The sequence below is a fragment of the Nicotiana sylvestris genome, chromosome 1, assembly GCF_000393655.2.
Source record: "Nicotiana sylvestris chromosome 1, ASM39365v2, whole genome shotgun sequence".
NCBI classification, from domain to species: domain Eukaryota; kingdom Viridiplantae; phylum Streptophyta; class Magnoliopsida; order Solanales; family Solanaceae; genus Nicotiana; species Nicotiana sylvestris.
Window position 1 is genome coordinate 102,060,218 of NC_091057.1, and position 72,089 is coordinate 102,132,306.

The 72,089-nt window shown below is 38.1% G+C and overlaps 1 protein-coding gene across 3 annotated transcripts; it reads left to right on the forward strand.

The window, feature by feature from the left end:
- The first annotated feature begins 28,093 nt into the window (after window positions 1-28,093).
- On the forward strand, window positions 28,094-59,771 carry LOC104226062 (glycine--tRNA ligase, chloroplastic/mitochondrial 2). 3 transcript variants are annotated; one of them, XM_009777942.2, is made up of 36 exons: window positions 28,095-28,450; window positions 28,889-28,939; window positions 29,560-29,627; window positions 30,595-30,676; window positions 30,800-30,863; window positions 33,069-33,124; window positions 33,337-33,414; window positions 33,604-33,678; window positions 34,019-34,089; window positions 34,995-35,111; window positions 35,232-35,333; window positions 35,851-35,977; window positions 36,639-36,722; window positions 36,950-37,036; window positions 40,848-40,949; window positions 41,160-41,223; window positions 42,284-42,339; window positions 43,846-43,917; window positions 45,423-45,505; window positions 46,341-46,389; window positions 50,608-50,670; window positions 50,758-50,847; window positions 50,924-51,010; window positions 51,641-51,712; window positions 51,818-51,876; window positions 52,067-52,160; window positions 52,586-52,804; window positions 54,872-54,966; window positions 55,475-55,565; window positions 55,640-55,744; window positions 56,025-56,063; window positions 56,436-56,525; window positions 58,264-58,365; window positions 58,759-58,840; window positions 59,011-59,096; window positions 59,414-59,771. In XM_009777942.2, exons 1-36 carry the CDS (start codon window positions 28,208-28,210, stop codon window positions 59,510-59,512), a joined length of 3,204 nt encoding a protein of 1,067 aa, XP_009776244.1. In that variant the 5' UTR covers window positions 28,095-28,207; the 3' UTR covers window positions 59,513-59,771. The 3 variants fall into 3 exon arrangements, with proteins under 3 accessions (XP_009776243.1, XP_009776244.1, XP_009776247.1); XM_009777941.2 differs by having other exon boundaries at window positions 28,094-28,450; window positions 50,608-50,847; XM_009777945.2 differs by lacking the exons at window positions 28,095-28,450; window positions 28,889-28,939; window positions 29,560-29,627; window positions 30,595-30,676 and having other exon boundaries at window positions 30,807-30,863; window positions 33,334-33,414.
- Window positions 59,772-72,089: the final 12,318 nt, after the last annotated feature.

Here is a 72,089-nt window from a genome sequence, read left to right on the forward strand (position 1 = left end):
GAGTTTGCATAATGGGTTAGCAATTTTGGAAAAATCTTTTATGAAACGCCGGTAGAATCCAGCGTGTCCAAGAAAACTTCTCACTGCCTTGACTGAAGTGGGCGTTGGTAACTTCTCAATCACGTCAACCTTAGCATGGTTGACCTCAATTCCTTTACTGGACACTCAATGACCCAGGACCATACCTTCTTGTACCATAAAATGGCACTTCTCCCAGTTTAGCACTAAGTTTGTCTCCACACATCTTTTAAACACTCTTCTTAAGTTGTGAAGACAGTGTTCGAATGAATCTCCCACCACGGAGAAATCATCCATAAAGACCTCCATAATATCCTCCATCGTGTCTGTAAAGATGGCTAACATGTACCGTTAAAAAGTCGTAGGTGCATTGCAAAGCCCAAAAGGCATTCTCCGAAAGGCAAAGATGCCATACGGACAGGTGAAGGACGTTTTCTCTCTATCTTCGAGGGCTATTGATATCTGATTGTACCCCGAATATCCATCCAAGAAACAGAAGTGTGATCGCCCAACCAGCCTGTCCAACATTTGGTCAATGAAAGGTAGGGGGAAATGGTCCTTCCGGGTGGCTGTGTTCAATTTCCTATAATCCATACAGATACGCCACCCTGTGACTGTACAAGTTGAGATCAACTCATTGTTCTCATCTTTAACAACAGTTATTCCCCTTTTTTCGGCATATATTGGACAGCGCTGACCCAATTACTATCAGAGATGGGGAAGATGATTCCTGCATCTAACCATTTGATTACTTCTTTCTTTACAACTTCTTTCATGTTTGGGTTCAACGTTCATTGGTGTTCCCTGGAAGGTCTGTGCCCCTCTTCCAGGAGAATCTTATGCATACAGAAGGCTGGGCTGATACCCTTTGTGTCTACCGTGGTCCAACCAATGGCAGTCTTGTTTTTCTGTAGTACCTGTACGAGCCGTTCTACCTGCACATCTAACAAACCGGATGATATGATAACAAGCAAGGTCGAATTAGGGCCTAAGAATACATACCTGAGGTGATCTGGGAGTGGCTTCAGTTCCAACTTGGGTGGTTCCTCTATTAATGGCTTTGCTGGAGGAGTGGCCCTTTTTTCTAGCTCAAGGGACTCGAACTGAGGTTCCCTTGACCAAAATCCTCGGCCTTCCAGTGCCATGACCCATTTAGCTAACCCTTCACCATCCATTTCTTCTAAATTCATCAGACATGCCTCCAATGGATCTTTTACAGTTAGGGTCATATCATCTTCTTGCAGGATTACATCCACTGCTTCCACTAGAGAGCAATTAGCATATTCATTGGGTCTCTTCATAGATTGCTGAACATTGAATATGACTTCTTCATCGTTCAATCCCATTTTTAGTTCCCCAGTTTCACAGTCAATCAGTGCTCTCCCCGTGGCTAAAAATGGTCTCCCTAAAATAAGGGGTATCTCCTTATCCACCTGACAATCCAGGATAACAAAGTCTGCATGGAACACGAATTTCCCCACTTGTACCAACACATCATCAAGAATACCAGTGGGCCTCTTCATTGTGCGGTCAACCAGCTGTAGCAGCATCGAAGTTGGCCTAGCTCTACCAATGCCCAGTTTGGTGTACACAGCCAGTGGCATCAGATATATGCTGGCTCCCAAATCACACAACGCCTTTGCAAAGGCATAACTTCCAATTGTGCATGGAATAGTGAAGCTACCCGGGTTTGACATCTTTTGAGCCATCAGTTTTGTCACCACTGCGCAACAGGTTTGTGTCAAAGTTACAGTGGATAGATCCTGAAAATCAAACTTCTGTGACATTAGATCTTTCATCATCTTAGCATAACCGGGCATCTCCCTCAAGGCATCCATCAAAGGAATATTCAACTGAATTTGACACAGCATCTCCATGAACTTCTTATATTGGTATGCCTTCTTTTGTTTGACCAGTCTCTGAGGGAAGGGTGTAGGTATCACCCTTTGTGCATTGCTTGTTGGATTCTCTCTATTAGAATTTCAGGCACAAAAGGTGCCACCTGTTCTGCAACTTGCTCATTCATCTTTTCTTTGACTTTTTCCTCCTGACTCTGCTCAACCACCACTTCAGTAAGTTCTGTTGGTTCCTCTACCTCTAATTGAACTGGAGTGGCTGGTGTAGTGTCTTTGCTGGCTTGTGCAATTTCCTGCTCTCTGTCTAAATCTCTCCCATTCCAGAGACTTACTACCATCAGCTGATTCGGGTTTTGGTCCTTGGGGTTTATATTTGTGTTTGCAGGCAAAGTTCCCTGAGGACGGTTGTTCAAAGCCATGGACAGCTGACCCAGCTACGTTTCAATATTCTTTATGGCTGAATCATGCACTGCCAATTTTTTCTGCACTTTATTATTTGTCCCAATGAGTTGCTGAAGCATACCCCTAATTTCCACCATGTTGTTATCTTGCTGCTGAGGGGGTGGTTGGTATGTCAATTGTTGCTGATTTTGCTGTGGATAGCCCTGTGGTTTCTGATATGGTACTGGCACCAATTGGTTTTGAGGGTGCATACCCCCAGGCTGCTACATATTAGGCTTGTACTGCTGATTTTGCTGCGGTCTCCACTGCTATGCTCCTTGCCTCTGACCCCCATAGTTATTGACATAATTCATATCTTCCCTTGCCCATTGATTTTCACCTTCTCTGCTTCATGAACACACATAAGACTGATTATACGAGGTGTACACAGTCCCTCATTTGTTGTATCAACAATGTGCACCTGTTTTGTACCCATATCATCAATCTTCTTTGTCAATATGCTCATCTGGGTCATGAGTGTGGCCATGTTCTATGCATGCAAATTATTTGGGTCAAGAGGAACTGAATGCACTATGGGTGCCAGTGTTGTACCTCTAGTCATCCACCCCGAATTTTGTGGCATCTTATCGAGAAAGATTTTGCACTCAGTGAATGTTTTACTTAAAAATGCACCTCCAACTGACACATCCACATTTGCTTTCAAATTGTCAGCTAGCCCCATGTAGAATCTCTGGCCGAGCATCTGGTCTAGAATGCCATGGCGAGGACACTTCACTAACATCCCTTTAAACCTTTCCCAAGTTTCTTGCAAGGACTCAGAGGCCTGCTGCCTATACTGCAATATGTTATCAATCTATTTTGCAGTCTTGTTAGGCAGATAGAACTTGTTCAGGAACTGCTTGACTAATTCCTCCCATGTGGTAATAGAGTTGATAGGGAGCGAATTTAGCCAAGTCTGAGCTTCCCTGGTTACCAAGAATGGAAATAGTAGCAGCTTGATAGCTTCCGGAGTTGCATTTGGCTGACTTTGGGTCATACAAATTGACAAAAAATTCTTCAAGTGTTGTTGCGGGTCTTCAATGTGTGACCCGGAGAACAGTCCTTTATTCTGCAGCAGATGCAACATGTTGTTGGTGATCTGGAATGTCTCCGCTTGAATTGCGGGCACAGCTATGACAGTGGCCAGATTATCAGTTGTGGGTTGTGCCCAGTCATAAAGTGCAGCTTCGGGCACAAGAGGTGCCACTCTTCTGACATTTAAGTTAGTTGGCTCATTCTTGACGTTTCCGTTGACGTTATCTATGTCACCCATGTCAAATTCGAGTTGGTGTGATTGATGAGATTGTTGAAGTCTTTTGTTGGCACGGTTCAATGCCCTGAATGTTTTCTCAGGGTCTGAGAGCCCTTCTAGCAGTTCTCCAATCCTCGAAGAACTTCTAGGCATACACCTGCTTTCCATAAGAGTTCAAACGTTAGAATTTCAATGAAAAGATTGGGTATAGAGAAAACTGACTACACTTAGAATTTTTGTACATCTCTTAATTGTAATTGATAACACCGTTAAGTACCCGGCAACGACGCCAAAATTTGATAACGCCAAACTATGCCTTATACAAAGGCACACACGGACGTAGCAAATATAATCTGAGTAATTCTGCCCAGATTCGAACCACAGAGAATTAACCTATCAATTACTTTTGACTGATTTACTAAATTCATAGAATCAATTTTCCCCAAACTTTGTAATTCACAATTGATGATATTTCTAACAACTAAAGTCTGAAAATAATTAACAACTGAAAATTAACTATGCTTGATGTGTAAACAAATGGAATAAGGTCTAAGGTAATGGTTTCCCCCGTTGGTGATTTCCTTGGTTGTACATTTCTTATAGCGATGCCTTAGTTGTCTCTATCAATCAAGAACTCTCCGGCTATCATAAATCTCTCTCAAGCAATTATGATAATTTACTAGATGCACTCTCTCAAGCTACGCTAGCTAGATTCACATTACCGTTATTTTAAATTGCACCCGAGGTATCGTTATCTCTAATCCAATCTCTAAACCCTCGGTTATGACTCTCGTCTATACTCCGGGAGTGATGTTGTTCAAACAACTACCTAAATATGCACTCTTTCTCAAGAAGATACATAATAAATAGGAACGGATAATTGAGGGCACTTTCAACTAACCACAATCAAAACGTAGATGAACAAATAGAGATTAACAACCAATTCAAACTATATTAATATAACAACCAAGTCATCCCCAACGGGTTTCACCAAAACCTTAGATTAAAGTATTTAGCTACTCATGACAACGTAAGAATAAACTACGAAAATATTCATAATGGAAAATTGCAAGAAAAATAGAAGAGAATAAGAACTATGATGTTTTGGGTGATCTCTCACACTTGTTCTTCTTGCCAAAATTATCTCAAAATAAGCTCTCTCCTCTCTTGGGTGAGTTTCCTACATCTTATAAGGGTTTTACAAAAGTTTCCTCGAATTGACACTTTGGCCCCTTAACTTTCTGGACTGTGAACCTGCCGTCGTGGCCCCGGCGTTGACCGCGGCGCTGACCGCAGAGAACACTGCCTCCAACCACGATGCGGACCGCGGTGGCAACCGCGGTGTGTGTGCTGGGCCTTTTTGTCTTCGCGTTCCTTCTCTTTTTGCTCTTTTGTATTTGGGTACTTCTTGAGTGAGTGTTTTCTTCACGTTATTGCCTCTAAACACTTCATGTTGCTTCCTCACATCTTATATTCCCTGCGAAACCAAATAGCATTAATTAAAGCATTTTATTGGCAACTTACATTATAAACCAACAACAAAGCATGGGCAATTATGGTGTAAATAACAAATATATAGCCTATTATCAGAGGGCCTACTCGCGAACGTGAAGGTCATTTCTCTACAACACTGAACATCAGTTTTCTGCACTTTTCCAAAACATGAGATGGTCCGATTGACCATTCGAAACTCATCTGTGGCCCCCCGGGACCTCAACCAAATATGCCAACATATCCCATAACATCATTCAAACTTTTTCTAACCTTCAGAACGCTCAAAACAACATCAAAACACCAAATTCGCATCAGATTGAAGCCTAAGAATTCCAAAATCTTCTAAATTACGCTTTTGATAAAATACCAACCAAACCACGTCCGAATGACCTGAAATTTTGCACACACTTCCCAAATGACACAACGGAACTACTGCAACTCTTAGAATTCCATTCCGACCCCTATATCAAAATCTCATCCATCAACCGGAAAACGCCAAAAATTTAATTTCGCCAATTCAAGCCTAAACTTACTCTGGACCTCCAAAATACATTCTGATCACACTCCTAAGTCCCAAATCACCTCCCAAAGATATCCGAACCATCGGAACTCACCTCTGAACCCTCTAACACTTAAGTCAACATCCGGTTGACTTCTCCAACTTAAGCTTCCTAAAAGAGACTAAGTGTCTCAAATCTTACCAAAACTTTTCTGAACCCGATCCATCCAACCCGATCATATATAAAATCGATAAACAAAGTAATAAGAAGCAAAAATAGGGGAAACAGAGCAGTAACTCATGAGACGACTGTCCGGGTCGTCATATCCTTCCCCTCTTAAACAAACGTTCGTCCTCGAACAAGTCAAGAAACATATCTGAAGCCTCAAACAGGTGAGGATATCTGCTCTGCATCTCCCGCTTGGTCTCCCAGGTAGCCTTCTCCACAAGCCGACCTCTCCACTGCACTTTCACTGAAGCTATATCCTTTGGTCTCAACTTTCAAACCTGACACTCCAAAATAGTTGTTGGCTCCACATCATAAGTCAAGTCACCATCCAATTGAACCGTGCTGAAATCCAAAACATAAGACGAATCCCCAATATACTTCTGAAGCATAGAAACATGAAATACCGGATGCACACTCAACAAGCTGGGTGGCAAAGCAAGCTCATAAGCCACCTCCCCAATCCTCCAAAGCACCTCAAAAGGCCCAATGAACCGAAGACTCAATTTACCCTTCTTCCTAAACCTCATAATACCCTTAATGGGTGAAACCTTCAATAGAACTTTCTCACCAACCATGTAGGACACATGCCGAATTTGGAAATTAAGTAGCACAACTACGTTACGGGAAACTATACCCGCAGCTATGATGATTTTTTTAATCGCGCCTAAAGCAAGCTACGATGTTCAATGAATTATTCTTTCTAAGACTACTTTGAGACTATTGAGTTCTTGGGACACAGGTAAGTATGGTAAAGAAAGTGTGGCTTTGACTACTAAATGTTAGTATAATCAAATATATTACAAATGAATTCATTACTAATATTTTATTCACATAACCTATCCATGAAAATCACAACCTTGAACTAATAAATGAAGGCGAAATGGCCTCCTAGCCACTTAAACTTGTACCGAATTTTAAAGCCGATATATAAACTTTTGACTTTCCCATTTTAGCACCTCAACTCAACCAGTTGATTATAAATAAACCCCTTCTTCAGAGCGTGTAGCTTAGTTGCCTGACAAAAATACCACGTCAAATACTAAAGCCATTTATTATTTTACACGTGTCATCAGGGGTCTTTTTTTTATAATTAATTTATTTAAAATTTCCTTCTTATTTTATTTCTTTTATTATTCCTCCTACACCTTTTAGAAGGAGCTTTGCTTGTTTACAAAGACGTCGCGGGAGCTTCGCTAATTTGAAATTGCTTTCCTTCTACACCTTTTGGTTACGAGGGCATATTACAGAGATGCCGCAGGAGCTTTGCTTGTTTACGATGTGACTAAAAGGCACACTTTCGAGCGGTTGTCGAGTTGGCTTGAAGATATATTGCAACAACGCGACACGACAGTAATAGTGGTGGGGAATAAGTGAGTGTGACGCCGGAGAAAATATTATGACTGTTAGTGCAGAGGAAGGCGAGGAATTCGCGAAGAGTAATAGATGTTTGTTTATTGAAGCTTCTACTAAAACAACGGTGAATGTGGCGGCGGTGTTTGATAAGACGGCGGAGAAAATATGTGAGAAGATGGGATACGGGGATGTTGAGGAGGTGGATGAAGCTCTGGGAATTAATACTTGGAATTGGAAAGGGTTTAGGATTGGAAAGAACATAGGGGTGAAGGGTTTAGGATTGATACATATTGTGAACTATATCACGGGAGCTCGTACCCACGATCTACAACATGTTTAATTTCTTAAAGTTATTAGAAGTTGTGGCCGGGTCACATAGATGTACCCCCGAATTTGGAAATTAGGTATCACAACTACGTTACGGGAAACTGTACCCGTAGCTATGATGATTTTTTTAATCGCGCCTAAAGCAAGCTACGATGTTCAATGAATTATTCTTTCTAAGACTACTTTGAGATTATTGAGTTCTTGGGACACAGGTAAGTATGGTAAAGAAAGTGTGGCTTTGACTACTAAATGTTAGTATAATCAAATATATTACAAATAAATTTATTACTAATATTTTATTCACATAATCTATCCATGAAAATCACAACCTTGAACTAATAAATAAAAGAAAGCTAGTCTCAATTAACAAAAAATTAAACAATAATTCAAGTGATCTAGCGAGTTTTAACAAAAACAAACTTGATTCACCAAAGATGCTATAATTACCACAAAATTCCAAACAAGCTTTCCTGACCCACTTTGTTGGGTTGCTTTGCAACTTTAGCCCATTACACATTACGACAAAATTAAAAAAATAAAATAAAATAAACTTCAAATTTATAAATCTAAATCAACTACATGGTTTTAATATGGATTAATCCAAAGCATGACTACTGTCAGTGCTTCTGAAGCTTAGACTAAGTCAAAAGTTTTCTAACAAACAATAGGTGAGATCTGAATACTTTCCACATTATCACACAAGCATCAAATGGGTTGATTAACAGAATTCCTCAGCAAAATCAAAGACCAAATCAAGGATTTCATTACTAAAAAAATAAAATAAAAATTACATGAACTTACCTAGCTTGAGAAAAGAGGGCAGTACTATCGGTCCCCAAATGAAGGCTTAACTGAAGAAGCAATAAAATCAGCTACGGAGCTCAGCAAAGCCGCAACACAGCAACAATAATCCCACACGTCTACAACTTAGATTGAAACAAGAAACTTGCCAGAAAACCTCGCCGAAAAACTCAGACGAAGCTCTCGAAAATCGAAAACCAGGCTTAACAGAAAGCTTCACTCGATCTATTCCGTTTTGGTTAGAATTCGTTAGGTTTCGTGAAGGAAAAGCAGCTAGTTTCAAGGTTGTTTCATGGCTGATTTTGCAGCAGCTATGGGCTTTGTTGGGGTCGTTTTTGAGCTGGAATTTGGGGGTGTTTTGGGGGTGATTTCGGGCTGGAATTTAGAGGTTTTAGATCTAGTTTTGATGCTCCCTTTGGCTGCATTTTGGGCTCGGAAACTGGTGGTTTCAGGTGGAGCAATAGGGCAAAGTTTGCTGGATTTTTTTATCTTGTAATTTATTGAAGCTGATCCCATCTTCTATCCCATATGCGTTTGTGAGTGTGTATATTTTTAATGGGTTTAACAATGGTTGGGGTGGGGTTCTGAAAGGGAAACAAGAAAATCCCCGCTGGCACAAATTGGACGTTGATTATGTAGGAATTGTTTTTCAATTTTGTTTGTTTGTTTGAGTAGAAATTGAAACTTTTTAGGAAAATAAGGGCGGTGGCAGTGTTTTGTCTTGGTGTGGAATCCGGGTGATGTCTTCTTAGAATTAGGAATTTAGGTTAGCTCTAAGTCTTAGGTCTATCCCCTTGATTTTAGGAGTTAGCATTATTTTATAGGGGTCGAAATTAGGTTAGGTCAAATGGGAAATGGGTATGGGCTCAATGTTTTGGGCTTGAAGGAATTTGGGTCATGAATTTAGGCTAATTAACTTTGGGGTAGGAAGACTAAATCAAAATCTTTTTTTTCATTTTTCTTTTTCTTTGATTTTAAAATCTAATAAAATCCTAAATTAATCCTAAATCAATCTAATTTGTAAAAATTAAAATTGTGTATCTATTAAAATAACTAATTAACTTAGAACTAAATAAAAACACTATTTTCTAAAGACTAAAAGCTAAATATGTAAAAATGACAATTTTTAAAGATTTTTCTTAATAAAATTAATGCCTACATGCAAATTGGACCTAAGATGACATGAAATTAAAACATGACATTTTTTATCATTTTTTCTATGGTTTTAAAATATTAAAAATGCAACTAAATAAAGAAAAACTCCTAAAATCCATTAAAATTATTTTTGGTCTATTTCTTAGGAGTTATTTTCATGCAGGGCAAAAATTAGGTGCTCACAGCCATATCTTATTTCATAGATCTGGTTATCCATCCGTATGACTTTATCATTACTGAGGTCTGCTACCGAACTACATGTTACTTTCGTTACTTATCTCGTATGTATATATCTAGGTCATTTAGTGCTTCCTCATTACTTGTTTATCTTAAGAATGACGGCCTAATCTCACCTCACACTTTGTGACTTGGGCCCATCTATTGTTGATTCACCTCAATATTGATCTACAATATACCACTGATAACTTGGAACCTCTTACGTAATCACTTGGGCTCATCTTGCATCGTGGAACATTTGAAGTGATTTTTTTGATCCACCTGGGTGGTACGATACTATACTTCCATAATTGGATTTCATAGCATCCCAATGTGACTCACCTTATGTGGCTATTTTAATCTTGTCTAATTCATGGAACCCCTTTCTTTTCTTCGTCAGACCATTACTCAATCGAAGGCCCAAACGTAGTTCTTTATCTATCACAATCACACCCTTATTCTACTACTAGGGCAACATTATATCTCTTCTAAATGCTATTAGTCTTAGACTCCTTTGAGCTCATTTAGGATATAGTGAGTTTTGTATAACTTAGAGAAACCATCTACCTTTTTTGTTTTCATGGGCTTAATCCTGATGACTTATCCATTTTCATTACCTTCTCACTCGCCCTTTCTTATCCTTACTCCTGTTTTCTACAACCTTGTTGCTTCACCATACAATAGCTTGTGACCTACACATATCTATTTATATAACTTGCAGCCTTTCAACTTGGTTGTATCATAGATTTCCTTATGTCCCTCTGGAATATCAAGCAAGACATCGCATCGTTTATGACTCTTCTTTACTCTCTTAATCAGGCTTCTAAATACCTAGACAATAGGCTGGAGGATATGCTACTGACGATGCCGCTATTATTCCTAGATATTGAATCCCCGCACTTCTAGCCTTCTATCAGAAGTAAGGACTATTCACAACCTTCTGTATTTGAGAATCTAGTACGTTGTCCACCTTACCTTACTTATCTTAAAGTCTCACATAATAACTTTTATCTCTTTCATGAACTCCCTTCCACATAGGTATAATCACATCCACAACTTGAAGCTCTCTTATAATATTTGCACCTCTAGTGCATACACAATCTGGTGGTAGCTCCATACTGGTAGTCTTCTAACTGGCTTTATCGTAGAGCTCTTATAGAATATGGCTACTGTACTATTTCTCTTGTACCTCAGATATTATGAGTGATTTTACAATATTCTCAATCATGATGTTTGTAACTTTCTGGGTCCAATATGCAGTCTCCTAATTTACTTAGTTGATGTAACTCTTTAGTTTCCTCTTTCTTCTGATTAACCTTTATGTAGGCTCAAGCTATCTTCCGATCTATGGCTCATGACATTTAGGTATTACTTTAGCCTTTTATGGACGCTATGGAAAACCATGATATAATCTTCTAATGATTCAATCATTTGTCTATGACCTGGACCCAATTCCTTCTTTTAGCTCATACCAGAGTCTTCTACGGCTGATCATTAATCGAATAATTCCTTTCATTCTATTTCAGCTTTCTTCGAAATGTAAGCAATTGCTTTTCCTGGTCTTTTTGCCCCTTTTTTGCGTGCATACTTAGCTTATCTGAGTTCTCACGCATGTCGAAGTTTTTGTGCAACTCATATGGTCTTGAATATTACTTTTGGTTTTTACTCTCCACTCATTAGCCATGATAGGTGCTTTGGAGTGCATACAATTTTTTAGTTAGATTGTTGTTACACAACCCTTTCCTTTTTAGGTCATTGTGCTTTGGTTGAAGCTTTCTTCCTTATTTACTCAGCTAGTGTTTAATTGTAGTACTTAGGGAGAACCCTTGACTCTCATAAAGTTGTGAGCTTATTACAGACCTTTTGATGTCCTTCCTTGTCTATAATCGTCCGAAGTTGCTTACCTCCGTGCCCTTGTGCTTGTAGGGTTGCTTCTGAACTAATATTTTTACTGCCTTCCCAGCGACACTTTCTTTTATTCCCGTAACACTCATACGGTACCTTTAACTATCCCGACTCATATTTGAATATATCTCAAGTATTATAATGATATTACTACGAGGCTGAATTCTCCATGTTGGGGCTTACTATATTTATTTTGCATGATCTGCTAATTTGTCTGTAACTTCTTGTCTAGTCATGACTAGTCTCTTCCTGAATCAACTACTAACTACTCGTCGTCCCATTCTCATATCCATATTCAGCGTAATCTTTCTTGGGTTATTTCCTTATCTTAACTTACCTCGTGTACTAGCTCCTTATCTATCAATAACATCTCGGGCATGAACTTTTACTTTTTTTTGATGCCGTGCTTACATAACATTCTGGAATCATATCATATCTATAATATCTGGATAGGTTCAATCTCATCTCTTTCTCATTTTTATCGCATTCTTCCTTTATCATTCCATATTCCCCCTTTTAGGGGAGTACTAAGACTTGGAGCTATGACGACCTGCCTATAGATGTTTTTCCTCTTCATCTCTAGCGTCCTTTCACATCATCAATAACCCTTACTCGCCTTGCGGTAATCCTTTTGTACCAAGGATAACAAAATTCCTCACTCGCGATAGTGACACTTAGTGTAACTGGCACATATAGTCCCTTAAGCTTAACTTTGCTCATATTGCTTGCTCTAGGGAAGCGTCTCCTTGAATTAGCATTCTCTTAATTCATCATGGATCTTCTTCTGTTGTCCATTCTATTATTGCCAGAACGAAATCTGAAATTGTCATGATGCCGACTATTATCAAATCACTCAATCCCTAATTCATGTTTAGCTTATCCTGTTCACCAATCCATACTAGTTTCTATTATTGTGGGGGTCTAACTTTCCTTTTGGTAATCGCGTCAGCGTTGCAAACTTATTTCTCGAAATGAGCATATGACTTTATGGCCTATACTATTTTGTTGTCTTAAGGCCTGTCACCTCTCGATTTTTCCTTTACTTGACTATAGTCTCTGTAATACTGTCATCTTTCTGACCTACCATTGTCATCAATGCATCACATCTTACTCTTAATGCTTCATTAGCTCTTTTCTTATTTCTTGCTAATATTTCTGTCTATCACTTTATTCTGAAAACTTCAACAAGATATTCTTTTGCTTTTAGCTCCCCTTTGTTCCATCTACTAGCTCTTCGGGTTGCCTAGAATTATCTCTCTACTAGGGACGTGAGTTATACTAAGATAATATTTATCCTTTCTAGGCTTCCAATGCCTATCTTTATAGTAGTCATATCTAGTTGTACTATTTTAGAGTGCACCGTCTAGTTGTCTCACAAGGAGATCCATTATCATGTTTGCACTATCCTTCAGAAATGTCAACTAACTCTACCAATCCATCCACTATTTTGGGTTACTTTAACCCCAGCCAGATCCTGATAACCCGTCTTTCTCTTAAACTATATATGTCAGATCCCATAGGGCATAACTGAGATCAGTGTGGCCGATTGTACATACATCTGTTACTGTTGAAGGTAACTCAAAATGCTTATATCTCCCTTCCTGAATAGTAAATAATGATAATCTTTATTAACTGGGCACCTCGTACCCTTCTTAACCTTGCTTCTTTTACTTGTTGAAACTTGTGTCTACCTTCCGATTCCGTTATTCCTTTTTAACGTAAGAGTGGATAAGTATTCTTGCCTTAAAACTCCTTATCAAGAATCTTACACCTTTTAGTACACGCATGGTCTGTTGAAGACCTCACATTTACTCATCATAAGCATGATGCAAAATCGAGTTCCTCTAACTCAACACTTCCACAACTATATCTCTTACCGACCGTCTTTCTGAATGTAGACATCGTTGTATTACAAATAAGATAGAGTTTAGGAAATTGATTCCTTACAATTGAGCTCTACCACACGATCTAGAGTAAGAAGAAAGAGTGGCAGTCCTAAATGCCTAGTAGCCCCCTACTTATAAGTGTGGTGCATGACACACCCATAAACAAGACTCTACTAGACACAGCTTGTAAACTCCATAGGACAGAACTGCTCTGATACCACTTTTGTCATGACCCAAACCGACGGGTCGTGATAGGTACCAGATACCTTACTCAACCGAGTACCAACATAACGTATCTTTTCTTGTCATACTATCATAGATAACTGAGCCGGAAGGCTGCCGTGAGATAAGTAGAATACAACATGTGATACCAACCTATACATAAGACATACGAGCCTATAAGGCCAAAATAACTACCCGTACACTGAACATAGGCCGACAAGGCCATACAATATTTACGTACCTGACATCTGTCTACAAGCCTCTAAGAATACATAATTTTCATAAAGGTCGGGACAGAGTCCCACCATACCAAACAATACATGTCTAAGTCATACTAACCAAACAAGCAACTCCGAAGCAAATGAAGCGCACCAGCATCTTCCACTGAGCTGATAGCCTACTTGGAGGGCTCTCGACCTGTCTATAGGGCCTTGCGGGCATGAAACGCAATGTCTCCAGGCAAAAAGGGACGTTAGTATGAATAATGTACCGAGTATGTAAGGCACATAAATAAGTACATAACAGACATGGAAGAAATATAGAGTAAATGATCAGCCTGTAAGTCTGGATAACTCTGTAATTCATGAAATAATTATAGTGTCACGCATATGCGTATGAATGTTATGTCATGCATAGGTAAAAAGAAAGAAGGATAGCCTTAACATACCTGGAGTAGGGGAAAATCCGTACGATATTCTTGGAAAAGGTTACACCGTACTCCTTTAGAACCGTAAAATTTTACGTTGCTAAGGTGCTAATTATTTCTCGCTGGAATTGATTTGGTCGCAAGAAATTTTGTTGGAAGGTTGTTGGATTTGGGTTTTAGCGTATGTTGTTGAGAGGTTTTGAATTAGGAAGAAAAGTTGCATACATAAAATCAAATGAAGCCAAGTTTTTGTGTCTGTTTTTAGAGCATTTGAATTAGGAAGAAAGATTGTATAAATGAAATCAAATGAAACCAAATGAAACCGAACTTTGTATAAATGAAACCAAACTTGAATAAGTCTTATATGTATGTGGCTTTATGTGCCTTACTTAAGATGGCCACTTAAGACAATATGATTAAGAGTCATATGTCTTAGTAGCGGCTTGCAGCCACGTGGGGGTGGGGGATTGTTTAAATCTTATCTTATAACTAATTAATTAATTAGGTGATGTCCCATTATCCGATAATGTCACGACCCCGGTTCGCCCTCCGTGAACCATTGTGACGGCACCTAGTATCTACGACTAGGTAAGCCTAACAATGCGGGAAATAAACCAATTTGTGGAAGAAATAATTAAAACCCGAAGTAGTGAAATAAAACAGTATTTTAAAGTGCCACTTAGCATACACAATATCAACTCTCGAAAGCTAATAACTTTTCCCAAAACCCGGAATCTCATGATCACAAGCCTTTGAAAGTCTATAAACATCTAACTCATGAAGATCTAACAAAGACACAAAGTACAGAAGGGCTAATACAAAAGGGAGAGTAGAAAGGGACTCTTCAGTCTGCGAGCGCGGCAGATATACCTCGGAGTCTCTACATACGCCTCGTCTCAAGCGTGATAAGTCTGAGTGGAGGTACTTAGATCTGCACAAGAAAAACATGTACAGAAAGGGCATGGGTATACCACAGCGGTACTCAGTAAGTGTCAAGCCTAACCTCGGTCGGGTAGTGACGAGGAAGGTCAGGGTCCTACTAAGATTAAATAAAATATAAGGTATGACAGAATAAGATAAGCAGTATAGCTGAAAGCTAATAGTAAGAATTTAATACAGGATAATAAGGAATACAATAACTGGAACTAAGACAAAAACAATCACAAGGAAATACCACTCTTCACAAGGATAATAACCGGGGATCTCTCGGTATCCTTAATATAAGCTAGGGATCTCTTGGTATCCCGATGATCTCTCAGTATCCTCAATACAAGCTAGGGATCTCTTGGTATCCCGAGGATCTCTCGGTATCCTTAATATAAGCTAGGGATCTCTCGGTATGCTCAATATAAGCTAGGGATCTCTTGGTATCCCGAGGATCTCTCGGTATCCTCAATATAAGCTAGGGATCTCTTGGTATCCCGAGGATCTCTTGGTATCTTCAATATATGTGCTAGGGATCTCTCGGTATCCCGCACCTCAGCTCAAATCATAAATATGTGCACGGGATCTCCCGGGATGCCGTCCCGTAGTCCCAAAGTAAAACACACAGCAACAACACAAAGAATACTCAACTAAGCTCAATTTCGTAACAAGTAAAATAGGTAATTCTAACCTATCATGCTTCACATAATACAACTAAGGCAATTTAAGCAATAAATCAATTAAGTCGATTAAACATGCTTTTCTAAGCTAACAACAAGCTTAAATTTCAAGTAGAGTAAGTAGGAAAGGAAAAACACAATTAAAGCTACTTTAGTGAAAACATGTTTTTCAACAATTAGCACAAGTACGCACTCATCACCTCACGTACAAGGCATTTCATTTACCACATTACCAAATCCTAAGGGGAATGTCCCCCACACACAAGGTTAGGCAAGCTACTTATCTCGAACCAGCTCAAATTCAACCCGAAACCGCGCTCTTGCCAGGAGTACTTGACTCTAAATGCACCAAATCTATTCAATTCAATTGCATAATGTAAATAACACTTCAAGTAATTGATTCTACAAATAAATTCTAAGCTAATACGTGAAATTAGGTAAAATGACCAAAACACCCCTAGGGCCTATGTCTAGGAATCGGGTAAAATTTATATTTTCAAAATCCTCATACTCTCATGAGTTCATTCATACCAAAATTATCCAAATCAATGTCAATTTCCCAATCAAAATTCGAATTCTAGGTCTAAGAACTTTCTTCCAATTTTTCCTCAATTTTCAACTCCAATCCGAAATTAAATGACAAAACTAATAATAGATTAATGGAATACAATTAGAAAGGATTAAGGAATTGTTAACCAATGATTTCCTCTTCAAATTCCTCCTAAAATCGCCCTCTCCCGAGCTTCAATTTGATTTTTCCAAGTTTTGAACCAAACCCTTGAAATTTTATATTTCTGCCCAGCGATTACCGCATCTACGGTCAAGGGAGCGTACCTGCGGTCCCACACCTGCGGAAGAAGGCATCGCAGGTGCAAAAATCACTTAACGGGCTGGGTCCGCTTCTGAGGTCGCTTGGCCGCATCTGCGGCACCGCATTTGCAAAAACCCAGCCGCACCTGTGGTCTTGGAGCTTTGGCCCAAACTCGCTTCTACAGCCACCTAGCCGCTTCTGCAGTGCCGCGCCTGTGGTCCCACACATGCAGGTGCGGTTATGACAGGTTTAGCAATTCAAATTCTTCCTAAGTCCAATTCAATTTCCGTTAAGCACCCAAAACTCATCCGAGGCCCCGGGGACCTCAACCAAACATGACAACCAATCCTAAAACATCATTCAAACTTGTTCCAACCTTCGGAACTCTCAAAAAAACATCAAAACACCAATGTAACATCGGATTCAAGCCTAAGAACTTCGAAAACTCACAAATTACGCCTTCGATCAAAAAGTCTATCAAACCTCGTCCGAATGACCTAAAATTTTGCACACACGTCACATTTGACACTACAGAGCTACTCCAACTTCCGGCATTCCATTTCGACCCTCGGATCAAAATCTCACTATCGAACCGAAAACTTCAAAAATTCAACTTTCGGCATTTCAAGCCTAAATTAGCTACGGACCTCCAAAACACAATCCGATCATGCCCCTAAGCTCGAAATCACTCAATGGAGCTAACAGAACCAACAAAATTCCATTTCGAGGCCGTCTTCACACTTGCTCCGACTACTGTCCAATTTTTAGAACTTAAACTCTCATTTAGGGACTAAGTGTCCCAAAACTCTCCGAAACTCAAAACCAAACATCCCGGCAAGTCAAAATAGCAGAAACAAATATGGGGAAAGCAGTTAATAAGGGATCAGGGTATTAATTCTTAAAACGACCGGCCAGGTCATCACATCCTCCCATACTTAAACATTCGTTCGTCCTCGAACGAGCGTAGAGACATACTTGAAGTAGTGAAAAAATGAGGGTAATGGCTGCGCATATCCTGCTCGGTCTCCCAGGTCGCCTCCTCAACCGGCTGACCCACCACTGAACCTTTACTGACGCAATGTTCTTTGACCTCAGCTTTCGAACCTGCCTGTCCAATATCGCTACTAGCTCCTCGACATAAGATAGATCTTTGTCCAACTGGACTGAACTGAAATCTAACACGTGCGACGGGTCACCGTGATACTTACGGAGAATCAAAATATGAAATACCGGATGAACCCCTGCCAAGCTAGGAGGTAAGGCAAGCTCATAAGCAACCTCCCCAACACGTCTCAATATCTCGAAAGGACCAATAAACCTCGGACTCAACTTCCCTTTCTTCCCAAATCTCATAACGCTCTTCATAGGCGAAACCCGAAGCAGAACCCGCTCTCCAACCATATAGGAAACATCACGAACCTTCCGGTTCGCGTAACTCTTCTATCTGGACTGGGTTGTACGAAGTCTATCCTGAATCACCTTAACCTTCTCCAAAGTATCCTGAACCAAGTCTGTGCCCAATAATCTGGCCTCACCCGGCTCAAACCAACCCACCAGGGATCTACACCGCCTACCATATAAAGCCTTATACGGCGCCATCTGAATGTTGGACTGATAGTTGTCGTTGTAGGAAAACTCTGCCAATGGCAAGAACTGATCCCATGACCCTCCAAACTCAATCACACACGCACAGAGCATATCCTCAAGAATCTGAGTAGTGCACTCGGACTGTCCATCCGTTTGAGGGTGAAATGTTGTACTCAACTCCACCCGAGTACCCAACTCATGCTGAACGGCCCTCTAAAACCGTGATGTGAACTGAGTACCTCTATCCGAAATGATGGAAACTAGAATACCATGCAGACGAACAATCTCCCGGATATAAATATCTGCCAACCGCTTTTAAGAATAAGTAGTACACATAGTAATGAAATGCGCAGACCTGGTCAGCTGATCCATAATCACCCAAATGGAGTCGAACTTCTTCAAAGTCCGTGGGAGTCCAACTACGAAGTCCATGGTGATTTTCTCCCACTTCCACTCCGAAATCTCTATCTGCTGAAGCAACCCTCCCGGTCTCTGGTGCTCATACTTCACTTGCTGACAATTGAGGCATCGAGCTACAAATCCAACTATATCTTTCATCATCTGCCTACACCAATAGTGTTGCCTCAAATCCTGATACATCTTCGCGACACTCGGATGAATGGAATACCATGAACTATGTGCCTCCTCTAGAATCAACTCCCGAATCCCATCAATTTTGGGTACACAAATCTGACCCAGTATCCTCAATACCCAGTCATCACCAATAGTCACATCTCTAGCATAACCATGCTGAACCTTGTCCTTGAGGACAAGCAAATGAGAGTCATCATACTGACTCTCCCTGATACGATCAAATAAGGAAGACCGAGAAACCACGCAAGCTAGAACCTGACTGGGCTCTGAAAGATCCAATCTCACAAACTGGTTGGCTAAGGCCTGAACATCCATCGCCATGGGCCTCTCCAATGCTGGTAAATAAGCTAAACTCTTCAAACTCTCTTCCCGACGACTCAAAGCATCAGCCACCACATTGGTCTTGCCCGGTTGATACAAAATAATGATATCATAGTCCTTCAGCAACTCTATCCACCTTCTCTGGCACAAATTTAGATCCTCTTGATTGAACAGGTGCTGCAAGCTCCAATGATTAGTATAAATCTCACAAGGAACACCGTACAAATAATGACGCCAGATCATCAAGGCGTGAACAATGGCAGCTAACTCGAGATCATGGACATGATAATTCTTCTCATGTACCTTCAACTACCTGGGCGCGTAAGCAATCACCCTACCGTCCTGCATCAATACCGCTCCAAGGCCAATCCTCGAGGCATCACAATAAAAAGTATAAGACCCTGAACCTATAGGCAATATCAAAACTGGGGCTATAGTCAAAGCTGTCTTGAGCTTCTGAAAACTTGCCTTACACTCTTTCGTCCACTAAAATGGAGCACTCTTTTGGGTCAGCCTGGTCATAGGTGCTGCAATAGATGAAAACCCCTCAACAAATCAACGGTAATAGCCTGCCAAGCCAAGAAAACTACGGATCTCTATCGCTGAGGATGGTCTGGGCCAATTCTGCACTGCTTCCACTTTCTTCGGATCCACCTGTATACCCTCACTCGATACTATGTGACCCACGAAAGCCACAGAATCCAACCAAAACTCACATTTTGAGAACTTTGCATATAACTTCTTTTCCCTCAATGTCTGAAGCATTGTCCTTAGGTGTTGCTCATGATCTTCCCGACTCCGGGAGTATACAAGGATATCATCAATAAAGACAATGATGAATGAATCAAGATATGGTCGGAACGCACTGTGCATCAAATGCATAAAGTTTGTTGGGGCATTGGTCAGCCCAAAAGGCATAACAAGGAACTCGTAATGACCATACCAAGTCCTGAAAGTAGTCTTCGGGATATCTGGCTCCCGAATCTTCAACTGATGGTAACCTGAGCGCAAGTCAACCTTAGAAAACACTTGTGCGCCCTGAAGCTGGTCAAACAAATCGTCAATACGAGACAAAGGATAACGGTTCTTCGCCGTAACTTTGTTCAACTGGCGATAATCAATGCACATACGCATAGAACCATCCTTTTTCTTCACAAAAAAGACATGAGCACCCCAAGGTGATACATTGGGATGAATAAAACCCTTATCAAGCAATTCCTGTAACTGATCCTTCAACTTTTTCAACTCAGGAGGAGCCATACGATATGGAGGAATAGAAATGGGCTGAGTGCCCAACAACAAATCAATGCCAAAATTAATATCTCTATCGGGCGGCATGCCCAAAAGGTCAGATGGAAACACATCAAAAAAATCCCATACTACTAGTACTGAATCAACGGAAGTGGTATCAATACTGACATCTCTCACATAAGCTAGATACGCGCCACACCCCTTCCTCAACCGTACGTTGAGCCTTAAGGAAAGAAATAACTCTACTGAGAGTGTGATCTAAATCACCCCTCCACTCCACACGCGATACACCTAGCATAGCCAGCATTACGGTTTTGGCATGACAATCAAGAATAACATAGTGGGGTGACAACCAGTCCATGCCCAAGATAATATTAAAATCAACCATGCTGAGTAACAATAAATCGACTCTGGTCTCAAACCACTAAGAGCAACCAAACACGACTGATAAATGTGGTCCACAATAAGAGAATCTCCCACAGGGGTAGAAACATAAATAGGGGAACTCAAAGAATCCCGAGGTATACCCAAATGTGGAGCAAAATAAGAAGACATATAAGAATAAGTGGAGCCCGGATCTAATAGAACCGATGCATCTTTGTGACAAACCAGTACGATACTTGTGATGACAGAATCAGAGGCAACAACCTCGGTATGGGCAGGAAGGTCATAGTATTGGGCTTGGTCTCCCCCTCTAGGACGACCTCTACCTCCCCGACCTCCACCTCTAGCTAGCTGAGCAGGTGGGGTAGCAACTGAAGCTGTAACCATAGCTTGAGTACTCTACGGGGTACGCTGTGGCTGAGAAGTTTGTGGAGGCGCACTCCTCCCAAGTCTAGGGCAATCCCTCACCACATGGAGTGTGTCACCACACTCAAAACAAGCTCTGGGAGGACGTGACGGCTGTGACTAGCTTGATCCAGGTCTGCTAGACTGACCTCTGAAAGCACTCCCGCAGGAAGCACGCTAGAAACTCAAGGTGCATAATAAGGCTCTTGAGGCCTAGGAGGAGCTGGAATACCACTGGCTGCTGGAAGAGATGAATGAACATGGCGACTCATATAACCCCTACCATGACGACCTGTAGCTGGGGCACGGGCACCAGAATAATAGCTCAACTCTCGAGACCTCTTGGCCTCCCTCTCCTCTCTCTTTCCCTAGCATGCATACCCTCAATCCTCCTAGCAATGCTCACCACCTGCTGATAAGAAATATCTATTTCCAACTCACGAGCCATGCTAGACTTGATGTTGGGAATAAGCCCCTCAATAAACCAGCGAACCCTCTCGCGAACAGTAGAAACCAAGGCTGGGGCATGTCTAGCCAAACTGGTATAATGGACAGCATACTCCAAGACATTCATAACACCCTGGCGCAAATACTCAAATTCTGCGTGACATGCATCCCTGAGGCTCTGAGGAACAAACTCTTTCAGGAACATATCTGAAAACCGAGTCCAAGTTAGTGAAGCTGCCTCATCCGGACTGTCTAACTCATAGGTGCGCCACCACTCATAGGCGGCTCCTCGAAGCTGGAAGGCAGTGAAAGAAACCCCGCTCGATCTTGATATACCCATAGTGTGGAGGATACAGTGACACTCCTCCAGAAATCCCAGGGCGTCATATGAAGCTAACCCACTAAATACAGGAGGATCATACTTCCTTAACCTCTGAAGCCTCCGCTGCTCATCCTCTAAAACCGCTGCCCTGTCCTCAGGCTGACCTGGGGCTGCAGGCGATACTGGAATAATCTCTCGAACCTGATCCATATGCACTCGCTGCTCAGGAGTGCGGGCGGCGGGAGTCTGTGTTCCTCCCCCGGCCTAGGATGTAGCTGCAACAAGGGGAAGTAACCCTGCCTGAGCCAAAGTGGTGTACATGCTCATGAACTGTGCTAGAGTCTCCTGAAGTGCTGGAGTAGTAGTAGCGGTAGGCGTATCAGGTGCCTGGACTCTGGCTGGAACTACTGGTGGTACCTCGGCGGCAGCTCGCGCAGGTGCTCTGGCTGCACCACGTGCGCGTCCTCGGCCTCTACCCCGGCCCTAGCCTCTGATGACTGTCGTAGGGGGCGCGGGTACATGATCATCTCGGGTAGCACGCGTCCTCACCATCTGTGAGAGAATAGAAGATAGAAGTTTAGATTTGTGATATCAAAATCTCGCATGACAAGGAAATCAAATGAAATGGAAATTTTTCCTAACAGTTACATAGCCTCTCACAGATAAGTACAGACGTCTCTGTACCGATCTGCGAGACTCTAATAAACCGGCTTATGATTCATGACTCCTATGAACCTAGAGCTCTAATACCAATTTGTCACGACCCAGGTTCGCCCTCCGTGAACCATCGTGACGACACCTAGTCTCTACGACTAGGTAAGCCTAACAATGCGGGAAATAAACCAATTTGCGTAAGAAAAAATTAAAACCCGAAGTAGTGAAATGAAACAGTATTTTAAAGTACCACTTGGCATATACAATATCAACTCTCGAAAGCTAATAACTTTTCCCAAAACCCGGAATCTCATGATCACAAACCTTTGAAAGTCTACAAACATCTAACTCCAGAAGATCTAACAAAGACACAAAGTACAGAAGGGCTAATACAAAAGGGAGAGTAGAAAGGGACTCTTAGGTCTGCGGACGCTGTAGATATACCTCGGAGTCTCTACGAATGCCTCGTCTCAAGCATGATAAGTCTGAGTGGAGGTACCTGGATCTGCACATGAAAAATATGCACAGAAAAGGCATGAGTACACCATAGTGGTACTCTGCAAGTGCCAAGCCTAATCTCGGTCGGGTAGTGACGAGGAAAGTCAGGGCCCTACTGAGATTAAATAAAATATAAGGTATGACAGAATAAGATAAGCAGTACAGTTGAAAGCTAATAGTAAGAATTTAATACATGATAATAAGGAATACAATAACTAGAACTGAGACAAAAACAATCACAAGGAAATATCGCTCTTCACAAGGATAATAACCAGGGATCTCTCGGTATCCCGAGGATCTCTTAGTACCCTAAATATATGCCAAGGATCTCTTGATATCCCGAGGATCTCTCGGTATCCTCAATACAAGTTAGGGATCTCTTGGTATCCTCAATATATGCTAGGGATCTCTTGGTATCCCTAGGATCTCTTGGTATCCTCAATATATGTGCTAGAGATATCTCGGTATCCCGCACCTCAGCTCAAATTATAAATACGTGCAGGGGATCTCCCGGGATGTCGTCTCGTAGTCCCAAAGTAAAACACACAGCAACAATACAAAGAATACTCAACTAAGCTCAATTTCATACCAAATAAAACAGGTAATTCTAACCTATCATGCTTCACATAATACAACTAAGGTAGTTAATAAAAGAATTAAGTCGATTAAGCATGCTTTTCTAAGCTAACAGCAGGCATAAATTTCAAGTAGAGTACGTAGGAAAGGAAAAATACAATTAAAGCTACTTTAGTAAGAACATATTTTTCAACAATTAGCACAAGTACGCACTCGTCACCTCACGTACAAGGCATTTCAATTACCACATCACCAAATCCTAAGGGTAATGTCCCCCACACAAGGTTAGGCAAGCCAATTACCTCGACACAGCTCAAATTCAACCTGAAACCACGCTCTTACCACGAGTACTCGACTCCAAATGACCCGAATCTATTCAATTTAATTGCATAATATAAATAACACTTCAAGTAACTAATTCTACAAATAAATTCTAAGCTAATACGCGAAATTAGGTAAAATGACCAAAACGCCCCTCGGGCCTACATCTCAGAATCGGGTAAAATTTATATTTTCAGAATCCTCATACTCTTATGAGTTCATGCATACCCAAATTATCCAAATCCAAGGTCAAATTCTCAATCAAAATTCGAATTTGAGGTCTAAGAACTCTCTTTCAATTTCCCCCCAATTTTCACCTCCAATCCGAAATTAAATGACAAAACTAACAATAGATTAATGGAATACAACTAGAAAGGATTAAGGAATTATTACCCAATGATTTCCTCTTCAAATTCCTCCCAAAATCGCCCTCTCCCGAGCTCCAATTTGATTTTTCCAAGTTTTGAACGAAACCCTCGAAATTTTATATTTCTGCCCAGCGATTACCGCATCTGCGGTCAAGGGAGCGCACCTGTGGTCCCATACTTGCGCAAGAAGGCATTGCATGTGCGAAAATCACTTAACGGACTGGGTCCGCTTCTGTGGTCGCTTGGCCGCATCTGCGGCTAGGGGTGTGCATTCGATTTATCGTTTCGATTTTGACCCTTATCAATAATTATTTATCGATTATCGATTTGTACATATGCTTATCATTATCGTTTAAATAAGGTTTTGATTTATCGATTTTTGCGGCTTATCGATTCGGTTATCGATTACACCAATAAGAAAATTTACGGAATTCCACGGAAAGTATATCGCTATAAACACGCCTAACTAATATGGACAAAAAGAAGCTAAAATAAGACAAACACCATTGATAATATAAAAATTGTGTCAACAAGCACATGCAACGAAACTAAAGTAAGAGATCAAATGTATGCCACCAACACTCCAACGGTATAAAAAACAAAACAAAATACATCATCACAGCTAATTCTGTTTTCCATTAGTTTGAACTTCATTCCCTTGAGCTTTAAATATGATCATTCCTTAAATGTGGTAGTAGAAATAATAGAGTTAGGCATTTAGGGTAAAGGAAAGGGTATTATAGAATAAGGATAATTTTTTTTGTCTTTTTGTCTTTTTAGTATATCTTATCGGTTTATCGATAAACCGATAACCGAAGAGGACAAAATCGAAATCGAAATCGATAACTCGATAAGAGAAATTTCAAAATCAAAATCGATAAATCGATAAACCGATAACAAATAATCGATTCGATTATCGATAAACCGGTTCGAATGCACACCCCTATCTGCGGCACCGCATTTGCGAAACCCAGCCGCACCTGCGGTCCTGGATCTTTGGCCCAAACTTGCTTTTGCGGTGCTGCACCTGTGGTCCCACACACGCAGGTGCGGTTATGACAGGTTCATCAATTCAAATTCTTTCTAAGTCTAATTCAATTTCCGTTAAGCACCCGAAACTCATCCAAGGCCCCTGGGACCTCAACTAAATATGCCAACCAATCCTAGAACAACATTCAAACTTGTTCCAACTTTTGGAACGCTCAAAACAACATCAAAACACCAATTTAACATCGGATTCAAGCCTAAGAACTTCAAAAACTCATAAATTATGCTTTCGATCAAATATCAAACCTTTTCTGAATGAACCTGAAATTTTGCACACACGTCACATTCGATACTACTGAGCTAGTCCAACTTCCGGAATTCCATTCCGACACTCGGATCAATATCTCACTTTCGAACCGGAAACTTCAAAAATTCAACTTTCGGTATTTCAAGCCTAAATTAGCTACGGACCTCCAAAACACAATCTGATCACACCCCTAAGCCCCAAATCACTCAACGGAGCTAACGGAACCAACATAATTCCATTATGAGGCCGTCTTCACACTGCTCCGACTACGGTCCAATTTCTAGAACTTAAACCCTCATTTAGGGACTAAGTGTCCCAAAACTCTCCGAAACTCAAAACCAAACATCCCGACAAGTCCAAATAGCAGAAACAAATACGGGGAAAGTAGTTAATAGGTGATCAGGGCGTTAATTCCTAAAATGACCGGCCGGGTAGTTACAGATAATTAACCAATTACCCACATAATTAAGAATTATCTCAAAATTACTTAAAATATTACTCATTTTTAATATATTTTATACATCATACGATCATGGTCATATGCTACCTTGTATGGTACTAGTCCATAAATATCGGGTATTAACGCTCAGCCCGTATTTTATCCCAACATGCCAAACTTGAACGAAAATTTATTTTTTGACTTGCTTCCCCTTTTATCTTCACGAATTTACTCATCACTTGTGAAATATCATAATCCTTCAACGTACAATACTACAGGGTGCAACATCGTCGTAATTTAATACTGCGAAGCGTAACATCATCGTAATGTAATACTGCAAGGCGTGGCATCATCGTACTATAATATTGCAGGACGTAACATCATCGTAATATAATACTGCGGGACGTAATATCGACGTAATATTGCGGGTCGTAACAAGAATGCACTGTATGTTTGAACGAGTTTGAAGATGACGAAATGCTGCATTTGATCCCAAAGTGTGATCACGTTTTACACCCTGAATGTATTCCAGATTGAGAGTCAAAGCTGCCCGTTTCGATCTGTATTTGGGAGAATTGTGGTTGTATTCATGGAGAAAGACCGGAGTTAAGAGAGATAGGGTGGAGAAAAATCTGAAAGAATGAGAGAGAAAAATAATACAAGGTGTATTTTATGGCTTAAGAGTATGAGGTGACCATAAATAGATATTTGGCTATAAAAATCAAAAGGTAGCTATGGAATATAATTTTTTAAAACGGTATTTATTTAAAATAAATAAGGTATCAACCTTTGCTATATGATGTAAAAATTCCTAACATTTAACTTAACTCAAATTTTAAACTTCTCCGAGTCCCAAAGGGAAAGTGATTGCTTAACATTAATAGCCTGTTTGGCCAAGGTGGAGAAATCAACTTATTTTGAGAAGTATTTTTTTTAAAAGTGCTTTTGAAAAAAGTACTTTTTTAAAAGTGCTTTTGAAAAAAGTACTTTTTGAGAGAAGAATTTTGTGTTTGGCTAATTACTATGGAAAAAAATTTTGAGCAATAATTTGTGTTTGACCAAGCTTTTAAGAAAGTGCTTTTAAGTATCAAATTACGAATAAAGATATGAATAGATTTACTTAATAGTTAATATTATAAGTAAATAAATAATCTCAAAAATTTGTTATTACATGCAATAATTAAATGTTTTCATTTTATTTAAGTAAAATATGACAATAAAATTAAAAATTACTTAATTCTTTTAATATAAGTTAAATATATTAAAAATATTCAACAAATATAAAAACATTCACCCCTAAAGTTGCTATATATTAGAGGAAGAAGTCAACTCTTTCCAAAGCAAGGGGGCATCGCTCTAATCACTTATGTGATTTTTTTATGTAATAACCCTCCTTTTGAATACCTAGGTTGTAAAGAAGAAGGGCCCTGTTCCTATGGGTTCACGTGCTAAGGCTCTACTAAAAAATGCTCTTTTTTAAGAGAGAGGTTTAAGGCGCATTAATCACGCCTTGAATGAGGAAAGTAGTGGAGTAGGAGAAGTGAAGACTCTTCTTGCTCACCTTTCTGGGATAGTTTCCATCATCGTCCTTAGTTATATCCTAAGTATTAGATTTAACGGTTATTTTGGTATATACTAAATTTTGTTAAGGATATTTTTGATAAAAAGAAAAGTCAAAACTAGTTCTGCTTTTGAGAAAAAGCTACCTTTTTTTGCTTCTCATAAAGAGCTTCTGCTTCTTTCCAAAAGTATTTTTCCCTAAAAAAAAATTTGACCAAATAACTTAAGTTAAGAAAAAAAAGAAGTGCTTTTTAAAATAAAATAAAATTTTGGCCTATCCAGATGCTTGGCCAAACATTCTATAACTAATCTCAACCCTTCCCCGAGTCCATAAGGGTAAGTGATTGCTAATTTGTGTATTTATAGGAATGGAATGAAAATGTCCTGCTTTCTGTAATCTCTTTATCGCCACTCTAGTCTAGGATAAACCCCACCCAGAATTCAGAAAGCAGAAACTTGTGAGGTTTCGCAATGGCGATTCTTGCACTCCCATTAGTCACTTCCATTCTCAAACCTCACAAGACTCACTTCTCCTTTCTCCTAACCACCACTAAGCCTCTTCCTATCATTTTTCACAGGCGTTTTCTCTCTAAATCTTCCACTGTCTCTGCACTCTCCACTTCTTCTTCTTCTACTTCTTCTGTGTCTCACAATACAGAACATCAAAAGAAACCATCTGTTCCAACTTTCCAACAAGCCATTCAAAGGCTCCAGGTATTTTTCTACTTAATGGGGTTGTGTAATTGTGTTACAATTTCCTTTCTTGAGCAAAATATACATTGAATAACTAATGTAGAGAAGCTTCATTCATTTTTCTTGGACAAAGTTTATTTGTTGCTAAAAAATTGATCTTTAGTATTTCAAGATTGTACCAAGTCAACAAGTTTTAAGTCTTAGCATTAATCCTACCACAAGCAAGAAGCTATGCAAAAAAAAAAACAACAACATTTTTTTCAATAAGCCATTCAATTTTTATTTTTATTTTGATAAGGTAAAACTTTTATTCATAATAGAAAGTTCAATTCTGTAGATGGCTAATGAATTCAAGCAACTTCCCCTCCTTAATCTTTTTAACCTTGCCACTCGGTGTAGATACACTTCATATCTGTTTTAAAATTATTTATGGATTAACCTGTCTTTTTAACATGGTAGGAGTATTGGGGTTCTGTAGGATGTGCCGTGATGCAATGCAGCAACACTGAGGTATGATTATCATCCTTTTTTAGGGCTCAAAAAATATACTCTAGCACATAACAGGAAAAAAATGAACTTGCTTTTCTGCTGGAATTGATGCTTTTCTTTTTAATGAAACTTGATATCTTATCAAAGTCGTAAATGGTGATTTGCAAGTTGCAAGAACTAAGTATTATCTTCCTTGCATACTTTTTTTTTTTTGGGATAGGTAGTGTGTAACTTTTCTATGATAACAACATAAAGGAAATGCATCTTGGTAGATATAGTCTTCCGTGTATCTTCTTTGAGATCTAGCTAGCTGGGAGTAGCTAAGCTGTGCTTTGTAATGCTGTTCTTTGGTGATTAATGATAATTTTAATTACCGAAAAAAAACTGAAAGGAAATGCTGAGCATATTCTCCTTCCGTACTTTGGGACTGCATGTTTATATGTAATGTGTATCGCACTTAATCTGGATTAGATATGTATTGCACTTACATATGGTTGGTGATGATAGTGCTTTGTACAGCCATAACATGAATGGGCTTTTAGTGGTTATTAGATCTTTAAGTGTTTAAATTGAACTTACAATCTTTAGAGTTTTTTGCATCTACTTTACTAACTTGTTTAAGTTTAAATTGCATTGACCAGGTTGGCGCTGGGACTATGAATCCTCTAACATACTTAAGGGTTCTTGGACCAGAACCATGGAATGTTGCGTAAGATTTTTTGATAATTTCATCTCTAAAGTTCTTGAATACAATTATCATTCTCATATTTGACCAGAATTCTTTAGAAGAAGAGAGTAAATGCGTAGGGAAGTCGTGCACATCTTAGATAGTCTCTTTAATGCAAAGTAACATATTAGTCATTGTTACTTGTCCTCCCATGAAGAAACGGGGGACCTATGGCATCAATAAGTTCTCTTGTTGCTCCTGGGTTGGCATTGCCTGGTGCCACTCTTTAGTAAGATTCTCTTTTGTTCCTCCTTTGTAAGGTAAAAGAAATCAAAGTTTTATTAGGTCATTACTCTCTCCTGCCACCTAAAGCAAAGTAGGGGGGGGGGCATCTTCCGTGGTGATCTAGCTCTATTTAAGCTAAAATAATGCTGTTCATGTCACGAGTCAGTAAATATTGATTGAACATGGGCTACACGCTGACTTAAATATTAGGGCTTCTGATATTTGGAGATGATCTTCTTAATCTAAAAAGACGAATACATGTCATGTTCTCTATCCTGAACCAAAAGTTCTGCACACAATAAATCATTTATGCAGAAAAATTAAGTTGAAGGACATGGTAACTGTTAGAATCTGGAGATATTGAGTCCCCTATAAAATCGGACAGGAGCTTTGGGATGCAGAGCTCATTTCTTTTCTTGCTAATTTCAGATGGTTTTCTTATCATGCTTTTCCCACCTCTCAGAAGAATTGGAATTTTTGTCATTCTAACTAGATGAAAATAAATTCGGCACAGAGAATGGATAAGTCTTATTTTGTTGAGGTGTGCCTGTGGAAGTGCCTGTTGTAACTGATTCACTATCTAGTTCTTTGTGCTTCATTTTCTCTTTTCTGGTTCTCATAATCTTGATAATGAGCAAGAAGAATGATGTCATATTAGCAATGAAGCGAAGACATTACTTTGTTTTCTTGTATGGCTATCAATTGTAACTGTGTCTGATGGCAGGTATGTGGAGCCTAGTATTCGTCCAGACGATAGTCGGTATGGGGAAAATCCAAATAGGCTTCAAAGGCATACTCAATTTCAGGTTAGTTTGCCTTCAATTTATTGTCTAACATTTTGAATCACAGTTGATTGTTTAGTACTATTGTATGATTTTATTGTACTTTTGACTACTCCAGATGCCTTTCCTGTTTGAACTGCAATGCAGGTGATTTTGAAGCCTGATCCAGGAAATTCGCAGGACTTGTTCATCCGTAGCTTGTCAGCTTTAGGTTTTGCAACCTATATCTACTTTCTTTTTCTTTTTCCTACATTATGTCTTTTGGACTAATTTATGTGGTAAAAACAACTTCAAGTTGATGTTATTTCTGGGATAAGTCAATTTGATACTTATGGTAAGTGATAAGACTGTAAGGCTTACCAATAACAAAGACTTGCAAACTATCCCATGTTTAAGCCTTGAAGCATTGGAGGAATGGAGGAGTTATTCCATGATTTCTTTTTTTATTCTTCTAATTTTTTGATTTTGTGGTGTGGCTAGAATGCCGTGGTCACTGAATTTGGATATGTCTCTGATCTGCTTGGTAAAAGGCATGTGTGGCAACCATTTTTTAGAAATAGAGCACAAATTTAGAGTTCGAAGTAGGATTAAAATATAATATAAGGTTGAGGCAAAGAACCTGTTGCTGGAAAATGTGATTAGGAAGAATTGCAAGGATGAACTGAAGGAAACATGTGCCATATAGGTGATTGAGCATCCTTGCTTGAATAGGCCAACGAAACTAGAGTTTTTTTCTATTCATTATTCACATAAAAGAGAACATACTTTGCTTCATATTGGAGGCCTTGATATGTGATAAAGAAATGGCTTTTAGGCCTAACTCAACCCCAGAAGCTAGATCAAGAGGTGAGGAATGCCCAAGGTCATATAAGGAGATCAAAGGACCAACACTTCACCAATGTGGGATATCCAACACCCCCTTGCACGCCCAGGAAACTGCAGCGTAGAAAACATAAGATGGGGGCCCAACATCAGGTGAAACAAGTGGATGAACCCGGCTCTGATACCATGATAAAGAAATGGCTTTTAGGCCTAACTCAACCCCAGAAGCTAGCTCAAGAGGTGAGGATTGCCCAAGACCATATAAGGAGACCGAAGGACCAACACTTCACCAACGTGGGATATCCAACAATATGTTAAAAGGGAATTGAGGAAAAGCCTTGTGGCGTAGCTTTGATTTGAAGGTGTCGCCGTTGGGTGATGCCACATTCCCATTTCAGTCCGCAAATGAAGAGCAAGTTTCAAAAGTCTTCAAGAGGACGGAGAATGGGTAGGGGCAGTTGAAGACTAGCTAGGCTGTGACTAGCTAGTCTGTGTTGAACCCGAGGCAGTTGAAGACTTCATTGTTATTGATATTACTTGGGTTCTTAGAGATATCCAAAATGCCCCTAAGATAGCTGAAGACTTTGAGAGGGCAGACGGTACTTGGGAGTTCTTTAAGAAGGTGGAGGATTTGTGTGGGACATGTGGAAATTGGAGGTGAGGAAAGGAGAATTTTTACTTGCAGCTCATATTAGAAATCAGGGCAATAGGGAGGAGCAGAGATTTGAAGGATTGTATGGACAAATATAGGGAAGAGATGTCCACAATAACGGCAGGTTTGGGTATTCAGTGGGTGTTGGGGAGGGAGTTTTAGGTACCATAAGATCCCGGAAGAAAATGAGGGTGCAGAACATGTCTAGGGCAATTGAGGAGTTCTTGGAGTTCCTCTAGAAGGGGCTAGATTTACATGAGCAAGGTGAGGATTTGTCATCAAGAACAAGACCTGGTAGATTCGTGGTGTCCACTTTATAGGAGGAGATTGTGCTGAATGTGTTATAAGTTTGACTTCCTAGACATCTTCTCCCATGTCGAATCATCTGGCACCTATTGACTATTTATTTCATATCCTCTTTTATTTTACAAATTTCCCGATACAAGTTATTGCTAACCTAGAAAATGCTTAAACATTTCACTTCGATCCTGGAATTCAAGCCTGGTATATACAAGGAAGACAGGATAGAGAAATTTATCACACTGGCTCTATATAGTCAGCCATTTACTTACCTTCTAAGCTTCAACTAAAAGTGTATGATTTTTTTTTTTTTTTTGAGTCTGTTTAAGTGGCTTAAATGGTAAATGGGATTCTTCTGAAGAGCAGTTTAGAAGGTTTTAAAGTTCTATGTTAGTTGAATAAATGGATTAGTCTTTTTCTCCTTTTCTTGTTCTTATTTTTATATAACTAAGAATTGTGTGACTTTATGCTTAGATTCAACCATACTTAACCAAATAGGGATACCCTTTACGGTTTGTTATTTCTCCTTCTACTTGGTGGATTCGTGCAAGTTTCACGGTTGTGTGTGTGCGTGTATATATATATTTTATAGTAGCTCTAGATACCGTTCTGGCTTGAGATTTTACTTTGTTGTGTTGACAGGTATTGATGTCAATGCACATGATATTCGCTTTGTTGAGGACAACTGGGAGAGCCCTGTAAGATTATTCTTTCTCTTGATTAACTTTCCTATATATGCACATATAATGTTTCATGAACAGTGCATCTCCTTTGTACTTCATTTCCTTTGTACTTATTTCCTTGTTCAGGCAAATTTCCAACTTTTTGTTTGGATTGCATTAATGATGTCTTTTGCTGCATGAAACAAAGCTGTATTGTTAAATGTTCTGTTGACTTGAACTACTAGTAGGTGCTTGGTGCCTGGGGATTGGGCTGGGAGGTGTGGATGGATGGGATGGAAATCACACAATTCACCTACTTCCAGCAGGTTATTCTCTCTCTTCTGACAAAAAGTGTACTGCAGTTTTAGAGTCCTTTTTTTCCCAACAAGAACAAGTCTCAAATTTTTCATTTGCTTTTGGCTACTAATGACTTATAAGAACTTGTCCTTCTGCTTTTCTATTCTGTTCTTTTTCTATTTTTGAGCGCATACAGTTATTTAACTTTTATTTTCCAGGCGGGAAGTATACAGTTGATGCCAGTATCGGTTGAAATCACTTATGGGCTTGAACGTATCCTTATGTCACTTCAGGTTAATTTTGCCTGTTGAGATCACTTTCAGGCTTGTTCTTTCTCCTCTTATGATTTCTTTCTTTCCTTTTTCTTCTTCAAACATATGATGAGGCTCATTGTATACATTCTGCATCCTCTTCTCCCACCATAGGAGAAAAAGGCCTTATCTATCTATTTTTGCACCAGAGCCTCCAGCATGATAGCTACATTTACTATGTCTCTTAGCTAGCAGAAAAATCTTCATGTAGGAGGTCATTACTGCCGGCATCTTAGAAAATGAAGAGCATAAACTAACTAAGCATTTCTCTTCTGGTTCTCCAATATTTTGCTTGTTATGACCCATTATTACTTGTCTGCAGGGTGTTGATCATTTTAAAAAGATTCAGTATGCAGATGGCATTACATATGGAGAGCTTTTTCTGGAAAATGAGTAAAAAACCTACTCCAGCCAAAACGTTTTCTTTTTTCTGCGTATTGACTGCCTTACTATTTGGATAGATCATGTTGCTTCTCATTAATTTTCTTTTGCTCTTTCAGAACTGTTATTATCTGGTCTTTCTTTAGGCTCTAACTATCTTCAATATTTGAACAATATCTACTTCATTTTCTTTTTGTTGAGCATAAATGTTGCTTTCCCAAGTTCTAACTGTACAAGTAAAGGAACCTTGCATTTATGATGTCTGAAAAAAAGCACTAGTTACAGAGGAGGAATGTAAATTGGACTAGGCATATTTACTGGCAACCTAAGTGTATCAACATGTCAGATATAGACACTAGCACTAGAGCATGGGTTTCTTTTTGAAATTGCGGATTGGTCATGAAATTTTCAAACTGATTTGTATTAGACTATTATCTAGATTAGTATTTTGTAGTGGTCTACTGGAAAAGCATATAAAACTGTTCTCTTTGTTTCAAATGAAATATTTACCTTTTCTGTTTAGTCCATTAATATTTGAATTGAACTTAAGACATCTGCAAGTTCAGATACCATGTTGGAGTGGGATTATCTCATCTAAAAGCTTAAACTATTGGAGAGAGCACTTTTTATTTGCTTAATTATATCTTCAACATTAACCTTGCGAAGTCGAGCATGGTGATTCCTTTGGGACGAATGTAATTTCAAATAAATGCTCTAAGAATAGCATATGATTGAGGCAATGTCTAGACTATTTTGCCAAGATTTTGTTATTTCCGATTTAATTTGGAACTCTGAATTATCTGTATCTCAAGGGTTTTTTTATGTGGTTTACTATGCGATAATAAAATTTGGAGTATGTGTGCGTGATAAATCTGTCATTTTTAGAAAAGAGATTCTAATTGGTGCTTCTGTTTCAGGAAGGAAATGAGTGCGTATTATCTGGAGCATGCTAGTGTTGACCATATACAAAAACATTTTGATCTCTTTGAAGCAGAAGCTCGCCGTTTGCTTGATTTAGGCCTTGCAATACCTGCGTATGTACTTATATCTTAATAATTTTATTATTTTTCACGGAATAGAGAGAAGAAGAATTTGTGTTTTTTCTTCATGTGTTAACTTCTACATTGAATAACAATATTCCCTCACTGTGCTAGGTATGATCAGCTTTTGAAAACTTCTCATGCTTTCAATGTTTTAGATTCGAGAGGCTTTGTTGGGGTGACAGAACGTGCTCGTTATTTTGGGCGTATGCGTAGGTAGACATTTTTATCACTTCTTTTAATTACTGATCTTGTTGGAGAGTTTGTAGGTTTTTCTTAAGGTTTGGCATGATGATCGAGCAGCTTACCTTTTCAGTCACATCTAAAAATTTGCTCACGCAAGTTCCAATTTCTAGTATCGTGCTTAATATATATTCCCTATGTTCCATTTTTATAGCACTTTTTTTAGTCTGTTCTAAGGTCATCTTTTAATGTCTGGAAAAGCTTTAACTTCTAAACTTCCTTTTTACATTTAATTACATGTTCTTATAACCACAAAAATGTCACATATTTAAGACCACAAGTTCTAGTGGTACTTTTGGTGTGTGTCAAAAGTCTTTCTTTATTTCTTAAATTCCGTGTCCAGTCAAACACCGCCATGTAAAAAGAAATGGAGGGAGTAAATCTTTATTACAAAGAGATCAGAACTACGGTGCCAAATTACTTTACTCTAAAAAGATTGGAAGTTTTCAAATGACACTTTTTTTGCCTGATTTTTACCTCCACTGTGCAGTTTAGCCCGTCAATGCGCACACCTTTGGTTGAAGACAAGGGAGTCTCTTGACCATCCACTGGGTGTTGTTTCTCAGTGTGATCATCTTCTTGTTCAAAGAGAAGTCTTGGAGGAGGCAGCACGAAAGGTATGTTTTTTGGCTTTAGGCTTCGCTTGGAAATTAGAAAGCAAGGATATGTTAAAAATTTGCTTTCTATTGCTTCGTTTATATAATAGAGAAAGCCCTTTTTTTTGCCCCACAATTTTAGTTCAATAAGAAAATAAATAAAAAATCTCTTTCCTTTCTGATGTTTCTAGCTAACAAAACAATGCAAAGAAGCTGATATTCCTTGCTTTGTACTCTTTTCTTTTCTCTTGTTCTTTTGGCCCGTCTCATCCTTTCCCTAGTTAGCGTAAATCATTTGGGCCCATAAATTGCTGTGTATCTGCCAAAAGAGTTGCAGCTTCATCCCGTTTCTTTTATTTCTATATTCTTTGGTTAATCCTCAGGAACTATACTGGTCATCCTTTTCTATTGGGTCTATTTAGCTTTTCCTTTTCCTTCTCATTTTCCCATTTGGTTCTTTGCTCAATAGGATAAACATCTCCACTTTCTCTTAATTTACCCGAGTTGGGACTGAGTACTTGTGTGCATATTTTTTTATGGTTTCTTGATGTGATCCAGAATATATTTATGGAACATTGACTTTCATAACTTGCCAGATTTTCTTTCACATTCTCTTTGTAACCTATACATGTTTCTAAAGGATTATGTAAATTTGCTTGCACACCCTTTTCCGGCCATACAGGTGCCTTCAGAGCCGCGGTTGCTTGTTCTTGAAATTGGGACTGAGGAGTTGCCTCCAAATGATGTATCGAGTGCATGCAAGCAAGTATATATCTTCTTTTTCATGTGATTTTCATTTTTACTACTTGCAAATCTCTATTACTGAAGTTTATATTGTAAATATGGTAAGGGAAGTGGGAAAAGAGAAACCAGGGCTACATTTTCTTGCCTTAATTTGTTTTGATGTCATCCGGTGTGAGTTCTCAAGCAATTCCGCTTAGTTGGTCGTATTACTGCTCTGTTAAATCTGTTTTTTTGTGCTGGTCATTGCAGCTCAAGGATCTGGTTGTTCAGTTACTGGACAAACAAAGGTTGCCTCATGGGGAAGTACAAACGCATGGCACCCCACGAAGATTAGTGGTAGGATTTGTCTCATTATGGTTGGTCCCCTTTACATATTCTGTTAGTCTGGTTTGCTTTGAAAAGCTGTACGAAATGTCTACGAGAAAGGAGGTAGTAGGAAAAGGAGTGCATTATCTTTGAACATTTTATCTAGCATTCTCAATAAACTTTTTTGATTGTTCTCAGATCCATGTAACTTAAAAAAGGAAAAGATTGAGCCGAGCTCCAATACATGCAACTTCTTGTTGAAACCTTTGCCAAAGCGGTTATATGTTACATGAGTTGCTCAATAAGAATAAAGCCAATATCAAATCTTGTATTAATGCTACAAGAGTTCTTAAAATAGTTTTTTTTTGATGAAGTAAGGAGATTTCATTAAAAGCATCCAGCGGATGCAGGCAAAAGATTACAATTGAGAGAGATGGTGTCTGCTCATATACACAAAAAAACTATTCTATCACTAAGGATCAGACACAATCAAAAAATTGAACAGAACTAGTTACAGGTGCCTGATTTAGCCAACTAAACAAATTCAATAAGCATTTTGCTTTGACTACATGGATCAGAGTTGAGATCCCATCAAAACATCTACGGTTCCTTTCCTTCCAGATGCACCAAAAGATAGCAGCAGGTACCATTACCCAATTTTTTTTGATGGATTTACCAACTCTCCATGAGCACCAACATTCATATGCTTCCTTGATGCTGTTAGGCTTGACCCAGGCTAGTCCAAAAATAGAGAGGAACATGTTCCAAATATCACATGCTAAAGGACAGTGCAAAAAGAGATGTCTAACACTTTCAGAATCCAAATTGCACATGTAGCACCTATTCACCATTGGTATACTCCTTCTGCTGAGATTGTCTTGAGTGAGGCATGCTTCATTTAAGGCAACCCAACTGAAACAAATCACTTTAGGAGGCAGTTTTGTTCTCCAAATTAGTTTCCATGGCCAATTGTTTATCAGATCATTGTTGGAGCATAGGTGTGCATATACTTTCTTCATTGTAAATTTCCCGTCCCCCCATTCCAGTTTGTCCTTCAGCTGGGGTTTGACAGTAATCTGTGCTAGTTTGGCCAGTTATTCCATTAGGTCATTTATCTCCCAATCTTGAAAATCTCTCCTGAATTGAGGGTACCAAGAGCTGTTCTGCGAACATTGTTCTACAGTGGATTCTTGATCTACTGCTAGTAGGTACAAATTTGGAAATTCATCTTTTAGTGCCATTGTTCCCAGCCACTTGTCTTTCCAAACCTTGATGAGTGTTCCACTTCCTAAGTTGAGTTTTGAGTTAAGTTGGAACTCATCCCATAAAACTTTACAAGAGTTCTTAAAATAGTACAAAGCCAGTTTCTTCCGGATCTGTTTTTATGGAACGTCTAATGTCTTTTAAAGAGTAAGACAAGTTTCAGAAATTACAAACATAAGCTCCTTTTTTTTGAAAATAGAATGTCTGGATAGGAAAATCCGTGAACTCACACAACTGGACTTTCATTCTTTCCTCCCTTAGTTTCTATCTTTACGTGAGCATCATCTCGAAGTTCCTTCATGTCTATGTATTCCACCTCATCCAACACTGTGATTCCTGAGGTCCACACAATTACATCCTTATCATCGTGATCATCGTCATCCTCTTTATCTTTTTCTCCTCATCACCACTTCAATTTTCCCTTCTTAGAGGGCCTCCTGCACCTTCCATAGTTGGAAGACGTTGCCGATGGCCGGTCTTTGCGACGTTCATTTAGTCCAACTTGGAGTTGACTCAGTGTCGCTTTCCTTGCTCTGTGCCTTGTGTATGTTTCGAACATATTGCCGGTCCATGCTCTTACTGTCTCCTAGTTAATCCATTTTGTCATGATTCACTGGGTTAATTATGGAGTCTCGGTAATCTGATAATCAATAGTGTCCAAGATAGTATCAGGACACCCTGATTTTCTATGATGCCCATATGGATCAGTTGACTTACCTGAAGCAGGTCCTCCAGTGGTTTCAGATAGTATCAGGACTCAAAATCAACCTCGGCAAGTGTGAGATTTTCCCGGTGGGTGAGGTTGCTAATATTGATGCTTTGTCTTATGTTCTCGGATGTAAGGTGGGCTCCCTCTCCTCTACTTACCTGGGTCTCCCATTGGGCGCGATACTACTGTTTGGAATCCAGTGATTGAAAGGGTTGAAAAAAGATTAGCAGGCTGACAGAAACGGTATTTGTCAAAAGGCGGTAAGGAAGTGCTTATTAAAAGCACTTTATCGAGTATGCCCACCTATTACTTGTCCCTGTTGCAAGCGCCGGTGAGCATCACAGAAAAACTGGAGCGACTTCAAAGGAATTTTCTTTGGGATGCGGCGGATGGAACTAGAAAGTTTCATCTAGTGAATTGGCAGACAGTCACTTCCCCAAAGAAGTGGGGTGGACTTGGAGTAAAAGATCTTAGGGTATTCAATAGAGCTTTATTGGGGAAGTGACTGTGGAGATTCGGGGTAGAAGAGCATGCCCTATAGAGGGAGGTCATAGTAGAAAAGTATGATTCCACGGGAGGGGGTTGGAGGACCAAGGCAATCACATCACCTTTCGGGTGTGGCATGTGGAGGAGCATCATGAAGAATTTGGAAGCATTCAGTGGCATGGGAGATGGGAGGAGAATCAGCTTTTGGAATCATAAGTGGTGTGGAGAGGATACTCTGAGGGTCTCCTTCCCTCACGTCTTCAGAGTTTCAAACCAGAAGGAATTGATTGTCCAACAGATTCGTAACGAGCATGGAGGGGGTAGTATGAGACCTCTCATTTAGAAGGAACATGCAAGATTGGGAGATTGCGGAGCTCCAAGATTTGTTGATACTGCTATATGGGCAAGACAGGCCCCGACCATCTTGTGATTCTTGGAGATGGGGTTTGCGTGGTGATGGTTTGTTTACCGTAAAGTCCTTTTACCAGAGTATGTTGGTGAGAGAGGAGGCCACTTTTCCATACTCCTCGATCTGGATTCCTAAGGCGCCCACGAAGGTGTGCTTTTTTGCATGGCTAGCGGCGAGGGGAATGATCTTGACTGTTGAAAATCTTCGAAAGAGAGGAATTACACTTGTTAGTGCTACATGTGTAAAAGCTCAGGGGAAGAAGTTGATCATCTTTTGTTGCATTGCCCTGTGTCCTCGGCTTTGTGGAGGGCAATCCTGAATCTTTTTGGTGTTCAATGGGTGATGCCAAGCGCTGTAAAGGAGATGTTATATAGCTGGGTCGGTTTCCGTAGAAGAAGAAAGCAAAAAGCGTGGAGGTTCGCCCCGTTAGCTCTCATGTGGATAGTTTGGGGGGAGAGAAATAGGAGAGCTTTTGAGGGGATTGAGTCTCCTTTTTCACATCTTAAGAATAGTCTTTTATCTTTGATCGCTTTTTGGTGCGCACTCATATAGCCCCTACTTGTATAAAAGATTGGGCGCCTTTTGTAGAGAATCATGTTCTGATGTAAATTCTCTACTTTTTGATATACTTCCTGAATACGGGAGTTCTCTCCCTTTTGATTAATACAATTTACCTTATAAAAAAAATAGTATCCAAGACCTTCTCGTATTTTTTGGTATAGTTTATGCAAGGGATGTAATGAACCTAACTATCCATTTCCAGCAGTGCCTTGACTGATTTCTTGCTAAATGAATCGGGTTAATAAAAGTAATTACAATGTTTATAGCACTTCTGGGTCTTTTCAAGTGGCACCATAGGCTTTGTGCTGACCTTGGAGCATTTATCTTTTCCATGCATTAACTTAGTTCCTCAAAATTCTCGCTATTCATTGGTTTCTCTTCACCTTATAGATGCTGATAAAGATCATTTGCAGGTTAGCGTTGAGGAACTATTTCCTAAGCAAGTGGAAAATGAGGTTGAGGTTCGTGGACCTCCTGTTTCAAAAGCTTTTGATAAGGAAGGAAATCCTACCAAGGTGGAGTGAATTGAATTTTGTTTATTGTTTTATTTAGTTTATTCCGTATTACAATGTGCCTTAAGAACTATATTGGCATATGTTGCTTGTTTGTTAGACTTTGATTTAATTTTGAGCAGAGCTTTAATCAAGTTTCTTATTTCGATGAATGCAAGATCAGTTTGTGTTTGCTAATTCATAGTCGATATTATCAACTCATACAACTTTCAGGCTGCTGAAGGTTTTTGTCGCAGAAATAATGTCCCTTTAGACTCCATGTATAGACGAGCTGAAGGTACGTTACATCAGATGAACATTCTTTCGATGTCAGTGTTTGTTCATGTGAATTCTGGTGTTCATTTAGTCTATCATATGCTATTCATAGAAAATACTTGCGCTTAAATGTGGAAAACTGCTTAGATTTGTTTTGTGACGTCTGATCTGCTATTCGTTATCTGTGTCAACCTGAAAATTAATTACTAAAAAATCTGATAACTTTCTCTGAATTTTCTATTCCATTTTATCTTTTTATTTCAAAGTTTCAGTGTCTGGTTAAGGATCTTGTACCTTCAAAAACCTATGGTACCTTTTCAATGTCTTAGCAGATATTTGTTAAAATGTCTGACAAAAGGATCTGTTATTTGAAGGTTGTCAACACTAAAAGCAAATATTGGGTCTTGGAATGTATTCATTGATATTCTATGACTTGTGTCGGCTTGATCTTAGTGCCTAAGTGTGTTAACCAGAATCCGCCATTTTGATTGGTGGCAATGCTTTTCTAAATTATTTTGCCTGAATCTTTTTTCACTTTCTGCTGATGGACTTGAAGTTTGGAATTATCATTATTGACCAGAAAAATTGATAGGAGATGTATCTCCAGTTGACCTCGAGGCTAATTTGATGGATTTTTCGATCTTATATCGGTAAAGAGTCATTCACTTATAAAAATAAAATTTGAAATACATGAAAACTACTATAAGTTGCTACTTTTTTCCATTTCAGAATGAGGATATATTACATTATTTTGGTCAAATATTGCTCCTTTAACTTGGGAGGTGAAAATGACAACAATTCCGAGAAAGAGGCAGCGCCTTTTTTTTGTCTTTTTTTTTCTCCCCAATTTTGCATAGATCTAAAGCGTATTAATGATCCCGATTAGGCCTTCTAAATATGCCACTCATGTGTAAACTATACATAGCCAGAATCAACTTATGCAGAGCTTGTTAATTTACAAGATTGTTGTTGCATTGCTAATATACTAGTGTTTTTGTGTCAATAGTTTGCATGTTACTTGTTAGTGTAACACCGTTTGTGCTAACAATGTTTGTGTTTTCAATGTGTATCTCTGATTGCAGGGAAAACAGAATATGTGTATGCTCGTTTGGTGGAGCCAGCACGGCTTGCATTTGAGGTACACTGAGAAAATAAGTGTTTTGTGTATGTTTTCATCAGAAAGTAAAATTTCCCTTTTCAGCAACTAGCTAACTTTAGTAGGGTGTGTGACCAAGGCTACTGCTACAAATTGCAGAGTTAACCATTGAGATTCCTTGTGATGTTTGGCTGTATTTGATAACGATTGTATGAACAGGATAATGGAAATGTGTATATTACCTTTGTTCAAGTCCACGTAAGCGAATTGGCTGCAAAATAGTTCTGTCGCACATTTAATGTTTATGATTGGCGTCAAGCTCCATCAAAATGGTGTGGCTTCTTTTCTTCTGAAGCTTTCTCTGTCTATTTGTGTGTCAATCCTGCATTTCTCTGTCTATAAGCATCCTGCATGCAACCAAAGATATACTGTTACTCAAAATTCTTCTTTCACTTTGATTTGTCCGAGGATGAAGCTCACCCTCCTAAAGAAGTTCACTATTTTTATAGTTTATGCTGAGGCTTCAAGTGATTTGCAGTAACGCGAGGTCATAGGACTGAGAATTACCATTTTGAAATAGCTGGAATAAGAGGCTGCAACACTATGTTCCCTCAAGAAGTGACTGGTGGGTAGGAAGTGTATAGATATCTCATCATATGCTTGTTCATCATACGTTAGTGTTTTCTGACGCAGAGGTGTCTCAACTACTACATTTCAAGCACATAATGCTATGGTTTCAGGTAGTTTCAGATCTAAAGTTCATCTCAATACATGTGCGATTATTCTAGAGGGAGAGGTAGAGAACATTGAGCAGCTTTTGCACATTACTTAATTGTAAGGGTGGATCAGTCTTAACAATGTACCTGGGTCTACCAATGGAACCACCTATAAGAAACGTGTAGCACATTGTGGCAGTTTGCTGGTCACTGGTTGTCAAGTTCCGGGACAGATTAAGAGAAATGACCACTGTAATTGGAGAATTCGGTAGTAAATCTTGACAAAGAGCTATTTGTTCAACTTGGGCTGGCTTTCGTCCAAGGACCCAATCTTATTTCATTTTCTATTTTCTTTTTATTTTTATAATTTTAAATATATTTTCAATGATTCCGAATGCTGAGTTGGCAAATAAGGGTAAATATGTTCCAATTTTATAATGAGGGCATGATTGACCCCACCTATTAACGGAGGGTTAAGTTAGACCATTTCACATAGTGGAAGGGCAAATCTGGACCTTCTCCCTTTTCATTTGTATCTTTAACTGACACCTGAAAAATTTAACCTTTTCTGTTTGGTACTAGTTCAAGTTAATTTTTGCAGTTTCGTTTATGCCATCCTCACCAATAGTACATAAAACCTTAAGCCGTTCCAGTGGAAATTATAGCCTTTTGCATATGCTTATTGTGTCCCTGAACAATCTCTTAAAAGTTGCTACGTGCAGTTCTTCTGTTGCTCTGTATAAATTTATAATATACTAACAAGTATGTTTTAATTTTTATTTTTAATTCCTTAGTTTTTCTTAGATCTCATTGTTTGAGTCACTATCGACAGGTTTTGTCTGAAGAGCTACCTGTCATAATCTCCAGCATATCATTCCCCAAGTCTATGCGTTGGAACTCGGATGTATGTACTATCACTTTGACTAACCCTTTGTCTTTGGAATATGCGTGAGTCGTGACCAAATTTGTGTTTTTCTTTTTCAGTTGGTTTATTATAAAGTGTTTTATTGCCTTGTTTGATCCTTAAAAAAAAGGAATATTATGCGGCAAACCGGTTTCTATAACCAGAATAATTTGTCTTCTTGTTAACCTTCCTATCAAGCTTGCAGGGTGGCAAGGGAAAAAGATGGCAAGTAGATATTAGGATGTAAAGTTGGGTTGGAACTAAACTCTAATGCCAGAAACACTTTGGCTGTTACCATGAGAAATTGAGGTTTCACCAGAAAGTTAGTTTCAAATGCATTTAGCAGCTATCTTGTCCCTATTGTTGTCAAAAGGAAAAGAAGCCTTTGTTTTCATTCATAAGAAATTTTTTGATAGAGAAGCAGGATATACTGAAGAGGAGTAATTCTGCTCAGGCCAAATAAGAGATACGCCAGATAAAAGAAATCCTCCAGTCATGAGCGGGCAATTATTCATGAAGAAGACCTATCTCTTTACATCGCTTGAATACTTACTCTGTCATAGCATATGTTGCTGGAAAAAAAAATCAATCTTGGAATGTTCAGACGTTTTGCTTTATCCTGATATGCAATATCACACCTAATTAAGCTAATAAGATATTCTGTTCCATTTCTTTGGGGATTGTGGGGGGTGTGTTTTCTTCATTGTCCTTTCCCTTTTAAAGGAACTTTCTCCAATTTTCAGCACGTATGTGTGTTCTTGTAGATAGAGATCCAATCATGTTTCTTTTCTGATTTTTCATATCCTTTCTTCTTTTTGAATTGAAGTTAGAGGTTTGTCATAATCTATTTGTCCACGATTTTTTTTGATGTTAGGAAAAAAGACTAATTTATATGTTTTATGGCATTGAAATATGGCAATAGTAACATATTATTCTGGAAAAATCTACATAACTTCTGCTTTTCGTGGTTGTCATTTGGAATGCTTCCCGTTCTTCCCCCCTTTTTCTCTCTTTCCAATAACAAAAGGCAAAATACCTAAACCCCCCCCCCCCCCTAACAAAAGGCAAAATACCTACAACCCCCCTCCCCCTAACAAAAGGCAAAATACCTACCCACCCACCCCCCACCCCCCAAACTTGGCACGGATTATTGGTGACACCCTTGAACTATTCGTAGTCCTAATTACCCTCCTGAAATTAGTAAAAGAAAGGAAAGTACAGTCAACCCTGAATATTAAGTGTATATATTATATGGTGTCCTTTCAACTTTCTCTCTTCTCCTTTTTAGTATTGCGACAAAGTAATCAACTTGGGTTATGTCCATGGGAGCAAATCTTTTTCATTTTCTGGTGCTATAATTGCTATAATTGGCATTTCTTCAAAATGTATTCATAAATTTATCTTGAATTCTTTCTTCACAGCTCCTAACTTGTTAAAATCTATAACTATAAAAGAATGTATAAATTCTATATGAATATAGCGTGCATTGAGATATTGTTATGTAGGTTGCATTCAGCAGACCCATCCGTTGGATTTTGGCCCTTCATGGAGATGTAGTTCTTCCATTCATTTATGCTGGAGTTGTAAGGCAAGTTTGAGCACCTGCTTGCACTTTTTTTTTTTGGTTCAAAAGAAGTTCCATTCCTACTTTATTCCAAATGTGCCTAACAGGAGGGTTGAGGTTTCAGTAATTTATCAACTCCTAAATTATATTGGCATTGATTTATCTCCTCCTATTGCACTCACCTATCACCAAAGGGAGGGGGGCAGGTGGGGGAAAGGCAGCTAATTCTCTGTTTGATGTCCTCTGTCAAGAAAGTCTCGAGAATTTTTGTCAAGTGACTTCAGTAAAATGTTAAATAGAATGAAAAAAGCTCTGTTGGATGTGGTTATTTGAAGGGAAAATGAAAGTTTAGTAGAAGAAACTAGTGAGTGATCTCAGCTTTCTTTCAATATCCGACTATTTTAGGGCAGTGCACCCGCACTTGCAGGGAAGTCTTTCTTGAAGTTGACTTTGTGATACACTTGATTGTCTTTTTCTTTCTTCCTGTGAAACTTCCAGTGTAGATGTATCCAGTATTTCCTTATTTTACAACTACCATAATTTTACATTCTCAGCAGGCTGCAGTAATTTTAGCTTTGATTTTCATTTTTCAAATTACTTCAGAATGCATCCTGTTGGAGTTCACCAGATTTGTTAATGAAATTCAAAATCTTGAATTTGTGCCACAGCCCTTGGTAATTCAAAATACACACCGGGGGCACATTTTTTCGAGAAAAACTTGGACTGCATATATTTTTGTGCATTTATCAGTAGTATTCCCGATTTTATGTGGTCAGTGTTCATTTTTAGTTTTTTACTGGTTTTATGGCGTTTGGTTTGTCTCTTACTAGTTACTACTTATTTGTTTATTTTCCTACAGTGGAAATGTATCTCATGGTCTACGCAATACTCCATCAGCTACAGTTAAGGTCTGTGAACAAAATTGTAGACATTTCGCTTCCGCCTTTCTCACCATATTTTTATCCTTTTGTTGCATCTGCCATGTGTTCTCTCTTATTACGATTGAATATCAAGGGAATTTATATTGTTATATGTGCAAAATATGCCTAGAGTCATTGAATTTGAGTATGCGACTATTATACAATATTCCGTTGTATTTTATAAGATATCATAGGATATTATGTCTGAACATTAGGAAGTTATATAACTTATTAGAAAAGAAATCTTTCTTGTACATTGTTGATATCCAACTTAATACAACTGCTCTTTTCTTTTTTCTCTATTTTCACGTGGTGTTAGAACCATTACGATCTTGTGTTTTTTCTTGAGAAGGTTAGAACCGTTACGTTTTTGTTAAAGGCATAAGTAGCTTTTGCCTTCGGCAGTCAGCCTTACACCGCCTGCCTAGACAGAGTTTTTCGTTCTTTTCATAGTTTCACTGGTCTCGTCTCTTCTGGTGGTCGGTTCGGTGTCACAGCTCTTTTCTGTTTCTTCCACAATATTTGACTATTTTAGAATGTCTTTAGTGTTTGAATATTGTGTATAGGCCAGCTTTTTAAGTAAATTGGAATTTGGAAATACTCCTAATGAAATTCCTATTTTCATAGAAGATGGAGCAAGAAAGCCTCTTTTTGGTATGTTGAAAGGCGGTTACCATTCTTAAAGAGATGGTGAGGCCTTGAGGTGAAAGATCTTAAAGTTTATGATAAGGCCCTATTGGGAAAGTGGCTATGAAAATTTGAGATTGAGAGGCATGCTTGTTGAAGGGAGGTGATAGTGAAAATGTCACACTTCCATTTGGGAGGTCGTAGAATTCTGAATGAAATGCTCTATAAAACACATTATAATACAGGTTAGCCAGGACAAGAAGGCGTGAGTACGGGAGCATGGACTAGTCATAGTTATGGCGTATTATCCCAAGCTTTTTATTAGTGAGGAATCTGGCTTCTCACCCATCAGCTGGATCCCTAGGGTTCCAAAAAATATATGCTTTTTAACATGGTTGACATCCAGGGTAGTGGTCCAATCAGTTGAAATTTTGATACTCTCTAACCCTCTCTGTCTATCTATACATCCGGTCCATTATTATATCTCCTTTAAAAAAAAGGATGAAGTAAAGAAACAATATGTTAAGTCTTTAATCCATGTCTAAATCCTTGAACAAAGTTACATGTGCAAGAGGGGGTTAGGGAATTCTATACTTGTCCCTCATCGGTTATGTAAGAGTTTCCACTGGGGTTTAATGGTTTTGGACTACGCCATTTGTTGCCTTAAGGTTTTGGGTTGGATGTTTAGATTTTTTCATATGGTATTAGAGCCAAACCCATCCCTATTCTTGGTTTACCCAACATTAGGCTCCCACGTTATGTTGTCCCCGCACTAGATGTCCACTCGTGGACGTCCAGGGGAGGACGGGTGAAGTGTCCTAGATTGGTTGAGGGAATGTGATGTTGTATCCTAGATGGTCTTGGATGATCCTTATCTCATGAGTTGTCTTTTGAGGTTGAGTTAAGCCCAAGACACATTTTCTTAATAGCGAGATTTTCCCACTGTTAATTATGTTACCATCAAGAAAAAATATTTACCAATGTAGAGACTAATTACTTATTATGTCTTACATAGCCTAAAAGACTCCTATATTAAGGCTGTATTGTGGGCCGGGCCTGGGCCTAAACGGGCTGAGCCAAACGGTCTCGGGCCTTGATGGGCCGGGCTTTGGCGGTCCCGGGCCAAATAGTCCCGGTCTTCACGGTCCCAATGGGTGGAACCGGCCCACAGTGGTCCTAAGCCCACATGGTCCCGGGCTAAATGGACCGGGCCCACGGGCCTAAACGGGCCTAATGAGCTTTTTTGTTCCGGGCTATTTTTTTTTTTAATTTTTTTATCTAAGGCAATTTCTTGTAAACTATATATGTATATACTAATATAAATTGCTTATATATAGCTATATAAATATATATAGTATATATAGTATGTATAGTATGTATATATAAGGGTGTATTGTGTGTATATATAATTATATATTGCCTTATATAATATATAGCTTATATATATATATTGCCTTATATATATGTATGTATATATATATATATACACACTTTATATGTATTAGATATATATATATATATATATATATATATATATATAAAATTATAGTTTATATGTATTAGAGATATATATAGTGCCTTATATATATGTATGTATATATATATATATATATATAGTTTATATATATTAGATATATATATATAGTTTATTTACACTTTGAGATATATATAGTGCCTTGTATATATATATATATATATATATATGTATTAGAGATATATATAGTGCCTTGTATATATATATATGTATTAGATATATATATATATAGTTTGTATGTATTAGATATATAATATATATACTATATCAAATTTAAACACAAAATAAATTGCAAAGAAATATTCAAGGGAATGTCTTATAATTTTTATTATTACGACATTAACAAAGAATGACAATATCTATTTTAGTCTTCCTCCCCCAATGGAATGAGCACAACAAGGTACTAATACCACCATTCAAAGGAAAAAAAACTAAGGAAGATATGCCAAAATACAAGTTACATATTAGTCTATGTATTATCTCTAACAAATCTCATAAATCCTTCAAGGTCCGGAGGAATTTCTGTTGGTGGTGGTAGAAAAGAAGCTTGTTCATCACCGCTTCCGGGCGAAGCAGCATCCTGCGCAAGTTCCGCTAGTATTTCTTCATAAGCTTCATCTATCTCCGGTTGTGATTCTGCAAGTCCAAAATTTCTTCTTTCTGAACGGATCCAATCTCTGAAGAGTACTGATTTTTCCAAGCTCTCCCTCATAGACGCTCTATGATCACCGATTTGAAGTCTCGCCTGACTGAAAGCGCTCTCCGATGCCACTGTTGAAGCTTGAACACTTAAAATATCTCAAGCCATCCTTGAAAGAACCGGATAGTGTGTTTGTTTGTCCTTCCACCATTCCAAAACATCGAAAGAGCCGTCGGGATTCTCTGATTCAAGTCCCTGCGACAAATAAACTTGAAGCTCATTTAGTTGTGAACTATCACCAAAATTATCACCTTGAGAACCCCTGAACTCCATCCAAGAACAAAGGGCTTTTAGGCCCGCAGTTCTTTTAGATGATTGCGAACTAGACGAAGTAGGAGTTGGAACATTTGGCCTAGCATGATCTAAGACAAGTTGATAAGCATTATAAATTGTTTGAGCATTTATTTTAACTGAGGCTTTTGCATCTCCAAGTATAGCAAATTCCTCGGCTGAAAGTGATAAAGCGTTATAAATTTTTGAATACCAAAAGTGAGGACCTCCTAATTTCATTGTAGGATTTAACAATGCAGCAACACCAAAAATAGAGGGATAGGGAAAAAATATTTTTTAAACTTAGCTTTCATAGAATTAATAGCTTCTTGATAAATTACTCCACCCTCTGAAAATTGAGTAAATAAATCTACAAGTGCTGCAATATAAACTAAACAGTTAGAAATAGTAGGATAATATTGGCCAGATAATTCATTTATAGCAACATGAAATTGTTCTAAAAAGTCTACAAGCATTTTAACATTACTCCAATCTTGATTTGTAAGGTGCTCATCATCATCACCATCACCTACACGAGCATTATATGTTGCGCTTATTGGGTTCTTATATTCATATGCAACAACTAAACTTTCATACATGTAATTCCATCTAGTCGGACAAGGTTTAGGAACCAAACGGCTATTTTTAAACTCCCAAACGGTTGGAAATTGAAGACCAACGGCTAGATTTTAAAAATAGCCATTGGGGCCCGTTAGGCCCGGTTGAACCGGCCCAGGCCCGCCTGCCGGTCCCGGGCTTAACGGTCCCGGACTCACGGGCTATTTGGGTTGGACCGGCCCGCTTCGGGCTTATGCACCATTAGAGACTGGCCCATTTGAGACCAGCCCGTTTGGCCCGCGGTCTCGGGCCGATCCCGGGATGGGCCCGGCCCACAATACACCTTATCCTATATATGTTTTTAATAATCATTCAATTCAAGTTCTTGTTTCCTTTGTCTCTATTTTAAATATTTTATTGAAATTCATAGCTTCACTTTCTAAGGAGAATTACTATACTACTTCCTTTACCTTTGGAAGCAAAATCTCTGATGGATTCTCTCAACAAAATACTACAGATTTTGGATGCAGAAACCTATGCAAATGTAATGCAGGATGCTGGGATTCTTGTTGATGTCAAGGTAATTCAAGTTTTGTATGAACTTCCATTTGTATTTCCTATGCTTGTTGATGATTTTTCGAAATATTCAACCTTTATCAAATATCAGCAACGCAAGAAGACAATTATGGAGCAGTCAAATGATTTAGCAAAAAGTATACATGGCCATATTGTAATGAAAAATGATTTGCTTGATGAGGTAACAGATGAAGTTTCAGACTTTTTCTATTCAATCGTCAGACGAATAGTATTTAAGCATTTTCCTGGATGCTTAGGTTGTAAATCTTGTTGAGGCACCACTACCTGTACTTGGCGAATTTGATGACTCCTTCTTAGAGCTTCCAAAGGAGCTTCTTATAATGGTAAACTCGAGTACTCTCTGGAACTTTAAATTGTTTTGTCCCTTTTGTCATTTTGTGATTTTATTAGGGTTGAGCAGAAAATACTAATGCCTCTGGTGATGGGAATAAGAATTTCGAAATTCTACTTAAGGGCAATCCCTTTTTAACCCATCTCTCTCTCAGGATCAGAAATTTAGATGCTACAGTTCTGGGAAGATTATGTAATATTTCTGCTAGTGTAGGCTGAAATACTATAAGAGCTTTTCTTTAGGATTAAACACTATATGTGTCAACACTCAACAGTCCTTTCTTGGACCAAAATAATAACATATCCCTACTTCTCGTTCTTTCATTCGGACTATCCAAAAAGTAATAGCTTAATTCATATATAACTGCTTACCGGTTGCAGTGCAGGGAAGAATTACATGGTTCCATGCATATCTGTTATCATCCCCTACCTAGTAAATTGAGGTGCTAGTAACTGTCATCAAGCATGCCTTGACTGCAGGGTCATTGAGGGTACTGGTTTAAGAATGACATTCTGTGTTTGTCATTTTCCTTGCTATTGCATATGGCTATTTTTGAGCATTTCTGGAGCTCTTCGTCCTGTTAGAGTCAGTTTATCTAAAAGCTGTGTTTCGCGTATTGCAGGTGATGCAGAAGCATCAAAGATACTTCGCCATGACAGATGAGAACGGTAAACTGTTGCCGTACTTCATCACGGTGAGAAATCCTTACTATCTTGTATCTGTGGAAAACAGTGGCATGCTTAGCTGAACGTGAGATGTTAATTTGTGTCTGTAACTTGATATGGATTTGATCTTTCAGGTTGCAAATGGATCAATTGATGACAAGGTAGTCAGAAAAGGAAATGAAGCTGTGCTGAGGTTACTATCCTTTAGTTGGGCTCTTTCCCTGAACATTCTAAAGTTTTGATCTAGGTGCTACATGCAGGAGTCGAAGCAGGCTCAAATAAGATACTTGCACCTTTTATGATTTCACTTTGATCCTGTATCAGCTTTCTTTATGATAACTGGTATGTGCTTAAAGATATGAACTGCATATGCATCTGTGCAGAGCTCGATTTGAAGATGCAAAATTTTTCTACGAGATGGACACAAGTAGAAAATTTTCTGAATTTCGTCCTCAACTGAAAGGGATTCTTTTCCATGTAAGTCTTAGATTTCCATCTTAACACTTTTCTTTTTTTTAGATAATTGCAGCTTTTGTTGGTCTCTCTGATCAGGGAATTCTTATTTATTGTTAAACATAGATACAAGGTTTAGTATTTAATTCTTTATTCTGTGAAAAGGAAGTCTTGTAGAATTGTCTATAATATATCAAATCTTAAATTAGTCTTTTTGATGGACATACCAGCACTTTCTTGGTGCAATTACTGAATCTCACTTATTAAATGAATATACATATGAAACTATAATCTCATATCGTATATCTGACTAGTGCTTTGAACAATTTTGTTATGAGACCATAGTCTCACATGGTATATCTGGCTAGTGATTGAAGCAAATTTGTTGGTTCTTAGCCCTTAATTTCTGCTGATCTAGTTTTTGCAAAATGATAATGTTGTCTATGCAGGAGAAGCTAGGAACTATGTTAGATAAAATGTCACGAGTTCAGAATTTGGTTAGTGAAGTTGGGTTGTCTCTTGGAATAGGCGAAGATAAACTAAAAGTCATCCAAGATGCAGCCTCATTAGCCAATGCAGATCTTGCAACCGCAGTTGTTACAGAGTTTACCTCTCTCTCAGGGACAATGGGGCGCCACTATGCACTTAGAGATGGCTATTCAGAGGAGGTAGTTAGAACCACATTTTTATGGATATTTTCGTGGCAAGTTGAGACTTCAATTTTCGATTAATCCTAGTTTTTGGTTTTTGATTATCTTCTAATTGTCCACGGTGTGGGATAATACTGGGTATGTTGTTGTTGTTGTTAATTATCTTCTAAGGGGTCGTTTGGTTGGAATATGCCTTATGCCGGTATAAGTTATGCTGGGATTGTTGTTTATTCACTGTTTGGTATGTTGTATTAAGAATGCCAATTGCATAATTTCTAAGAATAAGGTATAAGTTATACTGGTGCTAATTACCCCACCCTCTATAAGGTATAAGTTATCCTGGTGTTAAAATTAACACCGGGATAATTTATACCTGGTTTGCTAACCAAATAGAATATTAAGGTGGTATTAAATTTTTATCACCCCTATACCTTCTTATACCTCATACCAAACGATCCCTAATTGTATTTGCTAATTGATCATATACATATGTGTTTATTCTAAATGTACATTACCTTATGTCTGGTCTGTGGTTTAATCGTTATATTAGCACCACTGCAAAAAAAGTGTCTTCCAAAGCACTGAGGAAATGAAGTTAGTCCGATCTTTTTCTCTTTTAACAGGAGTGGTTCTCTTGGATTTTAACCTTCACTTAGATCAAATTCCGGTGGAATCAATGTTTAATTCGTGTTTTAGCAGCAATAATCAACATCAGAAGAGGTTTATTTCAAAGAGAGGAAGTTTTGCAGCAAATATGCTGAGAAGATTCCAGTGTTGTCAAATGCTCATTTAAAGCGTGCTTAAGCCTTGAAGCTCAGGAAAGCTCAGGGAGGGTGCTTCCCCTCGCTTAAGCTGCAATTCGATGTAGTCAAGTAACTAAGGCGTGCACTTCACTGCCCATAAGTTCTATCTTGAATCGAACAGTCTAAATAACACAAACTCGGCAAATAAGTGTACTTCTTTTTAAGGAAAACATTATGAATGAATTCATTACTTTTTCTTTAATTACATATATATTTTTATCTTTTTTCCTTCGTTGTGCCTTTTTTGTACAAAGCGCACACTTAAATTGTATTTGCACTTAAAGCCCCAGTAGACCTATAGCGCTTTTTAGAGCTTTTCGCCTTTGACAATACTTGAGGGTTCATTGTTCTATCCTTTTATTTTGAATAAGAGAAGAATTTCTTTTAATATGGACGAGTACAGAGAAGAGGACCAGGTATCTGCAGGCTAGAAAAAATAAATTAAGGGGAATACATAGATGTGTCTTTCGCCATTGGCTTAATATGTTTGCATTCATGTGTATGCACTCTTGTAACAGCATAGTGATGTCAGTTTCATGCGGCAAAGGCAATGCAATATGGATTGTTTTCACAGAGAGTTGCGGTCTACTTTGTCAAATCACATGTTACAGGCTTGATGCAGAATATTGCTGAGTGATTTTTGAATAGATTGCTTAATTACTATTTAATAACATTATCATGTAATTAAGTCCCAATGATATACTTGGCTGAGGCAAAGGTTCACTATTTCAAAGAATTGCCTGTTGTTTAACTTTGTATGTAGATTCTTCACTTTGATTAAGAAGCTATGTTTCTCGGACTCTCTAAAAGTGCTGCCGCACCCGTGTTGGGTCCTCCAAAAATGCAATAAATTTTGAGGATCCGACACATACCCAACAACATTTTTGAAGAGTTTGAGTAACGTAGTTAAGAAGAGTGTAGATTCGCACTTTTGTGGTTTATTTCATTATTTTGGTGTTACATTGATTCTCTTTTGATTATAAAAATGTAGCCTTTTGTGAAAGCCCCTAGGGCTTTCGTCTAGTTGTAAGAGGGCAACACGTGATGCGGGGGTTAGGCGCGCGTCACCGGGTCGAACTCTACTGAGACAAAAGCCTGATATTTAAGTGGAGAAGGGTAGTAGGGTGGACCCATTATCCACCGAGTTCCAAACTGTGTATCCCTTGCCTTCCGGGATTTCTCAGTTATAATAAAGTAAACTTTTGTTATTTATTTCATTGTTTTGGTGTTATTTTCATGTTCGTTGACTACATTAAAAGATTCGCTGTCTTGTGCTTTACAGATTGCAGAGGCGTTGTTTGAGATCTCGCTTCCACGATTTTCTGGAGATATGCTCCCAAAAACTGAAGTTGGGGCCGTTTTAGCTATTACTGACAGGTATGACTAATGTTGATCACCTTTCAGTTTAAGTTTTCTAGATGGTCATTAGGATTATGAAAAGTATGGTTCATGTCACTGCGTGTCACATGAATTGCCTCTAGCGTTCTAAACAAATATGGGACATCTTTTTTTGCAAATATTTTTCCAGTTGCTTGAGATCAGTGTAGAATGATTCGTAGTTGAGATGTTGCACGTGTTTTGCATTAACCTTGGGGAGAAATTTGCAAATGCATCGAAAAGTGTAGTGTACTTGCAATCTTATTCTGATTTGTAGTCCGTACTCTACTAACCTGCTTGCCTCAAATTGGTTATTCTTAGAAATTAGCTACCACTGATATCGTATGCAAGGTTGTTTTTATATTGCAATACTTCTACGTGCTTTAACTCCAATGCACTTAATATCCTAGTGACACTATGATAAATGTCTTTCCCTGAATCTCATTCTCTTGACTGTGCAGTTCCCAATTTTTATTTCGTCTCTCATATAGTGCTATCTCTACTGCAGGCTGGATAGCCTTGTTGGCTTATTTGCTGCTGGCTGTCAGCCAAGCTCAAGTAATGATCCATTTGGCCTGCGAAGGATCTCATATGGTCTTGTATGTCTTAATCTTTGAAAAACTTTGTTCATTTAAAGAACTGTAAAATAATGCTTGCGTTTGTTTTATTGCAGGTGCAACTCTTGGTTGAAAGTAACAAAAATATAGACTTAAGACAGGCTTTAGACCTTGCTGCTGCAATACAGCCCATTGAAGTAGATGTCAGGACAATCAATGATGTAAGATTGCACCCTATTCGTTTATTAGTTTGTAGAATTGCAGCAGTAGCCCTACTTGGTTCTGTTGAAATAAAGGAAAAATTCACTAGCCCTATTTGGTCCTGTATGCTAGAAAATTAAATATGCTATATACTAGTAATACTAAGTTAATCCTGGTAAACTTCAATGATAAATTGGAAGTCTTTCGTCCTTTATATGATGCAATCGGTCCTTTGCTTATTCTCACAAAGTCAGGAGTCATAATCTGACAAGATACATCTTTTTCTTTTTTCCATTTAAGGTACAACAATTTGTATCACGAAGACTAGAGCAATTTCTGGTATGTCTCATTTTCATGAACACCTATTATTCTGCTGTTGTTATTTGTTTTTCTCGTTTTCTTTTCTTTTTCTTTTCACAGTTAGTATTCCTTCTATTATGTCCCTGTTTTATCTGGAGTTGGATTTAGCTTTGCCTCTAGGGTTCCAGATCTTAGCACGTGAACTAGTTCTAAGTTTCTTTTTGTCCAGTATTTGAACATCATGGGATAATTTTGATCTCTTCAGTGATCCTTTTTATCATTTATCCATGTGACGAAGAGTATGATCATTTCCTTATTGACAGTCTTGAGACCTTTCCATTCCATTACTTATCCATGTGAAAAAGACCATTCCTTATTTCCTTATTGACATGTTCTGCGTTTCAATTACAGATGGACAAAGGTATAAGCCCTGAAGTCGTAAGGTCTGTTCTTTCCGAGCGTGCAAGTCAACCTTGTTTGGCAACTAAATCGGTGTACAAGGTAACTACCTTTCTTTCCTTTTATTGTGCACTCATTTGTTTTATGCTTTGCTGATACTTTTGGCCTCTTTCATATCTTAAGAGGCAACATTTCTTCTATTACATACGGCAATTTGAAAAAAATTCTATTTATGTTTATCAACAAAAGTCAGAATATCCTCTATCCATAAGGTGCAAGGAGTTCTTCTCTTCTCCATTCAATCCGTTATACATTGTGGAAAAGACAATTAAGTAAATAAAATATGCTCTCTCTAACAGCTTAAGCTTTTAGATGACATGATCACACACTTCAACATTGGTAGGCCCACTCCATTTTAACCTCGATTTATCGTTACCGATGTTGGGCCCCCATTTATATTGTCGACGCTCCAATTTGCAGGCCTGGGCGTGAGGGAGGCGTTGAGTCCCACATCGGTGGGTGTGGGAGGCCATTTGTCTCCTTATATGGCCTTGGATAATTCTCACTCACGAGCTAGCTTTTGGGAATGAGTTAGACCTATCTTTAATATGATTTCAAAGCAGGCAGAGGTCCTGGGTTCGAGTCTCACCACCACCATTTTAAAAAATGAATTTCCACGTACTTGGCCAATGAAAAAAATGAATGAAGCCTGCACATGAGGGCGCCTGTTGAAGAGACAATTAAGTAAATAAAGCGTGCTCTCTCTAACAATTTAAGTTTTTAGATGAGATGGCCACACACTTCAACATACATGTTGAAATTTCATTAGCACATCTAAAATATAAAAGTAGTTTGATTATTTGTAAATGCACTAATGAGTTTTCTTTCTCTTCAAAGCTCCTTATTGCTCAGTTCATGTAGTCCACATAACTGCTCGAGGGCAGTGTCCTTTTGAAAAATTGGACGCGTTAGAGATACATCTGAACGTTCAGGAGTTTGATGTTCCCATGATGCATCTGCAATATGTTATATCTGCACTAGATGTTCAACTGTTGTCTCCTTCCAAACACCCCTACTCTCCCCCTGGGCTGCCCTCTACAATAGTACAATCCGAAAAAATTAAGGATTTCTAATTTTATATGAACTTACTCTTTCGTACTACTCCCCAATTGCACCATAGTTCGACTTTCAAAGCAAAGTTTGTAATTTTGAACATGTCCTATTGTACCATTAATTGAAAAAAAGAACATGTTCATTAGGATTCTGTCACTAATTATTCTGAAAATCTAATCATGATAATAGTGTTTTGTGTATTTTTTGAATTACTCCTATTTAATTATCAATTCTTTAATTTATCTAAAAGAGTTTATGCATATGTGCAATTTGGACCTCAATATGTTGTGTTAAGTCATTGATTTCTACGTAAGGTGGCAAGATGATATCTTGAGTAGTTTTATATCCAGGGCCTTGGACAAAGACGCATCAGAATGCCACATAAATTGGGAGGATGATGTGTTCTTTTTAACCCTCTTTTCGTAAATTTTCCTGCATGTACTCATAGTGAAAGTTACCTCTTCAGCTGTATTTGAATATCGTGTAATTGAAATATAAAGTATTACTCTTTATCAAGAAACAAGAAATATAAAATATAACCCAGGAGCTCTGAGCTTTAATTCTTCAAAATGTGGCCGAGTGTTGGAAATTGTTTCATTGCAGTTAAACATGTACTTTGTCTTCGTTTCGTGTTGAATATAAAGTGTACAATTGGCTCTGATTGGAGCAATGAGTGAGTATTGTGATGTTTTAAACTGTAATTGATATTCATTGCCATCATACGTAGATGGAGTCCTTGTCCAAAGGAGAGCTTTTGCCTAAGGTTGTTGAAGCATATTCTCGTCCAACAAGAATTGTTCGTGGGAAGGATGCAAATGTCGATGCGGAGGTGAATCTTATTCTATGCTCAACAAATTTCGTTGTATAGTTTAATTGCTATTATACTCCATTATACAAGTTTTGCAACATTCTCTGTTGCCATTCCATTGATTTTCCTGTATAGAATAACTATGCATGTCAATTGCACCTGTAACGAAATGGTGTTCCTTATGCAAAAGGCATTTACTGAGGTGTTATGTAGGACAGTAGAAGCTTTTCTCTATGGCTCAACTATAAATAATTTGTTTCTGATCTGCTCTGCTGTACTAGTTAATACAATTGTTAATATTGTCAAGCTCCATGGTCATCTGACGATGTGTAGCTTTGGACTCCCATTTTAGCTGGCTGACTATTAGTGTTGTTCGTTCTTATCAAGTAAAACATATTCTCATTGTAAATTCAGGTGGATGATCAAGCTTTTGAAACAAATGAAGAAAAAGCTTTGTGGAGCACTTTCTTGTCACTAAGAAGTAAAACTCATCCAGGTATTGCCTCTCCTCCAGATTAATTGCATTTCCTAATATATTCAAACAAATATAGCTGTCTGTTATCCAGATTGATTGCATTGTAAATACATTCAACATTTAGCTAGTTGATTGAGTTTTTACCAACATATTTGCAAGTGAAGCGTGCATGTATGACTGTTCATTTACAGACATGGAAGTTGATGATTTTGTTGAAGCATCGTCAGTTCTTATAGAACCGCTGGAGGATTTTTTCAACGAGGTCTTTGTAATGGTGGTAAGATCCTCTGATTTCTTTTTACTTCTTAGATTTGAAAAACTTAAATAGTTCTGAAGCATTAACCAATTTTTATAAGCGCATTGGATAGAGTAGTATCATCTTTGCTTTGCTTAGTTTATTCTTTTCAGCATCCTATTGGGGGAGGGCTTCCTTGCTTGGTGCATGCACCCATCTGCTTATCTTTGTTAACATAACTCCTCTCTCAATCTTAAAAAAGTGTAGTTTGTCCGTGATTGTCCAGTGCTGGTACAAGTATACTGTATAGCTGTGCCTCCCTAATTCTTCATATTAATTGTTCTGTATGCATCTTGCAGGAAGACGAACGGATCAGGACAAACCGGCTTGCTCTGCTGAAGAAAATAGCAGATTTGCCAAGGGGAATAGTAGATTTCTCAGTTTTACCGGGATTTTGAAGTACGCAGTGTCCACTTAGGTCATGTCATACTATCATCTGAGGCAACAAAGAAAAAACAGCTATCGCCTATTAGCCAATAGTAAACGGAGTCATTTTTTTCACGGAGGCAGCTAGGAAAAGGGATAGGACCACAGCAGAGAAACTAGAAAATAAACTCTTACACAAATCTTGTAACAATGTCACAGTTTGCATTTTAGACTGTTGTACAATGTGACAAGTGAATCAATAAACTCGCCTGTATGATCAGTTTGCATTTTTGACTGTTGTACAGTCGTCTAAACTCTTAATATCCAGGGTCTTCTGGTAGTCCACCAAACATCCAACTCCATGATTTCAAAGACTTGTCCAATGTTTGACATAAAACCTGACAAGTACTTGTAAATGTATAGATTGCAATATAGTATTTTAGAGCTTTACGTACTACAAGATGCACAACTTTCACATGTCTAATATTTATGCTTGAACATACTTAATTTATCTTTGGAAAATAAATATTAGTATAAAATATTCAAAATTTTTTAAAGGAACCGAACAAATTGCAAAAGTTGCAATGTTAAAGTATCATCATTTTTTCAAAAATGACATACAAGATTTCTCAAAATAGTGTTGGATGATACGATTTTATTAGAAACTTAGAGGTCACGTGAAGGTTAATGAAGGTCACATAAAAACATGAAATACTAACGTAATCGCAATAATTAAAAATTCAAAAATATTTAATATTAGAAATAGACGAGAAGGATAATTTGAACTTGAGATTAGATTAAAATTATGGTAAAAACACTCAACTATAATAGGACCACAAATTAAAGTTTTACTAGGATATCTTAAATAACAATTGGATAACAAATTAACTAATAATTAGTTTAGCCATATGTCATAACCAGAAAAAGCCACATATAACTTATTTCTTAATTAATTAATTATAAATAAGTAAATCAAAATATTAGAAGTTTTACTATATAATACTTAAAAATAATATTAATAAATTTAAATAATTTTATATATATATTAAAAAAATTACATGTTGATTTATATTATATTAAAGGATATAAATGGATAATGATATTAAATAAAGAGAAAAGTTAATGAAGGTCACATGAAAACATGAAATACTATATATTAGGTAACATAATAGCAATAATTAAAAATCTACTATGTATTACTAAAAGGAGAGGAAAAAGCCTGCACATTAAGTCAAGCGACAACCTCACAATAAGCCACTTGACAATTTAGGATAAAGTTAGTTAGGTTAGATAATAATTAGTTTTCTTTCTGAATTTATATTTTCAAAAATTTAAATTATGCATTATGTGCTGCTAATAATTAGTTACTCTCTTTGAGTTAACAAATTTGGATTTTTAAAATTATTCTAAAATAAAAAATGAACATAAGAAAAACAAAACTGTCAATTCAAATTGGGGAGTAGTTTCTTTCTAATATGGTAGTCTATACCTATAAAATACTACACATATTTTCTTATATAGAAAATAATTTGATTTCGAATTTAAAAATAAAAATATTATTTTGAATTTATAGATGGAAATAAAACAAAAGTCCATTTCCTTATGGAAAATAATGCAAAAATATCAATTATTAAGAATATCAGTAAATTTATGACAAAATAGTAAGATTACTTATCTGTTTATATTTTTTAAAAATTCAAAATTATAATTTGATTTAAATATGATAGTATTTTGATTATATCTAAAATTCAAAATTAAAAAAATCTATAATATTAGTAAAATGAGATTTAAAAGATAAGAATATTTCTAGGGTAAGACAATATGTATCTATGTTATATTAAAAGAGAATTATTGTCAAAATATTAAGCCAATTGACAAGTTAATAAAAGTCATATTAGTAAATGTATAGTACTAAGTAGGAGCGCACATTTAGTTAGGGTTTACTAACGTGCACCATCCAGATGACTCAATGAAAATGACGACGAGCCCTACCTCACCTAAAACGCAAGCAGCAACGACTAGGTAGATAACCCCTGAATCTGGTATTCCATAGAGTCTAGCACCTCTACAGCTGACTCAATAGATGACAGGAATGGGAGTGCACCAACGATTTTGAAAGGGAAACCTTCGACATCAGAATTAGAAAGTCTAACGGAGGAAATTGGAACGGAGAGTGCTCCAATTCTTCTGCAAAAGGCCCCTATGATGCAAGCACAAGAAGTATCACCGGAATTGGAAGCTAATGTCTCAGCTAAAGGGACTTCTAATAAATCTACCATGATTGACATCGTCAAAGGAAACAGAACTCAGCAAACGAGTATGAAAATTGATTACTTCCCCCTGTCTTAAAAGATGTAGTCAAAGTTGCTAAGTTAAACTTAGTAGAGATAGAGGAACAAAGCAAAAAATGGTAATCGGCTTTGATTGGCTATGTTATAGGAGGTGACCCTTCATTTAAGGAGATGTTGAAATATGTCTATGGAGTTTGGAACTTTGTCTGTACTCCACAACTGTTTTTGCATAATGATGGTTATTTCATCTTCCGATTTGAGAATGAGGAAGACAAGAGCGCAATCCTGATGTCTGGACCCTATATGTTCAACTACAGACCCCTGATATTGAAGCAGTGGGACTAGGATTTTCTAATGGAGAATGAACCAGCACAACTCATCCCTCTGTGGGTCACATTTCCTAATTTGCCAATTCAATATTGGGCGACAGAAAATCTAGTAAGATTGGCCAACTGTGTGGGAAAACCTATATGTGCGGATAAGCTAACTTCATAAGGGGCTAGGGTGTCCTATGCTAGGATACTCATTCAAATTGATATCTCCCAACCCCTACCTGATGAGATATCAATTTAAATTCCTAAAAAGGGGGAAAGAATGCAAGCTGTGGAGTATGAATGGCGACCTCTATATTATCAAGACTGCCTGCGAATTGGCCAAAGACAGGGGCTTGCAAGACAGTACCTGCAGATCATGCCCCTATTGAGAAGCAGAAGCATACCAGGAAGAAAGGGCAGAAGAAGCAGGAATGGATACCAAAGCAACCAGTACAACCAAAGGAGACTGAACCAACAGCTGTGATCCCAAAAGTGGTCAACCAAGTCGATCAACCATCCTCTTCTACAATTGAGGATGAACAGGGTCAAATCCACTCTAAAGACAGAGGGAAAGCAAAGATGGATCAACTTCGAAAGCCTTCACAAACTGAGGTTATGGAAAGGATATTGACTCAAAACAGGTTTGGTGCTCTTAGAATTCAGCCAGAAGTAACCACTAATACAGTGGGAGGGACATCCACTCCAATAGTACAGAACCCCCATGATTTTCGGATCATGGAACATTAGGGGGCTGAACAAGCCCTTCAAGCAGAAGGAATTTAAATCCTTCCTTCTTACAAATAAAGTGGTTCTAATGGGATGTCTAGAGACTAAAGTTAGAGTTAAAGGGGTTGAAAAGGTAAAGAGGAATCTAGGAAAAGAGTGAGAAATTGCAACTGATTACATCTCAGCTCCAAATGGAAGGATCTGGTTATACTGGAAGCCATCACCTGTAGAGATTAAAATCCTAATAACTGGAGCCCAAATTGTCCATTGTCAAGTTAAGGACAAAGGGTCACAGTTTAGCTGCCATACCACCTTTGTATATGGTTTCAACACAGTGTCAGGTAGTGAAAAAATCTGGTAACAGGCGAGGTTGATCAATACTACCATGATTGAACCTTGGATAGTATTAGGAGTCTTTAACATAATTTTGACAACTAATAATAGAATTAATGGGGGCACCTGTGCAACAGGCAGATGTGCAAGACTTTCAGGATTGTGTTGAAGATATAGGGCTTGGTCAAATCTGTAGAAGAGGGTACCAATATTCCTGGTCTAACAAGCGTGATCCTAAAGATAGAATTTACAGCCTTATAGATTGGGCCTTTGGTAATAAATACTGGTTCAATAAATACAACACCCTTGTGGTATATTATCACCAACTAGGATGCTCCCCAATTCTAATATCTACTGAAGTGGCTAAACATACACTGCCTCGACCTTTCAGACTCTTCAATGTCCTGCTAAAATATGAAGCACCTGCAGCAACCACACAGTCTATTTAGAGACAAAATGTATCTGGTCACACTGTGTATGCAATATGCAAGAAGTTGAAACTCCTTAAAATTGCTGTGACACATATGAATAGAGAAGTGTCTAAGTTGGACCACAGAATAGAGAAGTTACATGGCAAGCTTCAATCTGTACAAGAGAAGCTAGAAACTGACCTATATAATCCTCTTCTCATCAAGGAAGAGAAAGAAGTCTTATTAACCCTGGAAAAATGGTCAGATATTCGTGAAAGGGTACCTAGAAAAAAAATCTAGAGCTACATGGTTAATGCAAGGAGACTCCAATACAAAGTTCTTCTATGCACAACTTAAAGCAAGATAAACCAGGAACAACATTGCCACTATTTGTGATAGCCAACGTGTGACACTAACAGATCCTGACAGAGTGCAAAAAGAGTGTCAATTTTTCCCAAGATCTTCTAGGTACTAGTGCTGCAGAATTACCATGTATTGACATCAACATTGTAAGGGATGGACCTTGTCTCACTAGAGCACAACAGCTGGAACTTATACAGTCTGTCACTAGTGAGGATATCACTTAGGTCCTCAAGGATTTACCTAATGATAAAGCCCCACGAATTGATAGTTTTATGATGGTAGGCTATAATCTCATGTTTTAGTCAATTATTACATTCCAACTTATTGTACTTCAATTAAGTTTGGGTTTTAATCGCTAGTGTTTTATACTAATTGTGTGTTTTATGCCTTGTAATAGTGATTCTGAGCTATGTAGATGTTATGGAATGAATTCAAGTGATTTGAAACTTTAAAGTATGAGTAAAATCCCAAAGAATTAAGCTTGGATTATGTTCGGGGATCAACGGATGATAATTAAGAACAAACAAAGAATCGAGCAGGCATACTGCGCACTGTCTAGTAAAATACACATAACTTTTCAAAGGGCTACAAATTTCATATTTTAAGTTTTTTAAAATTAACATCAGAACAGGATGAAAAGTGCACGACAAGTGAGCGGCCACGCACTGACCGCACATATGGGGCAGAACACTGTGAAAAGTGCGCGGCCGCGCATGTCCTGTCCAGGAAAAGTGTCCTTTTTCGCGTAAGAGAAGGTGTATGTTTTGACCCTACTTGGTATATACATGAAAAAATGGTATTTTGAGGACTTTTGACATATCTTAGACCTAAGAAGGCTAAGGAGAAGTTGGAGAAGCAAGAGCAAAAGGAATCCATCATTCAATCTCAACTCAAGACAATCGCCGGCTTGGATTGGAAGGAAGGGCTTCGCGAGTTTGGATTGTTTTATGTTTTCCTTTAACTTAAACTTAATTGTGATAAATTTCTCCATATCCATGGAGTAATTCTTCTTTAGGGTTTGATGGATTTGGTGTATTGATACTTGTTTGTGGATAATATACTCTAACTCTTATGTATTGAATCGTTTTGGATGTTTTAATCGTTGCTTCTATATTCACTAGTTCATGTAATCGAGAGAGGCACAACTTGTGATATTGTTGCATTATATTTTGTTGGTTGAAGTCTTTAATTCTTCTTAGTAATCGAAATAGGCTAGTGTAATTGTTGATTGAACCTAGTTAGGAGAATAATCGAGAGAGATTCTCCTAAAGACCAATCCACTACGAATTCTTGCATATCTTCACATACTTAATATTGGTTTATCTTGTGAGGTTGAGACTTAATCCAGAGAGGAGTTTCTACTAAACAATTGAACTAATAACCAAGTGAATTTGAGAGACTCACTTGAACATTAGAAGTGAATTATCTAGAGTTAAATCCCAAATAATTGTCTTGCACCTATCCTATCAACCATATTTTCTCCCAATTGATATCTTCCTTTGCCTACTACTTGCGTTGTTTGTCATCAGTCAATAGTTTAAACTCTTAGTTAATTTTAGTTTTAAATCGCATAATTCTCAATTGTTGATCATCTTGAATAGCAATCTAGCTACAAACTACGATAATAACTATTTAACTCCAATCCCTGTGGATATGATATTATAATTTACTATATTCGACTAGCGAGCATATTTAAGTATGTGTTTCAAGCTCGTCAAATTTTGGTGCCGTTGCCGGGGATTGACAATCAATAGTGTTTGAAATAGTTTGTAGTGCTAATTCAGGATTTCTTCTTTTTCTTTTTATTTTATTTTTCTCTTTTTACGTTTGGGTGTTCTTTGACTATCCGCAGGCTACAGGTTAGATTGGTGCATGACCTGATCTTCTGGGAAGGAATTGCAACCATACGAACCATAAATTAAGAAACATAGGCGACAATTGAGAAAGGAAAGAAATCTCTCCGAGAATACAAAAACGATTGGGCAATCCTCAACTAAAGAAAAGATGGCGGAAGATGATGAGAATGTTGATTTGGCTGCGAGAGAGGCAGCCCAACTCAGAGAGAAAACTGCAAGAGATGTTGAAGAAGCAACACTCAGAGATGCACAAATTGCTTATGAGGAGGAGAGAGCTCGAAGAATAGCTCAGAATCAGCCCGTGGGAATAGACTAGTTCGGAAATATAGCTCCCGACCAAGGGAGACAACTTGGTGATTATGCGAGACCAGTCTACAACTAAGGCTTATCGAGTGTAAGACCACCTCCTGTTGCAGCTAATAATTTTGAGTTGAAGCAAGGGTTGCTTCAAACCCTCCAAAACAACTATGTCTTCAGAGGAAAGATGAACGAAGATCCAAACAATCATCTGATAGACTTTGAAGAGATCATGAACACCTTTCAATACAATGGTGTGTTACAAGATGCAGTTTATCTAAGGGCATTCCCCTTCACACTTAAAGATGATGCAAAGCATTGGCTTCGAAGCTTGCCCCAGGGATCAATTAGAACATAGGAGGAGATGACCAGAATATTTCTTGCTAAATATTTCTCCTCAGCTAAAGCGGGCAAGTTTAGGAGAGAAATCCATAACTTCTGCCAGAATGAGATTAAGACTGTGTTTGAAGCATGGGAGAGGTTTAAGGAGATAGTGCGAAAGTGTCAACATAGCGGAATAGAACTCTGGATGCAACTCGAGGATTTTTGGATGGTTTGACACCAACCTCACGCAGAACATTGAGCAATGCAAATGGAGGTCCATTAATGAAGAAACTCCAGAGGAGATAGTCGCTATTTAGATGAGTTATCTAAAGATGCAAATCAGTGGCCCTCTGAGATTACTGAAAGAAGAAGATTAACTAGTGTTAAAAAGGTTGATGCTAACACATCTGTGTAGGTACAACTTGATGCCATGGCAAAAAAAATAAGGAAGCTAACCTTAGCTTCAATACATAATGAGCCTCATGCAGCATGTGACATATGTGGAAGAGGACACCCTAATCATGAGTGTCAAGCTTCAATGGAGGAAATTAATGCTGTTGGTAATTATAATTTCAATGCAATGGGTCAGAAGCACCCCGATTATTCGTGGAGTTCACCTGGGGGTACAACAAATTCATGGCAACAAAATAACTCCAGATTTCAAGGAGCTCTTGGTTTTGTGAATCAACAGAGGCCACAGTTTCAGCCTCAACAACCAATTTATTCTGGGTTAGAAGATCTAATGAAATCCTTCATTGTCAAAACCGATAAGAGATTAGATACTCACGGCGCAAGCTATCAAAGAACTTGAGACATGTTTGCGTAATTTAGAGAGACAAGTGGGACAAATTACAATTATATTATATGAGATAATCCCAGGTACTTTGCCAGCTAATACTGAAAAGAATTCCAAAGAAACGGTAAATGATGTGACCTTGAGAAGTGGACAAGTGTTGAAAGATCCCACTCTAGTTCAAAAAGAAGTTGCGCCTGAAAAAGAAAGTGGGAAGGAGCTGAAAATTGAAGATGGTAAGAAGAAAAAAGGCAAGAAGGGAGCTGAGAAAAATAAGGAGGAGGAAACTTCAAGATGGGAGGAATCTGACGATGTGAGCAAGCACATGTCTGCTCTACCTTTTCCCCAAAAGCTCTATAGAGAAAAGTTGGACAAGCAGTTGAGAGATTTCTAGATATGTTGAGTCAGGTTAATGTAAACTTGCCATTTTAAAAAGTTCTCTCATAAATGCCAGCTTACGCCAAATTCTGGAAGGAGATCCTTACAAATAAGAGGAAGATAGAAGAGACCTCAGTGGTCAAGCTCACAGAGCATTGCAATGCGATCTTACAAAATAAACTCCCACAAAAGTGTGGAGATCTAGGGAGTTTTACTATACCTTGTTCTTTAGGCACTCTAAATTTTGATAAGTCTTTTATGTGATTCTGGTGCCTCAATTAATCTAATGCCATTGTCTATTTACAGGAAACTGGAGAAGGAGATTGGAGAGATAAGGTCGGTACAAATATCTTTGCAGCTGGCAGACCAAACAACTATAACACCCGAGGGGATAGTAGAAGGTATTTTGGTACGGGTGGATAAGTTCGTATTTCCTGTAGATTTCGTAGTGATGAATATGGAGGAGAACAAGGAGGTCCCCCTCATCTTAGGAAGACCATTTTTAGCAACGGGTAGTGCTATACAGGATATACATGATAGAAAACTCATGCTTAGAGTGAGCGAAAAGACGGTGATTTTTGAGATGAATGTAGTAACTGGAGTGAAAAAGGAGAAGCCAACTGCAAGTGTTGAGTGGAAGGCGAAGGGCGTGAAAAGAACGCTGCTGTTAGTGAAAAAGATAAGTGTGGGGTGTACCCTAAGAAGGCTGAGAAGAAGCTGTCTGCATGGATGTGCGCATTAGTTCAGGCGCTTGGAATGGAGCCCGACTTTGATTCAGACCCCGACTAGAGATTTAGGGAAGTTTCCTCTACCTTATACTTTTTAATTGTGTGTCACGGGGACATGCCACAACTTAAAGTGTGGGGTAGGGGTTATTTGTATGTTGTATGTAGATTAGTCTTAGTTTTTTCTTTAATTAGCTTGATTGTTTTTGCTTTTGCTAGTTTGAGTATTAGAAAAAAAATTGAAAAAAAACATAATTTTTTTAAAATTTTCGATTTTTCCCAGCGATGGATATCATTCGACGGGTTTCTTAAGGGAATTAAGTCGAAAGAAAAAAACAAAAAAAATTTCTTTTGTAGTTAGTGTATTAATTTCCCCTTGATTTTTCTTTGTGCCGCGATTATTTTTCAAGGGTTTTGTTTGAACCGGGTGTAGTTAGTTTTTATTTTTGTTAGAAGTAGGAAACATTGTGCTATGGTTTGAAATGAAAGTAATATCTCTTGACTTTGTTATGCCTTGAGAATAGTAAGTGTTTTAGTTGTGACGCTTAAGCTCAATTTTTGACTCTTGTATAGGTACCTTAATTGTATGATTTTAACTTTGCTTAACTGCTTTGACTAGAGTGTCTTAAGAGGTCAATCCTGAGTGAGTTATGTGTCATGTGTGTGAGGTTTGTATATTCTGTGCATTGTATTCGATGTCTAGAACTTGCCCCGTGTGTTTGCAAAGCGAAATGGTAGTTTTGTTCAATCTAGGAAGTGATATAGTCATTTCTTTATTGAGTCAGTAATATGCTTTTACCACCTAATTGTTATGTATCTTAGTTAATCCCTTTGAGCTTGTAATCCTGTTTCTTTGGCAACCACATTACAATCCTTACCCAATTATTTGAATTGACAATCTATTTGAACCTTGTACCTCTCGTGAGCACTTGAATTTGTTATGAACTTTGTAAAAGATGAAGTATGGGGTGGTTGGTTTGGTTTTTGAGTGGAACTATTGAAATAAGGAGAAAAGTACATTATTTTGAAAAAGTAAGAACCACTTGAATTGAAAAAGAAAGAAAAAATGTTGTATTGTTGTGAAAAATATTCTTTGATAGTGGTGAATCTTGATGTAAACGTGCTTAAATAATTTGGGAGTTAATGTATGTTGATGTTAAGGTGGAGATATGGTTTGACATAAGTGTGGGATTTCAATTGTTAAAGTGTATGTATTAAAGTGCTTAGGGAGGTGTAGTCACTCTTATATCTAAATATATCCTACCCGTCCTGCAACCTACATTACAACCGGTTAAAAGTTCTACTTGATCCTTGATTGAATGAGCTCAATTAGTAGAATAGTACACTACGGGCAAGCCTATGGTTCATCTTTTGTGGCATATGAATGTTGTTTCTGAGAGTGAGTGAATTCTTTCTATTTGAAGTTCCTAATCGTTCTTAAATATTATTGTGTTTGGAACTACTCTCTTTTGTTGTGTAAGGGCACTTGATTCATGAAGAAAAGGTAATTCTTGATCTCTATGTTAGAGTAAGTGAGTAAGTTGTGAATAATGGGTGGTGCTTGTGAGTCAATTCTTGAAGTGAAGATGTTACACTATTGTGCTTAGTCTATTTTAAATATTCTTGGTGTGAGGAGTCGAGAGAGTTGCATAAGCCTCATTTGTTTGCACTTAATGGAGGTTTGAATCTTAATCATTCAGATCTCAAACATTAAGTGCGTTTGTTTTTAAAGTCTGAATCTTAATTATTCAGATCTTAATCATTAAGTGTGTTTGTTTATTTTATTTCATAACCACTTAATGGGTCTGAATAGGTCTGTATGATTAAGATCAATAACAGAGACTTAATTTCATTAAGATGCTATCACATATTCATTATTAACTGCCACCACCACCTATCATTATCAACTACTACCATGCTGCCACTACCATCATACTCAACTACCACCACCACCTCCATCACCACCACGCCACCATCATCCTCAATCATAGCCGCTACCATTATCGACCATCACCACCCACTATCCCCACCACTCCGACCACCATCATTCGCACCCACAATCAATACTCATCCATCTCAACTACCACAACTGACCACCACATCACCATCAACAACCACAGCCGGCAGTGCCCATCATTATAACCTACCACCACTCACCCACCACCTTCCTCAATCACAACTACTACCACCACCTGCCATTATTAACTATCACCAACCACCACTACCAATCACTACTAACTACTAGCATGAACCACCACCATCAACCAAAACTACTACCAACCACCGTCTCTAGTCGTCATTTATACGTTAGCCATCACTACCAACAACTATCATATTTTTAAAAACTATATTCTATTGATAGAGTATTAGATTAGTTATTTCATTTTGAATTTTATGCTTATTAATTTTCAAATAAAGGTAAATTTTATACATTCAGATGTAAAAATCAAACAGTCTTAATTATTTCTATTCAGATCTTAATACACATCTTAATATATTCAGATGTGTATTCAGATTCAGACGTTTTAATCTTAAAAAAACAAAATGAGGCCTTAGTAAGGTCGTGTCTATATAAAGTGTGGTTTGATTGCTCAAGGACGAGCAATAGTTTAAGTGTGGGGTGTTGATGATAGGCTATAATCTCATATTTTTGTCAATTATTACATTCCAATTTACTGCACTTCAGTTGAGTTTGAGCTTTAATCACTAATATTTTGCACTAATTATGTGTTTTATGCCTTGTAGGAGTGATTCCGAGCTATATAGATGCTATGGAATGGATTCAAATAATTTGGAGCTTTGAAGTCTAAGAAAAAGCCCAAGAAATTAAACAGGGATCGTGTTCGGGGATCAACGGATGATAGTTAAGAACAAACGAAGAATCGAGCAGGCATACTGCACACTATCTAGTAAAATACATATAACTTTTCTCTCAGAACTCCGTTCTGACTTCACAATATATTTTTGGAAAGCTAATTCAAAGGGCTACAACTTTCATGTTTTATGTTTTTTTTTTCAAATTCCCAACAAAATAGGGTGAATAGTGAGCGGCAAGTGCGCGGCCGCGCATTGACCGCGCACTAACCGCGCATATGGGGTAGAATAGTGTGAAAAGTGCGCGGGCACACTTTCAGGTGCTCGGCCGCACATGTTTTGTCCGAAAAAGGTTTTCTTTTTCGCGTAGTAGAAGGTGTATGTGTTTGGGCCCGACCCTACTTGGTATATATACATGGAAAAACGATATTTTTGAGGACTTTTGACATATCTTAGACCTAAGGAGGCTAAGGAGAATTTGGAGAAGCAAGAGCACAAGGAATCCACCATTCGATCTCAACTTAAGACAAGGGTTTGGACTTTTTTATGTTTTCCTTTAACTTAAACTTAATTGTGGCGAATTTCTCCATATCCATGAAGTAATTCTTCTTTAGGATTTGATGGATTTAGTGTATTGATACTTGTTTGTGGATAATTAACTCTAGTTTATGTATTGAATCATTTTGGATGTTTTAATCGTTGCTTCTATATTCACTAGTTCATGTAATCAAGAGAGGCACAACTTGTAATATTGTTGCTTTATATTTTGTTGGTTGAAGTTTTTAATTCTTCTTAGTAATCGAAAAAGGCTAGTTAAATTGTTGATTGAACCTAGTTAGGAGAATAATCGAGAGAGGTTCTCCTAAAGACCAATCCACTACGAATTCTTGTATATCTTCACATGCTTAAAATTGGTTTATCTTGTGAGGTTGAGACTTAATCGAGAGAGGAGCTTCTACTAAATAATTGAACTAATAACCAAGTG

Excerpts from the sequence above, each read along its gene's own strand:
- LOC104226062 (XM_009777941.2), top strand. The coding sequence starts at position 28,208 with ATGGCGATTCTTGCACTCCCATTAGTCACTTCCATTCTCAAACCTCAC. Across the intron at positions 35,978-36,638 it reads TGGAGGAGGCAGCACGAAAG|GTGCCTTCAGAGCCGCGGTT; the intron begins GTATGTTTTTTG and ends CCGGCCATACAG. Across the intron at positions 37,037-40,847 it reads GCACCCCACGAAGATTAGTG|GTTAGCGTTGAGGAACTATT; the intron begins GTAGGATTTGTC and ends GATCATTTGCAG.